This window comes from Oreochromis niloticus, linkage group LG7 (assembly GCF_001858045.2).
Source record: "Oreochromis niloticus isolate F11D_XX linkage group LG7, O_niloticus_UMD_NMBU, whole genome shotgun sequence".
NCBI lineage: Eukaryota > Metazoa > Chordata > Actinopteri > Cichliformes > Cichlidae > Oreochromis > Oreochromis niloticus.
Window position 1 is genome coordinate 37,088,055 of NC_031972.2, and position 70,653 is coordinate 37,158,707.

At 42.6% G+C, this 70,653-nt stretch overlaps 4 protein-coding genes and 4 non-coding genes across 9 annotated transcripts; all 8 read left to right on the plus strand.

Annotated features, from left to right (window-relative positions):
- Positions 1 to 597: 597 nt before the first annotated feature.
- Positions 598 to 2,657, plus strand: LOC100702750 (E3 ubiquitin-protein ligase TRIM21-like). Its single transcript, XM_005458380.4, has one exon. It carries the CDS (start codon positions 598 to 600, stop codon positions 2,251 to 2,253), a length of 1,656 nt encoding a protein of 551 aa, XP_005458437.3. The 3' UTR covers positions 2,254 to 2,657.
- A 4,380-nt stretch (positions 2,658 to 7,037) lies between these two features.
- Positions 7,038 to 31,469, plus strand: mfhas1 (multifunctional ROCO family signaling regulator 1). Of its 2 annotated transcripts, none has more exons than XM_005458300.4 (3): positions 7,038 to 10,023; positions 28,306 to 28,633; positions 29,400 to 31,469. In XM_005458300.4, the coding sequence occupies exons 1-3, from the start codon at positions 7,071 to 7,073 to the stop codon at positions 29,437 to 29,439; spliced, it is 3,321 nt and encodes a 1,106-aa protein (XP_005458357.2). In that variant the 5' UTR covers positions 7,038 to 7,070; the 3' UTR covers positions 29,440 to 31,469. The 2 variants fall into 2 exon arrangements, with proteins under 2 accessions (XP_005458357.2, XP_003453642.2); XM_003453594.5 differs by having other exon boundaries at positions 28,306 to 28,600.
- A 2,965-nt stretch (positions 31,470 to 34,434) lies between these two features.
- On the plus strand, positions 34,435 to 38,684 carry rpl17 (ribosomal protein L17). The gene is made up of 7 exons (XM_003453607.4): positions 34,435 to 34,524; positions 34,908 to 34,957; positions 35,136 to 35,176; positions 36,466 to 36,600; positions 36,783 to 36,881; positions 38,057 to 38,248; positions 38,606 to 38,684. The coding sequence occupies exons 2-7, from the start codon at positions 34,918 to 34,920 to the stop codon at positions 38,651 to 38,653; spliced, it is 555 nt and encodes a 184-aa protein (XP_003453655.1). The 5' UTR covers positions 34,435 to 34,524; positions 34,908 to 34,917; the 3' UTR covers positions 38,654 to 38,684.
- LOC112847615 (small nucleolar RNA SNORD58) lies at positions 35,000 to 35,069 on the plus strand. Its single transcript, XR_003221252.1, has one exon. It is a non-coding gene; the product is annotated as a small nucleolar RNA SNORD58 (small nucleolar RNA).
- LOC112847612 (small nucleolar RNA SNORD58) lies at positions 36,636 to 36,703 on the plus strand. Its single transcript, XR_003221249.1, has one exon. It is a non-coding gene; the product is annotated as a small nucleolar RNA SNORD58 (small nucleolar RNA).
- Positions 37,756 to 37,822, plus strand: LOC112847614 (small nucleolar RNA SNORD58). The gene has a single exon (XR_003221251.1). It is a non-coding gene; the product is annotated as a small nucleolar RNA SNORD58 (small nucleolar RNA).
- LOC112847613 (small nucleolar RNA SNORD58) lies at positions 38,469 to 38,536 on the plus strand. Its single transcript, XR_003221250.1, has one exon. It is a non-coding gene; the product is annotated as a small nucleolar RNA SNORD58 (small nucleolar RNA).
- Positions 38,685 to 48,342: 9,658 nt separating the features above from the next.
- On the plus strand, positions 48,343 to 50,679 carry nkx6.1 (NK6 homeobox 1). The gene is made up of 3 exons (XM_003453614.5): positions 48,343 to 49,107; positions 49,226 to 49,398; positions 50,029 to 50,679. Exons 1-3 carry the CDS (start codon positions 48,567 to 48,569, stop codon positions 50,275 to 50,277), a joined length of 963 nt encoding a protein of 320 aa, XP_003453662.1. The 5' UTR covers positions 48,343 to 48,566; the 3' UTR covers positions 50,278 to 50,679.
- Positions 50,680 to 70,653: the final 19,974 nt, after the last annotated feature.

Here is a 70,653-nt window from a genome sequence, read left to right on the forward strand (position 1 = left end):
ATGCCATATGTTAAAACAAGATCTAGAGTGTGATTAAAGTGGTGGGTGGGTTCTTTTACATTTTGAGAGAAGCCAATTGAGTCTAGTAACAGATTAAATGCGATGTTGAGGCTGTCATTTTTAGCATCTACATGGATGTTAAAATCACCCACAATAATTATTTTATCTGAGCTGAGCACTAAATCAGATAAAAAGTCTGAGAAATCAGAGAGAAACTCTGTGTAAGGCCCAGGTGGACGATAGATGATAACAAGTAAGACTGGTTTCTGAGTTTTACAGCTGGGGTGGACAAGGCTAAGCATCAGGCTTTCAAATGAATTAAAAGTCTGTCTTGGTCTTTCGTTAATTAATAGGCTGGTGTGAAAATTGCTGCCACACCGCCCCCTCGGCCTGTGCTTCGGGATTTCTGGTAGTTAGAATGACTCGGGGGTGTTGATTCATTTAAACTAACATACTCATCCTGCTGCAACCAGGTTTCTGTAAGGCAGAGTAAATCGATTTGTTGATCAATTATTAAGTCATGTACTAACAGAGACTTGGAGGAGAGAGACCTAATATTTAATAATCCACATTTCACTGTTTTACTCTTTGGTTCAGATGTGGATACTGTATTGTTCTTTCTGTTCCATCTGTCTGGATGTGTTCACTGATCCGGTCAGTATACCATGTGGACACAACTTCTGCAAAAACTGCATCACTCAGTACTGGGACATGAATCAGAGGTGTCAGTGTCCCATGTGTAAAAAAATGTTCAAGACAAGACCTGAACTCCATGTCAACACCTTCATCTCTGAGGTGGTCGCTCAGTTCAGACGTGAAGTTCAGCAGAAAGCCAGCAGCAGCAGCTCAGAGCAACAAGCTGCCAAACCAGGAGAAGTTCCCTGTGACATCTGCACTGGAACCAGACTGAAGGCACTGAAGTCCTGCCTGGTGTGTCAGGAGTCCTACTGTCAGACTCACCTGGAGCCTCATCTGACAAAGAAAGGCCTCAAAAGACATCAGCTGATTGAGGCTGTGGAGAACCTGGAGGGCAGGATGTGTAAGAAGCACGATAAACCTCTGGAGCTGTTCTGTAAGAACGACCAGACATGTGTCTGCGTGCTCTGCTCTGTTTTAGACCACAAGAACCATGAGTTTGTTCCTCTGAGAGAAGAATATGAAGGAAAGAAGGCAGAGCTGGAGAAGACAGAGGCTGAAATTCAGCAGATGATCCAGAAGAGACGACTGAAGATTCAGCAGGTCAAAGAGTCAGTGAAGATGAGTAAATGTGCTGCAGACAGACAGAAAGCAGAAGGTGTTCAGGTCTTCACTGCTCTGAAGGAGTCTGTTGATAGAGGCCTGAAGGAGCTCATAAAGGAGATTGAAGACAAACAGGAAACTACAGAGAAACAGGCTGAAGGTCTCATCAAAGATCTGGAACAGGAAATCTCTGAGCTGAAGAAGAGAAGCTCTGAGGTGGAGCAGCTGTCACACTTTGAAGACCACCTCCACCTCCTCCAAAGCTTCTCGTCTCTGAAAGCTGCTCAACCCACCAAGGACTGGACAGAGGTCAGCATCCGTCCACCATCATATGAGGGGACTGTGGTGAGAGCTGTGGATCAGCTGGAGGAGACACTCAGGAAACTCATGAAGAAGAAGCTGCCTGAGGCTGAGCTGAAGAAGGTCCAGCAGTATGCAGTGGATGTGACTCTGGATCCTGATACAGCAAATCCTTATCTCATCCTGTCTGATGATGGAAAACAAGTGTATCATAGTGATGTGAAGAAGAAACTTCCTGACAACCCAAAGAGATTTACACGTTATTGTAATATTTTAGGAAAGCAAAGTTTCTCTTCAGGCAGATTTTACTTTGAGGTTCAGGTTAAAGGAAAGACAAAATGGGATTTAGGAGTGGCCAGAGAGTCAATCAACAGGAGGGGAAAAATCCCACTGTCTCCTCAGAATGGTTTCTGGACTGTGTGGCTGAGAAATGGAAATGAGTACAACACATTAGATGACACTGAAGTCCCCCTCTGTCTTCAGCCTGGTCCTGAGAAGGTGGGGGTGTTTGTGGATTATGAGGAGGGTCTGGTCTCCTTTTATGATGTAGGTGCTGCAGCTCTTATTTACTCCTTTACTGGCTGCTCCTTCACTCACAAACTCCACCCATACTTCAGTCCCTGTAGCAATGATGGTGGTAAAAATTCTGCACCTCTGATCATCTGTCCTGTCAATCAAACTGAGTCGATAAACAAATCTTGTTTGATGAACTGATTGATTTTTATTGAAGGGAACAAATGAACATATTCAGTGTAAATACTCTACAGTCTCCATGTTTTCTACAGAATATTATTATCGGGAACTCTCATTCACACTTTGATTTGATTCTCATGGTTTTAAAAGTTTAATTGAGACTCGAGCTGCCAGACAGGAGGAAAAGAGGACCTGAAAGGAGGTTCATGGATGTAATGAAGGAGCACATGCAGAGCCTTGGTGTGTCAGTTTAAAGTTTGTCAATCTGATTGTAACTGGCTTTTGTTGCGCTTCACTTGCTTTCTCTCCATATAACACCACTTAAATGTAGCTGACCACAGCCGCAGCGTCCACTCAGTTATACGGCGATGGCGCCCTCTAGTGGTCACGGCAGAGTTCATCGGCACAAAATGAGACGTTTGAGTTTGCGCAGTGTTCATTTTTATCAGGTTTTGAGTTTTTGGAGACTTGAAAGAAAATACTTTAGGTGAACTTGTGTTTTTTATTTGTACTCTGTAAATAATGATGAATAAAAACATTAACATTAACAGACTTTCTTCTATTTGATCTTTTTTTAATGCTGCAATTTAAAATTTTCAGTCTGAACCTTCCCTCACTTTGATCGAGTTTAATTTCATCTTTAAACGATCTCATTTCCCTTTTTTCGTTCTTCTCCCTGATTCCTCTCCCCACGTCAGTAATGCAATCCTTTGGCCTTAAACTTTGTGTTGCTGCAAATTCTGTGTTGTGTCGTGTGAATAATGAGAGGGGTCAGCTGTTTGGTTTATGGGTTTATTCTCCGAAGCTCTTTAAATAAAAAAAAAATTCAGCATAGCAACTTCATGTGACTTCTACGTCCACACCTTTATAAGAGGGAAAAGTAGCAGGCCGCTTGAGAAACCACCTGCATGTTCTCTTAACCTAGCGTAAGTTCAGCAAATTAGCATATTACAATAAAGCGCTGCACTCAACAGAAAAACAGTTTAGACTAAAAACATCCAATAAGATTATAAAAAATATAACAAACTGGGTTTGAACCTTTTTTTTAGCACCTTTACTGCATGCAACTGTTCTGTAAACTGGAGCAGAAACAGAAACTCACCTCTGCCCAGCGAGGCCTCGGCTGACTGAGGAGAGTAGGAAGTGACACACATGGGAAGTCAAAGTCACACAAACAAAAGAAAAGTTCACGAAAATACAAATACACAAAATAAACATATACATTTTCATAAAAAATAATGAGAAAATCTTTTTTAATGCACCCATTACATGAGCAAAGGAATCAAGGAAATGAGATGAGGAGAGATGATCCAAAAGCAGAAGGTGACTCTCATCTACATGGATGTAAAAATTACCCACAATAATTATTTTATCTGAGCTGAGCACAAAATCAGATAAAAAGTCTGAGATATCTGACAGAATACATGTTTGCACTAAATAATCATGCAAACAAACATCTTTCTTATGTGGAAGTGAAGTGAGAGTGAACATCTGGCGACAGATGGCTGCCCCTCCCTGAGCACTAGTTCTGCTGAAGGTTTCTTCCTGTTAAAACTGAGTTTGTCCTTTCCACTGTGACCAAGTGTTTGTTAACAGGCATCATCTGATTCTTTGGGTTTCTTTGTATTATTGTAGAGTCCTCATCTTACGGTATAAATCAGAATCAGAAAGGGTTTTATTGCCAAATGTTGAGCACTTTGTGCGAGACATACGATAAGACAAACACATAAAAATAAAACGTGCTAAGCAGATTGATATATACATGAGTGCATGTGATGATCAGTGCAAGAATGGAACAGGTGCAGAGACCACAATACAGGGTCATGTGTTTGAATCAGAGTAAGTGGTGGGTGTACATCCACCGCAGATGTGACAAATACTGGAAATAAATCCACCGGTGTTGTAGTCCTGTAGTTAAGAAGCGCTTCTCTGGTGTAGGAATATCCAGAAGAGTGTCCAGAAACACAAATTATGCACAAAAACAAGACAGAAAATGCGCACTGAAGTACCAGGGCATCCATTCGCTGCGTCATCTATGAAAAGGGAAGCACCTTGAGGAGACTGTTGTGATTTGGCACAATAAAAATTACAGGGCATTGAAACACTTCCTTCACTCCCTGACATGGAAATCAGTTTATACATTTTATGTAATGTGATTTTTCATTTTTTTTAGTTTTGGTTGATATTCTGTTGCTCTCCATTAAAATGAAAACTACCATAAAATTAGAGGCTGTTTATTTTTTTGTGAGGGAGAACACTAACAAATTCAACAGAGAATAAATAATTATTGCATTAAAAGGGGTAGAGGTTGAACTAAAAAAAAAAAAACAGGTCAGTTAATTGGCCCTAAGATTTCTGTTGATGACAGATGCACCAGTTACCAGTGAAAAACTGCACTGTAAAATCAAATTAATTAGCAGAACTTAAAAAAAAAACTATGCAAACTCATTGCCTGAAAAAATCTAAGTAAAGCTTACTTAAAATAACTACGTTAGGACAGCTTATTCATTGCAAGTATACAATACGAAGAATAACTTGATGTTTCTGACTGTGAAATACTAAATGTTTAACCACAGATAAAACATTTCAAGTTCTACTAAATTAAAAAACACTTTGTAGTAACTTGCCCAACACTGTTTACCACTTAGTTGATGTCTTTCTGTCCAACAGCTCCTTTTCTAGACTTGTACGAGTTTGATGTAATGTGGGGAGTGCTGGTCCCGAGCCTCAAAGACAGTAAGAAACAAGCAGAGGGAGAAAAAACAGAAAATTATTTAGAAGGTTTGATCCTTAATGGCTGTGCAACCATTATAACCTACAAGACAGAAGGTCAATGTAGAAAAAAAATACTACTGTTATTATTATTATTATTATTATTATTATTTAAAATGTAATTAAGCAGAAATGTTCATTAAATGTAAAAGCAGTTTGTTTATGTTGTTAAAGAAAGGCTAGATTTGACATTAATAGATGTCACAGATGTTCAAAAGCTGCCACAAAGCATTAAAATAAATACAGGGGTTAAAAATATACAGTTCATATGTTATAAAGGTTTATATGGATTGAAAACAAGCCCCACCCCCTAACGGCTGTACCTTCCGGAAAAGTTTCATCTGGGCTCTTATAGCTGCTCACGTTTCTATTTCAAACAATCAACAGAAAATTTCACCGAGAGATTTTTATACAAGGTTTTTAAAGCTGCAGGGTTAATTTTTAAGTAACATGAGCTGAGACGCAGCAGCATGCACACTGAGCATCGGTGATATGAAAAGCTAGGCTAAAACTGGCTGGTTAGCAAGTTCATAAACCTGGTGCTAAACTGAGAGAATGCACAAAAACAGTTTGAATACATTTCCAGCTTACTTAGTTTTTCTAATTTATAACAACTCAAATAAACTGAGTTGATCAGCTTTTTGAATGAAAGTACTGGTAACTTACTTAAACTGAGTTCTAATAACAAGTTGATAAAAACTGAGTTTGGTCTACTTTATATTTTAATTAAACACAGTATTAGATTTTATGCCATTAATGGAAACATCAAACCCAAGGCGATGTCCTATTGTTTTGTCAGCTTGCAGTAGTCTGGAAACAGCTTCAGTCCCAACATGCTTTTATAGGTGGAAAGATTTCAGGCAGCGGACAAATAAAGATCTGTGTGTGTGGATTTCAATGGTGTAGATTTCAATGTGGTCTCACATGTGTTGCAGATGTAGGAGCATGACAGGAGGAAGGAAGCTCCTGAGTGGTGTGTAAGACTGCAGGTTATCAAGGTTACTCAGTTTTACAGTATGATTGCAGTATCAAAAACTTCTATGTGGATATTAAAAAAGAGAGAAACTAATGAAATTCCAACCAGAGCCGTGACGAATACTGAAATGAGTTAACACACTCTGGAAACTGAGCTGAAGTGAATGCAGAACAGAAAATAAAAATAAACTAATTAGAAACACTAAGCTAAAACAGCTCTGTAGGAGACACCTGGGAATTAAACGTGCTGGTTGATGTACTTGCACATCATGACCAGCAGGTGGAGGCAGAGTCCTTCTGCCGTCAGAGAACTCAAATTTACTTTTACTTCTTTTCGGGCTCATGTTCAGACTTTATCACTCATATTATCACCTTTATTCTTTTATTTTTTTTACTCGCATTTATCCTCTTTGGACTCTGAGCCTCTGCATGTGTAAACATGAATATTCAGACTTTATTTATAAATTCTGCATTCATCAGCTGACCGTCTCTCTCTGTCTCGGCAGAAATGTTTCTGTCGAAATGAACACTGTTTTGTGTTTGGTCTGAATTTTTTTGCACAGTTTAAGCAGCTTTCACCCTCCGATTACTTTCCCTTCTCCTCCACCTCTTCCTGCTGCTCCCCACAGAGCAGGGAGGAGGAGAAAGGGAGGAGGAGAAAGGGAGGAGGAGGGCTCAGAGATCTGACGCAGTGAGCGGCTGCTCCTTCACTTCCACTCCCCGCTCCCAGGAAGCGACACGGCGGCTCGGAAAGCGCTCACAAACGCGCACATCCACCAGGACGGAAAGAGGCGGAGGACGGCTAATGTAGGCGATGAGGGCGGCGGTGATGACCGGAGGAGAAGCGAAGCTCCGGAGCTTGGGTTTGAAGCCGGAGCTGTGAGCGCTGAGGTCTGCCTTTATTGTGTGCTGAGTGGCGCAGGAGAAAAGGATGCCTCCGCGGCCGCGCACACGCCTCCCGCTCCTCTCAACAAACTCGATCATTTCCCGACTCGAAGCGAATCGTCTGCCCTCTCAGGAGGAGGGTTTGTGGGTGAGGAGCGCGCTGATTTCTGAGGGACTCCGTCCACCATGCTGCCCGCTCAGGATCCATGAAAACTCTCAATGAAAACAAGGAGAAGGAGGCGGAGGAGGAGGGGTCCGGCTGCAGCGCCATGGAGGACAAGGAGAACAATCTGAAAACGGCCAGGCTGTGGAGGGATGCCGCCCTCCGCTCCAGGAAGCTGCGGAGCAACCTGCGGCAGCTCACCCTGTGCTCCAAAAACAACCAGATCATCCTGCCAGAGGACATAGCCGACATCGAGGCGCTCAACCTGGGGAACAACTCCCTGCAGGAGCTGCCGGACGGCCTGGGATCCTCCCTGAACAACCTGCGCGTCTTGGTCCTCCGCAGGAACAAGTTCAGCTCTGTCCCTAGGGTAGTGTTTGAGCTGGGGCGGCTGGTGGAGCTCGACATGAGCCACAACTGTTTGAGGAGCCTTCCTGAGGGCGTGGGGCAGCTGAGAGGGCTGAAGAAGTTGTGCATCAGCCACAACAAAATCCAGCACCTGCCGGCTCAGATCGGAGCTCTGCAGTCTTTGGAGGAGCTCGACATGAGCTTCAATGACCTGCATGACTTCCCCAGGTCGTTCTCCGGCCTTGCCCGCCTGCGAACTCTGGACGCAGATCACAACAAGCTGAACCAGTTCCCCCCCGAGATCATGGCCCTCGGTGAGCTGGAGGAGCTTGACTGCTCTGGGAACAAGTTCGAGGTGTTACCAGCGGACGTTTGGAAGCTGCAGTCCATCAAAATCCTGTGGCTCAGCAGCCTCCACATGTCCTCCTTACCCCACACTTTCTGTCACCTGCAGCACCTGGAGAGCCTGATGTTGGACGGGAACCACCTCACAGAGCTGCCCCCCTCCTTCGGCAACCTGCAAAGTCTCAAAATGATCAATCTGTCCTCAAATGACTTTGAAAACTTTCCCCAGGTTATTTTGAGCATAATGGGATTAGAGGAGCTTTACCTGAGCAGGAATAGACTGATTCATATTCCAGAGGAAATCGGCCAGCTGGGGAAGCTGGTGAACCTGTGGCTGGACAATAACAGCATCACATATCTGCCTGACTCCATCGTGGAGCTGGAGAATCTGGAGGAGCTCGTTTTACAGGGTAACCAAATAGCCATTCTTCCAGATAATTTTGGAAAGCTTTCCAAAGTGAACATTTGGAAAGTGAAGGATAACCCTCTGATCCAGCCACCGTACGAGGTGTGCATGAAGGGAATCCCATACATCGCAGTGTATCAGAAGGAGCTTGCGCACTCTCAGTTTGCCGTGAAGCCGCGGCTCAAACTGGTCCTGATGGGGACCCAAAACGCAGGGAAAACCCGACTGAGGCAGAGCCTGGTGAGCACGCAGCAGGACGCTAGCAGTAACCAGGGAAACAAAGGAATTGAAGTCACCAATTGGGTGGCAGACGCTGATCGCCACCTCACATTCCTCGTGTATGACCTGTCAGGGAAGCAAAACTACGACCTGATCAAACCCTTCTTTCTCTCCCCCGGTGCTCTCTACATTCTCGTCATCAACCTCAAAACGTACTCGCCCAAGAACTTTTACACCCATGTTGGGTATTTCCTCCACCTGCTCTGCGCCAAAGTGCCCCATGCTGTAGTCTGTTTGGTGGGCACGCACACAGACCTGTGTGCAGAGGTGGAGGTGGAGGAGAAGACTCTGGACATCCACAGGCAGATTGGCCTGCAGGAGAAGAGGGACATCCAGAGTTTAAGGGGGCTGGCTCTGCAGGTGGACCAGGCTCTGGAGCAGGGCTACAACGTCCGCACCTCCAGCCCTCACGTCCTCTTTTACGGTGTCACTGACAAGAACCTGAGGCGCCGAAAAGCCCAGCTGCAGTACATGCTGAACCACCGGCTGCAGATCCTCTCTCCTGTCCTGAGAGTTAGCAGCACAGGTGCTCAGAGGAACATCCCAAGGCTGAGAGAGAAGCTCATGTCCGTTGCAGAACACAGGGAGATTTTCCCCAACCTCCATCGTGTGCTGCCAAAGTCCTGGCAGATGCTGGAGGAGCTGCACTTTAAGCCCAAAGACCTGTGGCTCTCGTGGTGGGACTCAGCCCGCCTGGGCCTGCAGGCGGGGCTCACCGAGGACCGGCTGCAGAGCGCTTTATCCTACCTGCACGAGAGCGGGAAGCTGCTCTACTTTGAGGACAGCCTCACACTGAAGGAATATGTTTTTCACAATCTTCCACGATTCATCGCAATTCTCAATGTGTTCTTCCAGAGGGATGAGTCCACCCTGCTGGACCGGCTCCTCTCTGAGGGGGAGAGAGGGGACAAGGGGAGGGTGAGTCTGGTCATAGAGGATGAGAAGGGAGAGAACCTCAGGGTCACCCATCTGCAGCACCACGTTGAGGGCTTCCTCCAGCATGGACTCTTACCCTCTAATGTCATCCGCTTGCTCCTCAGACCGCTCATCCAGACCCAGCAGGACCTCCACCTCATCATGGAGCTACTGGAGAAGATGGGGATCTGCTATTGCATCAACAAACCCCGCAGCAAGCCTCTGAATGGCGCGACTGTGTGGTACAAGTTCCCCAGCTACGTCAGCAGCGAGGAGGTCCAGGTGGATGCTTCAGCCGGCGGGAGCTCTCTGCCTCTGTGTAACTTCTTCTCCGTGGAGCAGCTGCACATCCAGTACAGTTTCCCTTTCCTGTTTCCTCCTGGACTGTTCGCACGCTTCAGCGTGCAGATCAACAGCCACGTGGTGCAGCGTTCAGACAGCAAGCACCAGATCTTCGCCTATCGGGGTAAAGTTCCCGTGGTGATCAGCCACCGGCCTGCCAAAGGAAAGCTCCAGGTGGAGACTCTTTCCATCGCCAGCCACGCCTCACTGCCCAACATCTGGACTGCCTGGCAGGCCATCACCCCACTGGTGGAGGAGCTGAACATGCTGCTGCAGGAGTGGCCCGGTCTGCACTACTCTGTACATGTTCTCTGTTCCAAGTGCCTCAAGAGAGGGTCGTCCAACCCACACGCCTTCCCAGGTAAGACCTCATTAATCTCCGTTTCACTCACCAACAGTCAGGATGGGGCTTTGTCCCATATACATGCAGATCAGTCACAGACTCACTTATAGCTGTTTATATTAACAATGTCATATGAGTAAAGTACTTCTGAGTCCCTGTGTGAGCCTTTTACTGCTAATGGAAACCTGAATGCTGGATGCACAGGGCCGGACAAAACTCCTGCAGGGCCACTGGGCAGGGATAGGCCCCACCCCTGCACCCCAAATGTGCCTGTTATTATTATTTTTCAAAACAAAACAGACAGATGGCAAGACAGAGAAAAACTTTCTATATGTCAAAAATTAGGAAATGTCTGTACTGAATCAGCTCAGTGGAGTAGAATAAACTAAAACAGCTCATAGAAGTAAAATAACTTAAAAAACTTTCATAGTTATGAGCTACTTTAGTTATATTTTTTGTCACATTCTGTTTTATCGAACCATTATTTTGTTTTGTCATTGATTATATTCACTATATTTCTGAGTGAGAGTAAATCTCACCATTGATCTTATACAAAAACACAAAAGCATATGTTGTCTGTAATAAAAAATGAAAAATATAAAAGCTCATTAAAGTCAGTTAAAATGAAGTGAAAACATAATGTATTATAATATGTATAATGTGCTTTAATGTATTATTATTATCATTATTATTATTATTATTATTATTATCATTATTATTATTATTCCATTTTCTAAATGTAATAGTTTAAAGAAGATCGAGGTGATTTAAATGTTTTTCATTTAAAATTCCTCTATGTAGGAAACTGGTTGAGCTTGTTTCTTCAGAGGTTTTCAGGGTGGCTCTGTGAGTCTGGAGTCTGAGCTCAGGTTCATGCACGATGATGGATGTCTGATCTCTGATTTCACCTCAGCAGCAGTGCCTGCTTTTTATTCCCTTTTATGACTTTTGGGGCTTTATAGGAGTAAAACTGGCTAACAGCAGCAATGGGCTAATAACCCAGTGGAAGGTCGGGTGACGCCCTGCGGGTCGCTGAGTTTGTGCTTCACTGATTGCCTTTTTTAGCACTTTGGGCCGTTTATTCCATTATACTGAAGAGGAAGCAGACGTGTCTCCAAACGACGCTGTAGACCGAAGGGTTTCGAGTTTTCTTTGAGTGTAATGGACTTCACGGTGTTTCTGCTTCCTGTTTGAGTTCACTGTAACATGAGCGTGACATTTACCTCCACAGATTCGCTTTAGTGCTTCTGCGGCTCCAGTTAATCAGATTCAGTCACGCCCTGAATCTCAACGAGGCTCCATGAAACATGCAGAGGATGCCTCAGAGAGCCGAACAAAGGCCTCTGACATCAGGTTAGACAGAGAGGAGGAGGAGGTGCACAGAGGTGCAGGATGCCCCCCTCCCTCCCCCTCTCCCAGCCTCGGGGACATAGTTAATCCTGCTGCTTCTGTTTGCAGCTGCAGAGTGACCTGCTTTCAATGCTGCACCCATAAAGCGGTCAGCAGAGTCACGTGATGCGATGTAAGGTGTCACTTACATCATGCTGCTTTTATTGGATTTATTCACATTAGATCATCAGCAGCCCGGCGCAGGCTGACTCAGCTCAGAGCACTTTTTAAAGGAAGCAAATTGGTTTTCTAACACACACTCCCACAGGAGGAGACGTGCCGCGGTCCTTATCCTGTGGGGAAACACCCAGAGGTTTCTCTTTAGTCCTCATGAAGCTCCAGGAGGTGGAGTTGATATTTACTGTCATTTAAACAAGCCAAATAACCAGCTGACTAATCAATAATCACAGTAATCGTTTGCGTGAACGTCGATCAATGATAATCAGACTGATGCAGAAAAAAAAGTCTCTGTCTGCTCTGGGAGATCTTCAGGCTCTGATCAGGAGCAGCAGGCTCACTAATGCCACACTTCCTGTGCAGACAGGAAGTTAGGGGACAAAATAAAAGCGTGGAAGCACAAATTTGTTGCTCAAACACGTGAGGTCAGTACCGATAAAGAAGTCGTCTGATATTCTCAGTTTTAGTGCTGTGATCTGCTGTGATATTCATTTTTATTATCTGAAGAAGATGTTCTTGGTGAAGCTGAATCTGCGTGGTTTCATTTATGCTTTACTTTGTGATGCTGAGTTTATGGAGTTTCTTCTCCCCACTGTCACCGGGTTCTGCACAGAGCAGTCTGCGTTTTCTCTCTGACCTTTCAGTTTAAAGTTCCCCTGACGTGATGCGTCATGATTTAGATTTTCCACCTTCTGTTGTCCAGTTTTGTTAGTCTGTGTGAACTGCAGCCTCACTTTCCTGTTCTTACTGACAGGAATGACACAGTGTGCTCTTCAGTTGCTGTAGCTCATTTGCTGCTAGGTTCAAAGATGCTGTTCTGCATACTTTGGTTGTAACAAGTGCTTATTTGAGTTCCTGTTACCTTCTATCAGCTTGCTTTCCGTAGAGCAGCAGTATTATATTTTCTCTGTAAACTCAGAGATGTTTGTGGGAAATGGCAGCACATCAGCAGTTTCATGCAGATGCCACACTCATCACTTCTTCATCAGTCCGATCCTCAGTTTGAACTTCAGCAGGCATCTCGACCACGTCTACATGATTAAATGCACCGAGCTGCTGCTACGTGATTGACTGATTAGATACTAATGAGCAGTTGAACAGATATCTCTAATAAAGTGGCTGAGCGTCAACCCCATTTTGGAGTCAGTTTAATCAAATTCAAAACATTCTCATCCTGAGGTGTCACATGGACCCTGCAGATCTTCACCTGCTGCTCACTTTTAATCAGCATGTTGGTTCATTAACCATCTGCAATGAGAAATGTCGAGTCAGTTCAAGTAAGTTTTCTCTCAGGGTCACCAAAGAACTGTATTTAAAGTTAAGTAAACACACCCTGCTTGATAACAGAGGATGATGAACCCTGGGAATGAAAACCGCCCATCATATCTGACTGTAAAAACTGAAACACATTTTTTAAAATGAGCAAAAAAAAGATCAATAATTGTGTAGTTTCAAGGTGGTCCCTGCCTGGTCTGAAATATTTGACGCAAATATGATTCATGATGACAGCGGTGATGTTCAACGAGTCGTTTTATAGCTGATAAGAGAGAGAACGTCCTCCGTGAGAGCTCCATGAGCTCAAACACGTCAGGAAATTATTTTTTTCTTTCTTTTTTTTCTTTCGTGAAAAAAGAAAGCAGATCTTTTTTTTAAAAAAAAAACAAAAACAACTTTGTGGGCAGCCGTGGAGTCACTTCCTCCCAGACATCAAACTCAGAAAAAAGGGTTTGTTTTGCAGGGAAAGTCCAGCAGCGGCTGTCAGAGGAAACAGGCTTCAGGTTCAGTGTGCGGACGCAGGTGCTGCCCCGCTTCAGGATTAGATAACAGAATGTGGACAGTTCAGACTTCTTCTGATTATTTTGGTGTAAATGTTTGATTTGTGTCACAGAAAAAAAAGGTCTAGAATCCTTTAAAAATGAACACAAGTAAACTTTGAACAGAACGTGCAGACGTCACGATTAGCAGGTCAAAGCTCGGCTGCTGCCAGAAGCAGCCAAACTGCAGTTCCTCTGACGTCCAGCAGAAACTCCAGCAGTGACTCAGTTTTCTTACTGTGGGTAACAAAAACCAGAATAAGGGATTGTGGGGATCCACAGGAATCTATTATCAATCTTTTGCTTTTTATTCATATTTAAATTCTATTCTTGTTTGTTAAAGCACAAAATGTTTCCTCCTCCATGACACCTGTATGGAGGAGAATGTTTTCATAACTCACCTGTTTTAAGGCTTAAAGTTTGCATGATGGGTGTGGCTGACAGGTAGATAGTTGTAGCTGTTACTTGTCTTCGAGGCTTCACCTAAACTGGATCTGTGGAGCGTGTTTGTGCTGTTGGAGACTTTTGGAGCATTTTTAATAACATCATCTGACTAATAACATGGCTGCAGTGAGGTTACTGTACTAACAAAGCATCCATGAAGGCAGAGCTTCACTTCTGCTGAGTGAAATTTGAGGTTTTTGATTGGATGTTGCTGAGAACAATTAGCAGGTATCTGAGTCTGTGGATGCAGACTAACCTGATTGTTTAAAACTGTACTCTGTGGTTTGATTATCACCACTTAATGAAAGAGAAAACCTTCACCATGTGTGAAAATTGATATTCTACTATTTTATTATCCCACTATAATTAAACAGTTGTTCCTCAGGTTTTGATATTTTGTGTATTTTTGTCTGTTTCGATAGAGGTCAGGTGTTTGTTTGTTTGTTTTTTTAATGGTTAAACAGGATAAGAGGAGCAGATGTGAATAGATAATCGACATCAGCAGGCAATGAGGAAAAAAGAGACTTGTCTTGGTCCTCTAACAGTGTCCTCACACACACACACACACACACACACACACACACACACACACACACACACATACACACTCTCATACCTTTGCAAGCAGATCTGCCTGTTAACGCCGGTCAGCGGAGTGTTTCTTCGGGCCTTTTATGGTCATGATATTTTTGGCTGCCGAGTGTTGATCAGTTCAGCTCCAGAGAGTCGAACAGACTAAACACAGTTTGTTCTCGCTGTGGAAGGAACTGAAAAATGTTTGTTTTCTCACACTGTGTTGTGTTTCCTCCGTTTGTCTCGCTTCACTATGACCCCAATGCAAACACTGCAGCAGGTTCGACCCGGTGCCCACCCTGAGGGGCCCCGGGGTTCCCGCTGATCCTCACCGTACACGGCACTGTCATTATTCCCTGACACACCTGTGAGCTACTCACATGATTTGTTCATCAATTTATCAGTGCAATAACTGACCACAGGTTTGATATTTGATCCAATTTTTAAACATTCATTTTATGTGAAAACCTGTTGTTTTCAAGCTAATAACTTTTTACCTCTAAAGTGGTTGAGTGTGGACAGGAGGATCTGAGGCTCGTGGAAATGATGGAGGCATCCAACTGAAACGCCTATTTGCAATTGCTTTGTCAGTTTTCAGTCTATATATCTTTTTGAAGCACAGATCATCTATTACAGATTTTTAAAACCATTTAGACTATAAAATAAAACGGTAATAATTAGAGGAGCTCTGTGTGCACACATCGAGCAAAAATACTGTTTGTTCTTCACTGTGAAACACACCACGCTGATGGCTCAACTGTTTGCTTTTGACTGAGTGCACACAGGTGTGGTAGACCTGTGACGCGTTACCTTCACCTCACAGAGTTCACATTGACTGTGCACCTCTGGCCTGTTTTTGCAGAAACGCCTAAAATGGGCTTTATCAGCCCGACTCTGGGTCCTTAATAACAGTTTTGTCATTTAAAGGTTGCTTCTGATAGCATTTCACATCTGACCAGCTGTTAAAAAAGAGGGAAAAGTTGCAAAAACTGTTGAGTTAGTTTAAAATCTAAGAATTATTGGAAGATCATGCACATTCTGATTCGCAGTGATGCATGTGCTCATCATTCTGTTGCTTTCTTCTGCATTGTGCATGTGGTGTATGTTGTCCATCATCTGAGAGCAGCATATATATATACTGCACACCTGACTGTCAGTATGACAGTCCTGACCTGGATCCAGTGTCAGATGCCTTTTGTTGTATAACATTAAAATGATTTGGGGAAATAATTTAGGATGATTATAGTTTGATCATTTGGAGCAGTGTTCATTGACCGGCGTTGGCTGATCGGCTCAGCTGTAAGATAACTTGTATTTCACATTGTTTTGGAGAGCCGAGTCCTTGGAGAGTCTAGACCTTCACTGTGACTGGTGGGTATTTCTGTCAGCCTGAAGCAGTCGATGTTAAATACCTCTCTGAGCTTCACTGGGAGTCGTGTCGGTGCTAAATTAGACAGCAGTCAAAATAGCTTCTGCTCAAAAATCCTGACTTCACAGCTCCGACTCACCGGAGCTTCAGGAACCGACAGGAAACCTTAGTCTGAGCACATGCCCACAACATGCCCCCCCCCCCCCCCCCCCCCAACAATCCTCAGACTGCAAGACCAAAACCTAAACAGACCAAAGAGACTGTACTCACACTGACAGTAACTAAGAGATTATATTCTGTATGTAGAATTTATTTAAACTTTAACAGAAGTGTGTGTTTGTGTGTGTGAGTGAGTGAGAGAGACACGTGTTGCGGCTCTGGTCTGAGCACTTTCACTCTTGTTGTGCATCTACAGTTAATCCAGTTAGAGGATGTGCTGGGATTAGCCCGGGTCCGAAGCAGAGCCTCTTTAATTGTGGCGCTGCAGTCAGTGCAGTCTGTATGCGACCTACCAGCCCGTCAGGTGTTCATGCCCTGCAGACGCCGACCTCCCGTGTTTTGTGTCTTCACCGCACAGAGGTGGTTTAGCCTCAGGCTGCCACGGCATCACATGTTTGCCCGTCCTGAACCTGAGCCAGGTATCAGTCTGAGCGTGTTCAGACTGGAGGCTCCGACTGTGGATTAACTCACTGAGCTGTTTGTCTGAGCAGGATTTTATTGGACGGGACATAAATCAAATTTAAATCATTTGATATGGAAATATGAAAACAGGTAGCCTCCTGGGAACACATTTTAAAGATGTTTCCATATGTTTTTTATTCACCGTGATGATGCCACAGATTTTTACTGACTCGAAGCACACCTACTCTACTCATCTTCATCTCCATATTTCTCGTTTTGGATGCTGTTGAGCCAGTATCAGTTTATCCTCTGCCTGGAAACAGCAGTTTTAGCTCCTCCTCCTTTAAGACAACTTTCTTCTGATTGGTTGCCCCATTTAAACAGAAGTTCCAAAAGTAGAAAAAACTGCAATAAACAGAGTGTTCAGAGCATGAGTGAAACAGCTGGAACAGGAGATGTCTGCAGCACACCCTTGACCTTCAGAGGGCTGTTAGAGCTTCTCTAACTCTAATGTTATGGCAACATTTGACAAGATTTTGGGTATAAGTGGAGGTTATGGTACTGATTGTAGTGCCCCTTCTGCCCATAAACCCACTCTGGTGACACAACCTCAATCTGCACCAAAAAGGCGACAGACAAGAATTGAATTGAATTTTTATGCTGCATTTTTATTATTAGTGGAAATATTCCATGAAACACTCAAACACAGCATCTTTGATATCTCTGCTGCACGAGGTTACAGCAATTCATGTGTTGTTGACACATTTATGACTTTACAAGTTCGTCATTGAGCAGATGTAGTGTGTAAGCAAGCATCATCTGATTCTAACTCTGAAAGCAGAGTCACAGATTGTTTGGCAGATAATAAACCTTGTGTTTGCCAGCTAAAGGCTTTTGTGTGACTGCTGTCAGCAGCCTTTCACCGAGCATCGGCTGAGCACTCATGGAGCAGTGATTTTTATAAATCACTTGTTTAAATTCTATCATGAGTCCACATGTGTAATGAGCCTCTAAAGATCTGGTTTGAAAAGTTCACTGTAACAAAAACCAGAATGGAGCAATGTGGCGTTCCACAGGGCTCTGTTGTCGGTCCTCTACTTTTTATTCATGTTTAAATTATAACACAAAATGTTTCTTCCTTTACAACAAAGGTACAGAGGTAAACTTGGGTAAAGTTCATATCCTATTATCAGACTGTGACTAAAACTTTTCACGTTTAATTTTTCAACCAAACTTAAAGCATTTCTTTTTAACTCTTTACCCCTTAAACACCTACTAAATGTAACCCTTGTTTCTCTTTTCTGACTGAGCAGTTTTTTGTCATATTTCAGATATGACATTTATGACATATTTTATTTTTCAAATGTCTTTCAAGAAGGAAAATGCAATAAAAGAAAATATGCAGTTTAAGATTTTTTTTTAATTAAGACTTCAGAGAATGAAACGTCATTATTTTTCTTTGCCTTGTGATGTTTGCTTGAACAAAGAATCCGTCACTGAGTCGTCCACAGCTGTCACACGGCTCATAAACATCTCAGTGTGTGAAGAATCCACTGTGATTCATCAGATCCATCAGAGGATCTGTGATGGTCTCAGGTGAGCAGTTACCTGTGTGTGAGGATGAGGAGCAACATGTCTGAACTTGTCAATGTATTCACTGAGTGCCTAAAAGAGGAACTCATGCTGGATCTGACATCATAAACAATGAAAGCAGGTTTTTTTTAGACACTCCATTTATGGTTGTTTGGGAGCTTTCAGTGAGATCATGTGACCTTCACCGGGCAAACACTGATGTTATCACTTTGGGGAACTTTGGTCCATGCTGGAATAAAGAAGCAGAAGGTTTGTGGTTTGTTCTCAGATGATGAGCGATGGTTGGCTTTCAGGCCACCTGTTCAGACACGTCTGGTTTCTGTGAAGTTTCAGCATCAGACTCGAGCTTCGCCTTGATGGGACAACCTGACAGGCATTTGTGTTCATTCTGTTCATGTGAGTGAAGCGTAATGAGATGGTGAGGAAGGCAATCCCGTTACATCACCACGCTGTAATCCCGCTCTGTTTGCTCAGACATGTGACTGGCAGGGTGGAGGATTTCCTCATCAGCTAACCACAGATGAGTCGACCTGAGGAGAGTCATCAGGAGGAGGGATGAAGACCTGCTGAAGAGCTGAAGACCACTCCTGATGTGTAATCTAGCTCAGAGTTAGAGAGTTACTCATGCTCAGAATGGATGAGTCATTTAACTTCTGCTTTTAGATCAGAAACGCTGAGCACAGACGTGCTGTTTGCAGCATGGCCTTTGAGTTTGAAAAAAAAGCAAGTGTAACTGAACATTCATCAGTTTTCAGAGCTCTGACGGCTAAATGGCAGCGTGGCCGCAGCAAGGTGTTTGGCTGCTGAAAGCACGTCTGCTCCCCGCGAGCAGCTGTTTGTCAGCTCAGTAAATTAGGAATCCCGACGCCCTTAACATCAGCCCTACAGCTACTCAGAAAGCAGCCGCCGCTCACATCCGCTCACATCCGCTCACAATAAGAACACATCCGTTTGTCTCTACAGTTTCCTTCCAGGTTTATTCCTGGCACAGTTAGCTTTATTTAGACAGCACCGGGCCTGCCGGAGGTGGAGACTCAGCCTCAATCTTTCAGTCAGCAGCTTAGACAGTAAACGCACCGCGGGAGGCTCGTTCATTGATCGCAGCTCACACTTTCAGTGGAATTTAAGAAGGTAATGTGGAAAGTGAAAAGTGGGAGCAGCTCGGTGAGTGCTGCAGGAACGGCTTCGTTCCCTGGATGCAAACACAGTCCACGTCTGGAACACAATGTGTGTATTTAAGATGATTTTTATGGGGATGTTAAACCGCCAGAAGCCTGATTTATGGTTTCTGTGCACAGACTGATGTGGACTTTGAGCCCAGCAGACAGTTAGAGCTGACACTGGTCTGCAGTGTTGGTGTCCTGTGCAGCACACACTAACACTGCAGTATTGATGGCTTGTCACTGAACCTACCTGTCCCCGGGTTATTTGCACCTTTTGGCTTGCTTTCCAACAACTACTGAACACAAAAGTTTGCAATTTTTGGAGCAGCATATTCCCGCTCTGATTTCACCACTGGCTGAACCTCTGACATTTACATTGTTTGTATTGTACATACAGCCAACTGTACATCCTGCAGTTACTATGTACAGAAAACAAACTTTGTTCATGCTCCAGCTCTTTAACCTTTAACCTTATATTCCAGCTCTCTCTGTATATAAAACTGTTCTTTTGCACGTCTGCTCAGAAGCAAACTCCATTTCGTATTTCAGCACTTTGCACAGCGACAAAGTTAAATCTAATCTCCATTCTGCAGATAAGAAACTCTTCATGTCTCATTAAATTCCATATTTGAAATGTTTTGGCTGACACACTCCAAAAAGGCCTTTTAACCCCAGTGAAGACCAGCAGCTTTTATTTCATGTTTTCAGCTTTGTGATCACAAAGCAGATAAAAAAAAGTCACGGCTGAAACAGGCGGAATATTTGCCTTTGCTTCATATTTACTTTGTAGTTATCCTCCTGTGATGACACAGAGATCTCGCCTGCTAATATTCTTCTACAGCACCGCTGCTTTATTAACTTTTACACATTCAGTGATTACGAGCTCTGGACAGATGGATCCAATCGCCACAGCTGCTGTCGTCATGCTGACCCACTGTTTGCTGAACTGAACACAGCCTTCAGCCATAAAAACCATTGAGATACTAACACAGGACTGCAGTGAGGAGAACCGCCACGCTCACTAAACTAGAGTATTTACAGTCCATGAGTCTGACCTCCAACACGTTACCGCAGCCTTTTTCTTTTCCCATCATCAGAGAGAGAGCAGGCACAACGTGCTGCTTAAGGTTAAAGTGTCACATTTCAAGCTTTTTGCCTCCTACTTCCTGTTGTTTCCAGCTTGTTAAACACCCTCTGAGTTCAGTCAGATTTGGTGCTTTAAACTGTAATTCATGTTTTTGAACCACGAGGTCAGGCCTTCAGATTCTTGTCTGGTTAAAATGAGCTTTCGGCTTTTTGATCCCCAGTTCTTGTCGGTTCTTGTCGGAGCAGCTGGAGCGTTTCTCGTCGCCTTCTCCTCTGAACACCCCTGCAGTGTTTCTGCAGTGTGAGGATGAGGAGATCTGCTGTCTGTTGGTCTGTCGGCCTGAGGCTGAGTAACACACAAAGTGTGTGTGTGTGTGTGTGTGGGTTGGGGGGGGGGGGGGGTATTACTGTAATTATGGTGCTGCTCATATTTAGCGCTCTGCTTATTATCGAGATTATGTAACAGCGCTTTGGGGTCATGTGATCAGACTGCAGAATAATGACCTCGCAGAGCAGAGGACGTCGAAGAACCTCCGACTGGTTTCACTAAAACAGTGAAATCAGTCCAGATACATGATGTGATGAGAAGAGCCTGATCTTGACGGGTAGCATCGGTTCATTTGAGGCTGGTTGATCCTCGGCATCTGTTGACATGTTCAGAGTGAAGGTGCGTGGCGTTACTTACGTGAAACAGAAACAGAGAAGATAACGTGGCATTCACAGGGAGATGATCAACATGAAAATAAAAAAGATGTGGGTTTTATATTCAAACAGTTTTTAAAACAAATAGATGTTGAGAGTGATCGTATGTGTGAAGATGTTTGAATTAAGCAGGATAAATGCAGACATATTTCATGTTTCTGTCCCACTCGTTTATTGTCCTGAGTTCACCTACACCATTATAACATTTTACTTCCTGTTTCCTGTTTGTACCTCGCTGTGTTACTGCCCTTTTCTTCTCCTGAGTGAGTTCACCTGAACCGTTCTGTCCAATCTTTACTTTATTTTCTGCCTTATTATTGTTACTTTGACTTGACCTCTGCTGTACTGTCCCTCTTTCATTCTTTCACCTTTTCTCCTTTCTTCCTGTTCACACCCTCGTTATTGTCTTCACTTTCCCAGGTTCACCTGTGTTGTATTTTCCTCTGCTCGGTGCGCAGCTCTGTGTGATCTGCTGTGTATCCTGGTTCTGTTCCAGAGCCTCGCTTGCTTTCTGTCGTGTAACAGAAACGTTCTTTACTACCTCCTCACTGTTTTACTGCAAACGCATCGCTGTGACACCAACTCTGTCATATTGAAAACAGAAGTTGGGTCACAGCACGTCAGCCTGAGTACGTCAGGGTGGAAAAATTGTGACCTTTCCAAAAAAGATCCCTTTTGTAAAATGTTTGCTTTAGTCTGACTGAAAGGAAACACTGAAATACGCTTCCTGGAACTGAGATTTCCATCGGGGGCATTTAGCGGCTTACGTAATCAGCTCGTTTATTCAGTTTTATGTTAGAGGAGGTGGGAAATACACCACGCTGAAATAACCCCAAATTATCTGCTCAGCTGTAAACCATTTAATGTCATTACACAGCAGATGTCAACAGCTGGACACACACACACACACACACACACACAGAGGGCGAGTGGAGGATTATTAGCAGCAGATTTCTGGGGAATCCCGGAGCTTTGGAGAGAAAGCCGAGGCCAGGATGTGAGAGGAGCTTCAGGCTGTTTTGCACAGGGAAGTGAAAGTTTCTGACGTTTGTTCTATTTAACGATCAGAGGAAATAGAAATGCTTCATCATGAATCCTCGTTACATTCAGACATTCAGACATTCAGTGAGATATGTCAGTAGCAGTAGTGTTGGTGAGTTTCACAGCAGCTGTGCCGATCCTGTGCGGTTTTAATAGTTGCGTGTGAAGCTCAGATTCTCTGGCAGGTAAATCACCAGAACAGAAACACAGACGGTCCACCGTTCACCGTTTGGATCCTCAGCAGCGCGCCCACATTCCTCTCATACCTCCACAGCAGAGATGGCCGTTAATCCTGCTGCTCGGGTAGCGTGGCTGCGCTCAGACCTGCCGGCTGACCGGCTGCAGTTATTTCTGGTGGTTTTCCTGCGCTCTGGAAGTAGGCCATGCATTCCTGAGGATCGGCCTCACTGCCAGTACAGCTGCTGATCGCAGGAGATTAGCGGTGCGGTCACGATATCTGGGTCTGCCAGAGTCTGAGGCGGCTCTCTGAGACTCATCCCGCCGCCTCATTCTGCTCCATTTCACATATCCTGGATTTTATGGAGTGCAGATCCTGCTCGCACACTTCCTCGGCTCAGAGCGGCAGAGCTCACAGCTCAGCGGCGTTTCTGGGAAAGGTTCAAACTGACGCTGCTGTGAGGTTACAGAGCAGAAATGAAGTCAGCAGATTTAGTTTTTCATTCCTGTCAGTAAAGAGCTGATGTGGAGAAACTTAATTTGAGCTAGTTAATAATGATGTGGTAATATAATCTACTAGATTCTCCTGAAACGTCCTTTTCATGAGTGTTTCAGTGTTAGAGATAGAGCACAGCCTTTTCTTTGTGCCTGAGATCCTCGTGTGGTGTCCGGGGTCTCGTCTGCACTTCGCTGTGTATTTATAGTTTGCTGTATTTCACAGTGTGAACTGTGGGCCGTGGAGGTTTTCTGGTGCTTTGCTGCCTGTCTTTGGTTGAAATGCACATCGCGAGCTGCTGTTTTTCACCTCTGACCTTTGAGTCCTGAGCTGCTAACAGTGGTGACAGCAGCAGCAGATGTGAAGGCACATTCAGTGACCTTTAAAGCAGAAACCAGAGCTCGGCCGCCTCGCGGATCCTCTTCAAATAGTCTCCGACGAGGAAAGCTGCGAAGCGACGAGAATGAATGAATGAGGAGCAGCTGCTGCCAGGCTGACAGAGGCCATCGGCTCAGTCTGAGGATTAACACTTCAGTGTGTTAAAACAGAGGAACACACACACGCACACACACAGTGAGGCCTGGAAAAAGACAAACACTCCCAACCAGACGGCTCCTGTTAACACATGCGTGGTCTGAACGTGCTCAGTAACCCCCAGATGATCTGAGCTGTGTGCTCTAATAAACTATGAAGCGTTTATCAATCAGATCCTTTGATAATGATCATCTCTGATATGGAGACTAAATGTTTATCAACCACAAAGTTCAATCTTCAGTCCTGATCAGAGAAAAATGATAGTGTACTGGGAGAAGACGTTTCAGTGAGTCACCTCTTTAAACTGTATTTGGTTTAAAGTTTGCTCGGCTGTTGGAGCATTTTTAATGACATCACCTAATTTGGCTGTTGTGCGGGTAGTTTGTGTCACAGTGGCCATGTTTGTCTGTTATATACAGTATGTGGGTGCTGGCTCTGCAGCTGCTTCATGAGATAGTTATGGAAATATAAAATAATTTATGGGCTGAAGCGTCTCCACCCTGTAAACAATGAGTCTCAGTGAGGACTCGTCTTCATCAGACGCTGTACAGCAGCAGCTTCACGGCTCTCAGCGGGACAGCGAGGGGTCGGCTGAGGTCGATGATGTCCCCTGAAATCTCTTGGCAGCGGTTTAAGCAGATTTCTGCTCCCGTGTGATGTTTTGTTCTGAGCCGGGTCGTCACCGTGGCCCAGTTATCGCCTCGCTCTGTGTGCAGTGGTGAAAGCAGAGACGGGATCGTCCCTCATCAATATGGAGCGAGGGTGACTCTGCAGACTTCTCTGTGTGGCCTCTCCGGCTTCGTGAACGCATTTCTATTTCAGGTCGAAGGCTGTAAATATTTAAACAGCAAATATTCCAGCAGGATGAGTGACGCCAGGAGGAGGGAGGCGAGACTGTGAACAGTCAGCAGACCTGTTTGTGTTCACAGTGATGAACTGATTCAAGCATCAGATGAGCCTTAAATACGGTTCTTTACTGTCACGTCACATTACTGAGGGTCAGCAGGAGCTCGTCTGTGTGAACACAGATTCCTGTTTAGTGTGAGGAAAGGTGAAACTGTCAGACTAACAGACTGCTGTGTTTACCAGAAACAGAACCAGAGAGTTTGGTTTTATAAATTTATGTAGAGAGCTAAATCGTGGCCAAAAAAGTCACTGAAATAAAAGAAAATCTCTCTTTAACAAGTGAATAAAACAGGGCAGCAGAGCGCGAGCACTGGAAACTCTTCATAATGACTCCAACATTTACCTTCAGCAGAGAAAAATTAAAATCTGAGACTGTTTAAAAAGTGGAACCATCAGATTTTTGTCAGCGTTGCTTGAAAAACTTCCCGAGGGTCTGACTGGCTGCAGACTAACTTCCTGTTTGTGGAATAACCTTCCCGCTGCAGACCTTCTCTCACAAATCCTCAAAGTCATCCTCACAACAGAGGAGGAAGTGAAATCGGAGGTCTGGGCAGTTTTTGAATGGAGCGAAACTACTTCTCTCATTTTCCAAACATCCCAGTGGGAGTTTCCTGGAGACGGGTACACTTTCCCCTCCTCCTCCTCCTTTCTGCGAGTGGAGGCTGTTCCCTTTTATGGCTGACAGCAAAGGAGCAGGAAGGAGGACATGACTCCTCTACCTGCTGATGGTGTTTGAGGGGGGAGGAACATTCCTGTTCCTTGAAATCAGGTCTTTGTGGGTTTCTGCGTGACTCTTTTCAGTCAGAGGGAGGGGGAGGAGTAGGAGGAGGAGGAGTTATTAGGCTGTGGCCTAATTCAGGACACACAGCCGGATGTGTGAGCCGTCAGCTGCTTCCACTGATGAAATAAACATCTGATCTCCGGTCGTGGCAGCAGAGCTCAGCAGCAGGTTAGAAACAAACTGTAGCTGAAGTAATTTTGAGGAGCAGTAGCTCCTGCAGCCACACAGTCGGTGGCAAAGACCTGCAGAAATACTCAGATGTGAAATATCCCAGTACTCCCAGCTGCTCTGCAGTTCTCGGGTTTAATAAAATGGTTATAATAGAGCTGTTTTTCCTTACAAATAATCGTCTCTGACTGTTACTCTGACTGTCTGTAACGCTGGCTTCAGGCCAGCAGCTGCAGACACTTAGAGAGAACGCACACGATCAATAAGCCTAATGGTTTAAGTGCTGCTGAGAGGGACGGACGGACAGACGGGCTGTGAGTGATGTCTGAGGCAGCTGATGTAAAAACATCCATCAGAAACAAATCTGCTTAATTTCTTTGAGACGTAGCCACCATGACACCACCCGTAGATTTATAATCACCTGTTCTGGAGCCTGTAGGTAAGTTAGCAGCATGCTAAGTTAGATGATGGCATTAAAAATGCTCCAAAAGGCTCCAAGTTGTTATGAAGGAGAAAACTTTTTGTGCTCTAACAAGCAAAAGTAAAATTTAAACATCAATAAAAAGCAGAGGATCGATAATAGACCCCTGTGGAACTCCTTTGGGTTTCTGTTACCCACTCTGATGGTTACTGCTTCCAGAAAAACTCTGGTTTGGGTGTAAAATATTTCAGGCTGGATTTTTAGAGGATCATTAAAGATGTGAACTAATGTTTCTTAACACAAACTCTCAATCCTCACAATAACTTCGACGTTTTTATTTCTGCTGTAAATTCTGACATTTTAACGATAATTTATGGGGACTGACTCACTGGATATTAGAGGAACTGCAGGTTTTGGCTCCTCAGCGTCAGCTTTGTTTTTCAGCTCTGGAGCTTGATGATTGGTTCTCACTGCAGCTGAATGTTTGAGATGCAGTTTTGTGTAATATCAGTGGCTCATAATGATGACAGGAAGTTGCTAGAAGGTCACAGCTCGAAACATTGACCTTCCTGCTCCTGAGAGCAAAATGATCTGTCATACCTGCTGAATGACTGATGGTCTGCTGCTCTGAAGGCACACTGGGACTAAAAGCCAGATTAACAGATTGATCTGACTAGGAAGAATTATTCTGAAAATCCTGGAGATTCAACATCAGTCAGCTCAAAATGTGGCAGGTCACCACAAATCATCCGACATCACGAGCACATCTGGCATTTAATATGTGTAAATGTTCACGGTGACAGGAAAAAAAAAAGTCGGGCTTCAGTGACGAGCAGCAGGAGGCTTGCATTATCTCTCTGCAGGTTAAGATATTAGGGGTGTGTGTGTGTGTGTGTGTGTGTGTGTGTGTGTGTCAGATAAAGCCAGATCACAGTATTTTTCTGCTGCTGATGCCCTGAAAATCATGTGAGTGTAATCCAGGCGCTGGCTATGGAGCGTGCTCAGTGTTGTTCGTGCAGCAGAGTGAATCATGTTATCAGCTCCTCAAAGCGGCAGAGTGATGCAGTGGGCGTGTCTCTGTCGGCGGCTGAATGGTCAGCGCTCTACAACAACAAACATCCAGGTGGAGCCGAGTGTCGGAGAGTAAATTATGAAAAACTTAAAACCAGGAGAACATAAGGAATGCTAATTCAAAATCTGGAAACTGATGAGATTTTCAAAATAAAACAGGAAATAACAGCAACTCAAAGGTGTTTTAGAACTCCAAGTGGTAACAGTACAGGAGGGCGTGTCACACGCTTCCTGAGGTCATCCACCCTCATCAGTCCATCCATCGAAAGATGAAGAGCTCTGATCATTTCATAAAGTGCAGCTTAGAGTTATAAAGAGAACACATGGCTAAAAGCTCAAACTAACTCAGTCCAGTTTTCACACACACAGATGCTGAAGAGCAAGAAACAAACATGGATGGAAAACGATATTGAAATGATTTAAAAACATGGTTTAAGTGAGAAACCGAATCCCGGCGGAGTTCGTGTGAACCTCCTCGAGCAGTCGCCGGCTGGGCTCTGAGCTGTTCGATGAGGAGGGAGCCGTGATGACGATGAAGGAAAAAGAATGGCTGTGTCGATCTGCAGATGGCAGCTTTTCTTTGTTTACCAGAAAAACACACAAGGGGTCACACAGGAAGTGTGTGCGTGATTAATCGTATTTTTATCCACAGCGGAAACACAAACGATGAGGACGCCTTATAAATGGAGACGTGCACAGAAACGGCGTTCAGCCCTGCAGGAAACTGAAGTCAGAGAGCCGCCTGTGTGCAGCTCTGAGCACAGACCTGTTACTGCATTACAGAAATCTCGTCTTTGCTTTTTACAAACACCAAACATTTTTAGAATCTCAGGACTTTTATTTTATTTCTTTACAAGACAAAAAGTTATAATAACAGGAGGAGAAAATAGAAGAAAAACACCCCGCAAAGCACCAGAGCTGAGACACTGAACTAAACACTGCCTCGACCTTTAACCTTTAACCTCCTATAACCATTTCCCCTTTTAAGTATCTTTATCAGCAGGTCATGCCTGAAGAAAATTCAGAGCTGTCAACATGAAATTCTCTCCAGTAACACAAACGCATTTATTCCTCTGCACTTTTAAATTACATAAAAATGAGGGGAAAAATTGTCCTAAATCTGAATCCGGGCTGAACTTTGACCTCAGACACTCCCAGCTGTGTGCACTGGCTAAACCTGCAGCTAAACCCAGGACTCACCTTAAAGTGTGGTTTACAGAGGACGACCAGGCGCCCCCTGCTGGTGAGACTCTGCTCTGCAGCATGAAGTCACAGCTGGACGTTGCTGCCACCTTGTGGCCAAATTCATAAAAGCTTCTGCTGCTGCAGGTTCTTATTAAGGACAAGTAAAAGGAGTTTAGTGTGAAGGATTATTGATGCCTGTAGATGTCTGTGAGTCTTCAGTTATTTAAATTTGTACCAGCTGTTTATTATTAAAAAAACTAAACATCCAGGAGAGAACAGGAGAAATTTCCAGACACTAGAGGTGGATTTACCTTGAGATCTGTCTGACTGGCAGATCAGTGTCCATCCAGCATCCTGGTCCAACATCAGATAATTTATTGTTTTATATCTGAAATGCTGGAGGAGAACTTTTCCTCCCTGATCACAGCAGAGCAGCTCTGCCTCTTCTGTTCCTAAAACCAGAGCATCCTGCTTTCTGTACATGTGATGGTTTCTCTGTGATGTTTCAGGAATGTCCTACTTCCTCCGCAGAGAAAATCTGTTTCCTGTTTCCTGTATTAAAGCGTCTTTGATGTTCTCGCTGTTGCAGGTGAGCTGCTGAGCCAGCCGCGGCCCGAAGGCCTCACCGAGATCGTCTGTCCAAAGAACGGCTCGGAGCGGGTCAACGTGGCCCTCGTTTACCCCCGACCCCACTGTGCTCAGCCCCTGTCTCAAATGAAGCCCCGCCCACCCATCTACCCCGACCTGGCTCGTCTTCACTGCGTCACCAGAGCCTCCACCTCCGACCTCCGGCTTCCAACGTCTGTCACCTTTCTGAGCCGCCAACCACCACTTCGCCTCCTCCACAGTCAGAGCGAGCAGCTCAACGGGTCTCTGCTTCACGTGTACGTCAGTAATTACAAAACACAGCAGCGAAGGTCAGAGATCACCAGATGCATCTTTTGTTCTGTTTTATTTTGTTTACAAACATTCAGGTGATACAAATAAAAAATAATGATTTCATTTATCAGCTTCATAAAAACAACCGACACTGTGCGATGGATAGAAAACCTCCACATTTTATAATCTGTAACACAGATTTGTTTTTACATAATAATAAAAACAAATTAATAATACTGCATCAACAAATATTACTAGTATTGTGATATTACACTGAGGAGAGTGTGATCTGACGCTCTGCCTTTTTTAATCATTAATGGGTTTCTTTTTTCTGCCAGAGGTTTCTTCCTGTTAAAAGGGAGTTTTTCCTTCCCACTGTTGCCAAAGTGCTTGGTCACAGGGGGTCATCTGATTGTTGGGATTTCAGTGTATTGTTGTAGTCTATATCTTATCTTAATATAAAACGTCTGGAGGCAACTGTTGTTGTTATTTGAAGCTTTATGATTCAAATTAAATTGAAATAATTTTTTTTTACTATTATCTTTATATTTTTATATTTAAAAGTATAAAAAAGTATATTTTTTCATTGTATCTATACAGTGACCGTACTCTCAGTGTATTCCTGGTGTTTATTTTTCGTTTTGAAGTTTCATTTGCTTTTCTTATTTTTCTTACTTTGATTTTATGTAAACATTGCTACAGTTAGATTTTTTACATGATCTTCAGACCGAGTGAATTAAAGACTCTTTGATTTCATCTGCATTCTTCACCTGGCAGCTATTTAACTTCCTGTTTCTGTTGCAGGTCTCTGACGCCTCTTCATGTCGCACTGAGCGGTATCTGAAGAACTTCAGTGAGCTCGACTCGATCCACACAGTCTGTAGCATCTAATGAGGGTTCCTCCTCCTCATTCTCGTCCTCGGTCCCGTTACTGAGGCGCGCTGCTTCACACATTTCTCTCTGAACAGTAACGCCCACTTCCTTCTGTGTGAATCTACGGGTGTAAAGACTGAAGGACATCTGGATTTTCTGTTATTTCATACAGTGAGTCTGGGAAACTGATGTTTGGGTCTCTGCTGGAGACACAGAGCGACTCTGATCACGACGCGCTCTCAGGTGTTCGTGGGACGGACTTACCTGCAGACAGCAGGAAGACGGCGGTCACAGTTACTAATGTGTGCGCACAGTTTGTCTCTGTGACAGGATGACAGTGCAGACTGCAGGACTTTGGCCTCAAACATGTCTCACACACACCCAAGCTCTTTGTTTCCATGCAACATCATTTTGACGATCTCTGATTATAAGCTATGAAGCGGAGTTCATTCAGCAGGAGGACGTAAACGCAGTTACAGCATCAGCGCTGTATCAAGCATCAGAAGGTGTTCATTTCACACTGACAATGGGAAATAACAACAACTCACACATGACTGTGAGAAAATAATGGGAAATAATGCTTACCAGTGGGAAACAGTGGGATTTAATGGTTAGCAATACAAAAGCAATGGGAAAAAAATGCAAAGCAGTGGGAAACAACGGCTAACAATGGGGAAAATGGATAATAATGTTTCACGATTAGAAAATGGTGGAAAGTAAAGGTAACAATTACAAAACTATGACGGGTTAAAAATGCAGAAATCATGAAAATTAATGAGTCACAATATAAAAATGAGGTTACTAGCTAACAGTGTAGAAACTGTTAGCAGTGCAGAAATAATGAGAATTACTGTTTGACAATTAGAAAACATTGGAAATTATTGGTGATTGGCTCTGTTACCTCTGGGAGAACGAGGATGAGCTAACGGGGAAATGCATGAAAGTCTTAAAACCACATGTGACAAAAACAGCAGGAAGTTCAACCATTTTTCCTCTGGCGTGTTTTACCCCATTAGTGACCTTAATTAAAAAATGAACTTAAGTTCATTTATGAAATAAGTAAATGAACAAAGTTCTAGAAGCTCTGAGAGCATCAGGGCTTCGAGAGGGGCATTTATTATTTTACGGTCTCTCCTTCTCTGAAGTTCATCAAATTAGGTTCAGTTCATCTCCCATGAAACCCACGAAAAAAGCAGCACTAGCAGGACCATGTAGCCGTTCACTGAACATTTCTTTTTTCGTTATTATCTGGTGAATATATGTTTCTCCTAAAACATTTCAGACTGGGACAACAACAACAGTCACATGATCGCATATTATCATGTGTGCAACTATAAACACAATCACAGTGTTTAACCGTGTGACGTTTACGGCAGCGTATATCACAAACATTATTCACGACACACTGTAAGGGAACTGAACAGGTAACAAGACGTTTCAGAGTGAATTTATTAAAAAAAATAAAACTTTTTTTTTTTTTTTACATGAAGATGATGAAACTGATTTTTTCAGCCGTGAGAAACGGGAACGCTGAGTGTGGAGATCCTCCTCTGACTGAGCTGTTCAAACGTTTCCACAGTGTGGGGTGTGCAATGGTGTGGGGCTGCTGAGGTTTCGGAGCCTGTGGTCTGCACTCGCTCTCAGACACACTGTGATGAACACACTGATGTGAAGGTAGCAGACGAGCCTTCGGGCCGAGGATGTGGCACGTGTACAGATATTTATGCGTCTTCTAATGAAACCACAGTGATTTCTACACGTTGAACTTCTTTTCACTGTCTGATGAAAACACTGACACGTGCTGATGGGAAAATGTTGTTTGTAAATAATATCTTTATTTTTGTATGTTGGCCTGAGGTGTCGCCACTCGAGCTTTGACTTTCTTTACAGTGCAATGATGTGCATGACTCACTGTGAGGCTGCACACGGGGTTTTCTATGTAGCTCCTTCCAGCGTCTCACAGTTCATCATGAAATACCAAATAAACACTGACTGCTTTAATACCTGCACGCCGTGTCATTCATTCATGCTCTTCACACAGTTTCACCTTTTCACTGGGAAAATGTACAGTTTGTAGGTCACAACTGCACAAACATGGTCCAGAGGCCCAGTTCAGTTTATAATTTAATCAGGAGAAGACTAGCCGTCAGCTAGCAGCTACAACCACCTGTGTCGCCATCCACCTGTCAGTCAAAAGGCCACACCCCCAATAATGCAAACTTTAAGCCTTGATACAGTTTAAACAGGTGAGTTCTAGTTATTTCAACATGGGTCTCATTGCTGCCTCTGCTGGATGTCAGAGGAACTGCAGTTTTGTGAGCCACAGCTTCATTTATGAACCCTTGGGTGGAGCATTTTTGTGCAGCAGATAACTGGAAGAGTCCTTGAAGTGAATACAAGCGCTTAAATTTTTAAAATGAAAAATCATCAGACACTTGAAATTCCTCATAAAGTATTTTGATTCCAGCTTGTGAAAAAAAAAAAAAATTGACCACCACTGAATTAATTTTAATTATAATTTCTATTACCCACTAGAGGGAAGTCATGTAAAGTAAAATCAGGAAAACACATTAGAACACATCATTTAATAACACATCATTAATAATAAAGTCATGCTAAAATTTACCTTCATGCTACGAATATTTTCTGATTTCAGGCCCTCCAAATACACATGAGTGGTTCCAGAATCGGTTCTTTATAATTAGCAGCATTTTTCATTTTATAAGTCGAGCAGATATCCACACAAAAACCTTTAAAATGTTAAAAACTGTATCAGTTTCACTCCTGTCACAGCATCAGTGTGGTGGATTTATCACAGTGGGAATAGCCTACAGCAGTTTCAAATCTGTGACATAGAGGAGCAGAAACTAACGCTGGTAGTTTGATCTGGTTATCGTCACTAACAAAGTGCATTCTGGGTAAGCCTATTTTTATAAAAGAATCAGGAGGCCGAGCTGAAGATCTTTGTGAGTGAGTGAGAGGGGCTGAGATGGTTTGAGCACGTGCAGACGAGGGAGGGTGGAGGATGAGTTGCCAGGTATTTATCCAGTCAGTACTGTGGTGGAGACTCACTGAAACCAGGAATGAATGTAGCTTCAAATTTTAGTGGAAGAGTCCAATTTGTTTTTCCATCTTATCTTGTAATGATGTGTCATGCGCAAAAGCATCAGAAGAGCCAACTCTCATCGAGTGAGAGCCGGATCACAACTTTGTTGTGTTGCCACAGTATTTAACTGTCTTCCCAGATACATCGCACACACCATAATTTCTATGCTGAACGTAAACGCAGTTATAATCTGTGAACAAAGTCAAGATTGCGTGTTTTGTGGTCTACAGTGATCCCTCGTTTATCGCGGGAGTTATGTTCTAAAAATAACCCGCGATAGGTGAAATCCACGAAGTAGTCAGCTTCATTTTTTACAATTATTATAGATGTTTTAAGGCTGTAAAACCCCTCACTACACACTTTATACACTTTTCACATACAGGCATCAGCATTTTCACACTTTTCTCTTGTTTAAACACTCTCAAAGTTCATACCTTTGTAGAAAAATAAGTCCAGTATTATAGAATGAAACCAAAGATCAAACCATGTTTTCACGTCCAGAACATGGGAATAGAGCAGCTGCGAGAGAATTCAACATCAATGAATCAATGGTACGGAAAGAAGAATAAGTTAAATAAAGTTTGACTTATCTGACTGTTTTGTTTTGCTTAATGCACCTTATGGTCCGAAAAATATGCTAACTTCTACATTCCATTAGCATGTCCAGAAGTCCAACTCTGCGTTTCACGGTGCAACACATTTCGTCGACATTGTTGTGTTTGTTGGGGAGAAAACTTACAAACATACAGTACAGCACTTTATGTAAATTTGACAAGTTAAATGCATTCTGTACTGTACAGGAGACACAGCACGGAGGAGATTGATTGACAATGGTCTACAGCCGATCAGGACGTAGAACACAATGAGCTGCAAAAAAAAAAAAAGCATGCAAAATTGCACACAAAAAATCCACGAAACAGTGAGACCGCAAAAGGTGAACCGAGTTATAGCGAGGGAACACTGTACTGTTTTGTGCCTCGGGTTTCTCATTGACTCACACCCTTGTGGAGGCGTAGCATCCACATGAGTGAGAAGCAGAAGGTGATTGTAGTTCCTATCAACAGGGTATTGCCGACTATCCCGCTAATTGCGGAGTTTACTTTTGTCTGTATGTCATATTTATGCTTAAAAACAAATTTAATCAAAGTAGATATTATAATTTCAATTTCAATTCGTATGGGAATTGATCCTGCAACATGAAATGCTGGTATTGGAAGTATTGATATTCCCCAGTCAGTGAGTGAGACAGTAGACTGTGGTGAGAATGAGAGTCTAAGTGCATCGCAAAAATACATAAATATGACTGACACCCGTAAACAAAGGAGCATCTGGCTGCAGTATAAAGAAGAAGCTGAGGCATTTGATTATTCTGAATGTCAACCTGCACTGAGGACATACTGTTTGGCTGCTGAGTTTGGTTCTGTTTCTGTTCTGTGGATTTGTTTGCAGTGCTTTGTTTATGTGTTGAATTCAAATCAAAAGTTAAATTAAAATATTATACAAAAGTAAGAATGCCTGCTTTTGTAACAGAACAAATACACAATATTAGGCAATTATAAGGCATCTCATAAAAACTCTAAATGCAAAAGGGTTTATCAACACACAGAGCATTCATATTTGTCAAACATGAGGCTACAGATGATAATAAATCAAGAGCCATTTGGGAGCCAAAAGTGCCAGCTCTTCTTTGGGATTCCTGCCACAACAGCTGGCTCTCTGAAAAGAGACAAACTTCCGATCACTATTATCGTGTTTACGTCATAATCCCACGGGAAAACTATTTTTCTTTTGATTTAAAGTGTGAAATACCACCCCCTGCTGTCCATTCCGCCTCACTGCGCCCCGAGCGCCGTCCTCCTCCTCACCGCCAGGGGGCGGTAACCCTCACAGGAAGGCAGAAGTAGAGGAGCGCCGTCCGGGTGTCTTCCTCTTCCTTCCGCGGCCTCAGAGGTAGGAGTTCTGTCCCGCTCATGAAGCGGCGAATCCGTGTTAAATCTGAGTAAATATACTGCATCCTGCGTTGTAAGACGCTAGATTGTGTCAGCTGTGTGTAAATGTGTGCGCTGATGGTTGAATTGTGTGTCTGGAGCCATTAAATTAAATTTTATTAAGATATTTGCGGAGACGCCGGGTTGGTGGCTCCGGCGGCTGTCCGCCATGTTGGCTCCGTGTGGCGTGTATAGGAGTTGTAAAGCGGTCCTAGCAGCTCTTTTTCTCCGTGTTTGTGGGGTTTAAAGCTGTTTAACGTCACCTGCGATCTCTCGGTGCTGTCTGAGATGGTCTTACTTGCTGTGTGCTATCCTGAGGAGACTAACGTGTGCCTCTTCTTACAGATATCTGACAATGGTCCGCTACTCTCTCGACCCCGAGAACCCGACTAAATGTGAGTAAAGGTGAACTTAAGCTATGTGTGGGGGTTAGCTAGTGGCCGTGATGACCTCTTAGGACACCTTTGGATTCCACATGAAAACAAACTAATGACACAACTGAGCTGCTGCATTCACTGGTGGAGTGATCCGAGTCGTTGCTGTGGGTGCTAACGGCTTCTCTCTGTCTTTCAGCATGCAAGTCGAGGGGATCCAACCTCCGGGTGCACTTCAAGGTAAGAGTCCACATGTGGGCACAGACCAAGGGGATCACAGGGTTCATCTGTAGTCTCACGCGTGTCCATGATAAAGTAGCTTCTCTCAGGTGTGAAGGTGTGTAGAGGCTCAGAGTAGGCAGGTAGGTTACATGAGCAGCAGCAGGGTTCTGAATCTGGGCTCTAATAACTCATTAAACACACGTGGATGTGGGTTCAGTGTAATATGGTGCTCTGACTCAGTAGAGAAAATAAATCCATAAAATGGTCCCATCTTACTTCAGAGTTATGAAACTGTGTGAATGGCTAGTTGTCGTGGGGAATAATGGGAGATGCACTGAAATGTTTTATGCTCTTGCATTATGTGTCTATCTGTGATCCCAGCCAATAGAAACACTCTGTACTGTGGTCAGTTTATTTCACGCAGATGCGTTTGTCCCTCCAGTTTTTCCACTTCCTCACACCCAGTTTGAGTGATCCTTACATTGATGCTGTGGTTATTAGTCCTGATAGAAGTGATTATGGTTCTCTCACTGATACATGTAAAAACCACACAGGAGGGGTCAGTGGTGTTTATGAGCTGTCTGTCAGGTGTAGTTAAATATCCTTCGAGGTTGATGTCTCGCTGAAGCATAAACCTCAGTGAGGTCTGTTCATTAGAGCTTCAGGTAACAGCATGAGCCTGGTTTCTGTGAACAGCCCAGGTTGTGTGGAGCTCTGCTTCAGCTGCAGAATGTGTGAGATGTCTGAAAATAACTGGTGACACTTTTAATCTCACTTTTGAATACAGGTGTAATCCTCCTGTACTTAAATAGAATTTCTGTGTATTTAATTTTATTTAAGTTAATATTTAAACTTAGATACTTAAAGCTCTGCTCCCAAGGATAAGGAGTGAATAAGTCAGGATTTTACAGGAAAAATAAATAACTGTGAACGTCTTGAGTAACGTTTGTCATGTGTTTAGAAATGTTGAATAGACAATCTGCTGTGATTGAATGAGCTCCTGGTCTAATGTTTATGTCAGTGGGAAGAGCTCTAGTTTTAAAGATGGCTGCAGGGTTTGTTTGGCTGTGGATTAAAGAGACTTGGTTTTCTGTCGTATCAATCAGATCGCACAGATTCTCTGATGGTTTATGTTTGCCTCCCCTAAAATCTATAAACACGTTCAACTTTCATTAAATCTAATGTGACCGCCGAGGCCCTCAGAACTGACCCGACATCTGGACATCATGCTGATGTCATGAAGGTTACGACATAAAGGTGCCACTTTGCTGATCCGGTCTCTGACCAGTCTGTGTCCTCACTTTCAGAACACCCGTGAGACGGCCCAGGCCATCAAAGGCATGCACATTCGCAAGGCTAACAAGTACCTGAGGGACGTCATCGTCAAGCACCAGTGCGTCCCCTTCCGCCGCTACAACGGCGGCGTCGGCCGCTGTGCTCAGGTGAGATCCCAGCGAGCGTGGCATCACTCTGACAGCTGCAGTGATGACCTTCTTAGGACACCTTTGGATTAAAGATGAAACTAAATCTAATGATCTGAGCAGCAGCGAAGGTGGCCGGAGTAACCCCGCCTCTGAGCTTGGAGGCATGGTCTAAAAACACCTTTGATGTTTTCTGTTTTCAGGCCAAACAGCACGGCTGGACCCAGGGACGCTGGCCCAAGAAGAGCGCCGAGTTCCTCCTGCACATGCTCAAGAATGCCGAGAGCAATGCTGAGCTGAAGGTGAGGTCATGAGGAGGGGAGGGACCAACGGGTGTAGCAAGCAGACAGAGAGATGGACGCCCTGGAACACACTTTTATATTGAAAGGATCGATTCCAATTTAATCAGCAGGTCTCACCTGTCTGTCTGCAGCTTTAAACACCTGAAACTGTGCTAGTGATGTGCAAAGTAGTTTGTGTGATCGGACCGTTGTTAGTTTTCTAAATGTGTCGTCTCTTAAGTAGTGTGCATGTCAGTGTCACATTAATAAACAATATTTGTTTATTTTAAGGATAAAGCCCAAATGTTGGGACTATTCTGTAAATGAGTTAGCTGTCTTATGCCTGTGCTGAGTCATAGCCCCTCTGTATGGCATGAGGCTGTAACATCAGGATCCATCTTGCTGTTTCCCAGACGCAGTTTTCTGTACTGCCTCTGTGACGTCCTTGAACTCATCACGCTGTTTTTATGAACTAAAGGAGCCGTGGCAGCTGTGACTTATCGACAGCTTTAATCTCACATTTTAACTTGGTTCTCAAACTGAACACTAATATTTTTCTCTCAATGATACTCTGTCGTGTGTTTCAACTTCTTAAACATGACAGAATATCCACATTTAGTCTAAATCCATTGATCACATCTGGATTTTGTTGGTCCAACAGAAAGCAGGTCTCTGAGGACACTGGCTTTGATTTCATGAAGTTATGACACAAGAGCGTTCTTTAAGTTTAAAATGATGATCTGCATCGTGACATCAGCCTGCAGGTGTCGATCACAGGCAGGCTTTAGGGAGGTGGAGCTTCCACATGAGGGCAGGCGGGGACGTTGAGATGACCCTGAGCTCAGTTTCAGCTCTGTGGAGCTGGTTGTTGTTGAGCTGATCGGTGAGCAACAGATTGCAGTGATGACCATTTAGGACACCTTTGTATGAACCATGAAAAGAACAATTACAGTCTGAGCAATCTGAGAATCGCAGACAGCTGGAACGAGAGGACAACACTACTTTAATGATCACATGCTTCAGGCCTCGGTTTCTCGGGTGATGTTTAGTCTTCATCTCCGAATGTTTGGAAGCAAGAGGCCAACCAATCAGAGCCTTTGATTAATAAATGATTAATATCTGATGATTTTAGCTTTGAAAGGACCAATGGGCGTCTATTTTCTCGCGGTGGTTCTGACCCGTGTTTGTGCTTTCAGGGTCTGGACGTGGACTCTCTGGTCATCGAGCACATCCAGGTCAACAAGGCGCCAAAGATGAGGAGGCGTACGTACCGTGCCCACGGCCGCATCAACCCCTACATGAGCTCGCCGTGCCACATTGAGATGATCCTGACAGAAAAGGAGCAGATCGTCCCCAAGCCCGAGGAGGAGGTCGCCCAGAAGAAAAAGGTGAGCACGTGGAGAGGGAAGCACGAGGGGTGGGGCTTCAAACATGCAGCACGGAGCAGGGTTAGGGGCCAAATTAAAGTTGGCTTAGTCTCTGGGGACCCGGAGAGCTGCGATTTCCCTTTTACTGAAGGTCCCATGAATGCCATAGCGAGCGCAGTGAATCCTGCTCCTCCGGCTGTACGTCTGAACCCGTCACCTTCCTCCTGCTCTTCATCATCTGTCGCAGTGATGACTCCTTAGGACACCTTTGGATTCTCCATGAAAACAACCCTGTTAAAACTGAGCGACCGTCTGCCAAGGCAGCGGCGCCAACTCTCTGATCGATGATGTCATAACCCTGCCTCTCTCTCTCTGCAGGTTTCACAGAAGAAGCTGAAGAAGCAGAAGCTGATGGCACGCGAGTAAAATTCTAATAAACCTGAAACTTGTTATGAGAGAAGACTCGGACTCATTTCTTTCACCAAGCGTTCCTGTTGCTCCTTCAAAATAAACCTCAGCTGCTGCTTTAGCAGCCCAGCTGATGGGTTCTTCCTCTCTGTGCCTTTCAAAATGAAAGCCCATTAAGCCTACTGTGACGTGTTTACAACACTGATTAAAATAAAGTTCTTTTATTTTACTGGATATGTAATTCACAGAGCTGAAAATGATATTCCAGCAGCAGATGCAGAATAAAAGTTTACAATAAACATGATATAAATATCAATGCCACAGTGAGGGTCTGAACTGTGAGTGCAGCTGTTTATAACGATAAAAATGAGCGTAAAGAAGAGTTATGAGGTATTGAAGCAGCAGGTTCAGGTTCATCCACCTGTGCTGGGGTTCATTTCACCCTCCTGTGGTCATGTGACAGGTGTTGAGCAAACGTGATTCCGGCCGTTTTTGAGGGTTGAATTCGTTGAAGTAGAATCTGTCTGCAGGAGGTGATGAGGCCTCTCCAGTTCAAAGAGCTTTAGGAGGCAGGTCGAGGCAGGTGTGCGTGAGTTCCTGGACCCAGAATCGGTGAACTGCATTTAGAGCAGGGGTGTCCAACTCCAGGCCTCAAGGGCCGGTGTTCTGTAAGTTTTAGATGTGTTCATGATCCAACACTGCTGATTTAAATGGCTAAATTACTTCCTCAACATGTCTTGAAGTTCTTCAGAGGCCTGATAATAAACTAATCATTTGATTCAGGTGTGTTGACCAAGGGTGATATCTAAAACCTGCAGGACAGTTCTCTGACCAACGCAAAGGATAAATTTTGTAGATTTTACATTGTTGCAGTACAAGATGGGAAATGGTGTCTCACTAATTTAGAAGATCATGCCTTGAGAAATAGTTTGCTGCTTTAAGAAAAAAAAAAGCCCTCCGTAAAGCTAGAACATCTTACTATTCATCACTGATTAAAGAAAGTAAGAACAACCCCTAGGTTTCTCAAAAAGTCTGCGTTCTGTTGAGCCAACCATTCCTTTAACGTTAACTAGTAATGACTTCATGAACTTCTTTACAAATTAACCGTTAGAGAAAAAATTACTCATGATCATTTCACAGATGTACCATTACCTACAGCTACTTTCAGTACCATTGATATTTATTTAGAATTTTCTTCTCCAATTGATCTTTCTGAGTTAACTTCAGTAATTACTTCTGCCAAACCATCAACGTGTCTTTTAGACAGTGTTGGGAAGGTTACTTTTAAAATGTATTCCACTACAGATTACAGGATACATGCCCCAAAATGTATTTTGTAACGTATTCCGTTACGTTACTCAATGAGAGTAACGTATTCTGAATACTTTGGATTGCTTAATATATTATCATGCTTTTTACAACTGCATGAATGTACTATTGCTGTGTGATTTATTACTATTACTGAAGGTTACTCGCCATAGCAATACCAACTAGATTTTTACATCTTAATATAAAAGGAGTAACAGTAGGTGGACATTAGGTAAGGCTGCACTTTTTGCAGCGATCTCATATAGAAAACTGTTCCGTGCGTCTATAAAACAGGTTCGCGGCTCTGAACCGTAGTTAAGGGACCTCTGGCTAATACGTCAGGTTCTGTGTCGGGCTTGTAACCAAAACCTAGCTTTACTTTGTTGTCTGGGTCAACTTTGCTAGTGAGAGACAGAGAGAGGCGTTGAAAGGCTGCTCCAATGGAACTTATTGTTTCGGAGGAAAACACGAACACAGTGTACAGTCGAGTCTTAATAGCTTACTTACAGCTGGACTACACTGCCCATGAGGCTACTTTCTTTAGGGCTATGCCTGTAACACTGCCTATTGCCTTCATATTAAATCATTATTTGAAAAATAATTTTAAACAATGTTTCTTCACGTTATTATGCGGGCCGCAAGTAGAAGTGACATGGGCCGCAAGATTGAGACACAGGCGTTAGAGCCTCATAATGCGTGTTTTGTTTGGGTTTCCACCAGCGCGGAATTATCAAAAATAGAGAGGGCATAGCCTAACATATGAAACAGGAAAAGACCGTAGTGTAATATATTTATTTCAACAAAGTAACTGTATTCTGAATACCACCTTTTTAAATGGTAACATAATGGAATACAGTTACTCATATTTTGTATTTTAAATACTTTTAAATACTTAATTCAATTCAATTTTATTTATATAACGCCAAATCACAACAAGTCGCCTCAAGGCGCTTCATAGGTATAGAGAAAAACCCAACAATCATATGACCCCCTATGAGCAAGCACTTTGGCGACAGTGGGAAGGAAAAACTCCCTTTTAACAGGAAGAAACCTCCGGCAGAACCAGGCTCAGGGAGGGACGGCCATCTGCTGCGACCAGTTGATCCTCTAAATTTGTGACATGCCATTTCCTCTCCAGCTTACGAGTTATCTGCTTTAGGCTATGTGTTTGAGAATTATACCACGGAGTCAAGTACTTCTGATTTGAGACCTTAGTTTTCACAGGAGCTACAGTATCCAGAGTCATACGTAGTGAGGAGGTAAAATTATTAACAAGATAATCGACCTCTGTTGGAGTAGCGTTCAGGTAGCTGCTCTGCTCTATGTTGGTACAGGGCATTGAAGATGATAACAGTGGGTGGATTATATTCTTAAACTTAGTTACAGCACTTTCAGAAAGACATCTACTGTGATAAAGTCTACTCTCCACTGCTGTGTAATCAATTATTGTAAATGTAAATGTTATCAGGAAATGATCAGACAGCAGAGGGTTTTCAGGAAACACTGTTAAATGTTCAGTTTCTATGCCATATGTTAAAACAAGATCTAGAGTGTGATTAAAGTGGTGGGTGGGTTCTTTTACATTTTGAGAGAAGCCAATTGAGTCTAATAACAGATTAAATGCAATGTTGAGGCTGTCATTTTTAGCATCTACATGGATGTTAAAATCACCCACAATAATTATTTTATCTGAGCTGAGCACTAAATCAGTTAAAAAGTCTGAGAAATCAGACAGAAACTCTGTGTAAGGCCCAGGTGGACGATAGATGATAACAAGTAAGACTGGTTTCTGAGTTTTACAGCTGGGGTGGACGAGGCTAAGCATCAGGCTTTCAAATGAATTAAAAGTCTGTCTTGGTCTTTCGTTGATTGATAGGCTGGTGTGAAAAATTGCTGCCACACCGCCCCCTCGGCCTGTGCGTCGAGATTTCTAGTAGTTAGAATGACTCGGGGGTGTTGATTCATTTAAACTAACATAATCATCCGGCTGCAACCAGGTTTCTGTAAGGCAGAGTAAATCGATTTGTTGATCAATTATTAAGTCATGTACTAACAGAGACTTGGAGGAGAGAGACCTAATATTTAATAATCCACATTTCACTGTTTTACTCTTTGGTTCAGATGTGGATACTGTATTGTTCTTTCTTTGTGATTTTTTATGTTTAAGTTGTTTATTGCTGGTTTTTAGTTTGTTTTTTGTCTGTTTGGGAGCTGACACAGTCTCAATGGAGATGGGTTTTTTGGGGGGTAGCAGGAGGAGAGAAGCTGCAGAGAGGCGTGTAAGACTGCAACTCTGCTTCCTGGTCCCAACTCTGGATAGTCATATTTTGGGGGGTTTAATAAATTTGTCCATATTTCTAGAAATGAGAGCTGCTCCATCCAAAGTGGGATGGATGCCGTCTCTCCTAACAAGACCAGGTTTCCTCCAGAAGGTTTGCCAATTATCTATGAAGCCCACATCGTTTCTAACGCCGGTACATGTATTTCGTTACTCCCCAACACTGCTTTTGGGGAGTAACGACCGGGAGGAGGACCCGGGGCAAACCCAGGACACGCTGGAGAGTTTATATCTCTTGGCTGGCCTGTGAACGCTTTGGTGTTCCCCCGGACAAGCTGGAGGAGGTGGCTGGGGATAGGGAAGTCTGGGCTTCTCTGCTTGGGCTGCTGCCCCCTCGACCCGGCCCCGAATAAACGGAAAAAAATGGGTAGATGGATGGATCTTTAATATGATCAACACATCTTTTATAATTGGCTGTGTACCACAGGCCTTAAACCGTTACTTAAAAATCCATCTCTTGACCAAGCGACTTAGCTAATTACAGGCCAATCTCCAAGCATTCCTTTCATCTCAAAAATCCTTGAAAGAGTAGTTGTCAAACAGCTAACAGATCATCTGCAGAGGAATGGCTTATTTGAAGAGTTTCAGTCAGGTTTCAGAGCTCATCACAGCACAGAAACAGCTTTAGTGAAGGTTACAAATGATCTTCTTATGGCCTCTGACAGTGGACTCATCTGTGTGCTTGTCCTGCTAGACCTCAGTGCTGCGTTTGATACTGTTGATCATAATATCCTATTAGAGCGATTAGAACATGCTGTAGGTATTACAGGTACTGCGCTGCAGTGGTTTGTATCATATCTATCTAATAGACTCCAATTTGTTCAAGTAAATGGAGAGTCCTCTTCACACACTAAGGTCAATTATGGTGTTCCACAGGGTTCAGTGCTAGGACCAATTCTATTTACATTATACATGATTCCCTTAGGCAATATCATCAGAAGGCATAGCATATATTTTCACTGCTACAAAGATTCGTGCGATCGTGGCTCAAGAGTTGGGTGTTCGCCTTGTAATCGGAAGGTTGCCGGTTCGAGCCCCGGCTTGGACATTCTCGGTCGTTGTATCCTTGGGCAAGACACTTTACCCGTTGCCTACTGGTGGTGGTCAGAGGGCCCGGTGGCGCCAGTGTCCGGCAGCCTCGCCTCTGTCAGTGCGCCCCAGGGTGGCTGTGGCTACAATGTAGTTTGCCATCACCAGTGTGTGAATGTGTGTGTGGGTGACTGGTTTTGTAAAGCGCTTTGGGGTCCTTAGGGACTAGTAAAAGCGCTATACAAATACAGGCCATTTACTCTGGTTGACATTGCTTTGACCTCCAGTAACACTGTGAGGAACCTTGGAACCTTGGAACCATGCTGAGGTTAATTATGGTGTTCCACAGGGTTCGGTGCTAGGACCAATTCTGTTTACATTATGCTTCCCCTAGGCAGCATCATTAGAAGACATAGCATAAATTTTCACTGCTAGGCAGATGACACCCAGCTCTATCTATCCATGAAGCCAGGTAACACACACCAATTAGTTAAACTGCAGGAATGTCTTAAAGACATAAAGACCTGGATGGCCGCTAACTTTCTGCTTCTTAATTCAGATAAAACTGAGGTCATTGTACTCGGCCCTGAAAATCTTAGAAATATGGTATCTAACCAGATTCTTACTCTGGATGGCATTACCTTGGCCTCCAGTAATACTGCGAGGAACCTTGGAGTCATTTTTGACCAGGACATGTCCTTCAACGCACATATTAAACAAATATGTAGGAGTTCTTTCTTCCATTTGCGCAATATCTTTAAAATTAGAAATATCCTGTCTCAGAGTGACGCTGAAAAACTAGTTCATGCATTCATTACTTCCAGGCTGGACTACTGTAATTCATTATTATCAGGATGTCCTAAAAACTCGCTGAAAAGCCTTCAGCTAATCCAAAATGCTGCAGCAAGAGTACTGACAGGGAATAGAAAGAGAGAGCAGATTTCTCCTATACTGGCTTCCCTTCATTGGCTTCCTGTTAAATCCAGAATTTAAAATCCTGCTCCTCACATACAAGGTCTTAAATAATCAGGCTGCATCTTATCTTAATGACCTTGTAGTACCATATCGCCCTATTAGAGCACTTCGCTCATGCACTGCAGGCTTACTTGTTGTCCCTATAGTATTTAAAAGTAGAATGGGAGGCAGAGCCTTCAGTTTTCAGGCCCCTCTTCTATGGAACCAGCTTCCAGTTTGGATTCAGGGGACAGACACTATCTCTACTTTCAAGATTAGGCTTAAAACTTTCCTTTTTGCTAAAGCATATAGTTAGGGCTGGATCAGGTGACCCTAAATCCTCCTTTAGTTACGCTGCTGTGTTGTGAGTTATGTTGCTGTGATTTGATGATATATAAATAAAACTGAATTGAAATCTTTAGGGTCCCACAGTCTGAGAAACAGTGAGACAGCTCGACGTGTTAATCCTGATCACTGTGATTTATTATAAAATAATGCAAACAAACTCTTCAAAGGTATTTATTGAGTTTCACTGTAGGATTAAATCTTTATGTGAGTGTAAAGTTGAGCTCAGTGAAGTCAAAGAGAAGGCATCTCTGTCCAGTCTCAGTGTTTCTGTGACAAGTTCATAAACTCATAAACACTAAACTGCAGCTGCTGGTCGTGAACTCAGCTGACTTCATGTTTACAGGATTTACACATATGTATTCAACACTGTAGGATTTTTATACAGGTAGCTTCATTTAGCTGATTACAAGGCACGTGGATAAAATGAACCCTGTGTGCTGACACAGTCTGACCAGAGGGGGGCGCCTGCGCACTGCTGATTTTGTGTTTCAGTCTCTTTCAGCAAATTGAAGCATCTTCCTGATCGTCATCATAACACAACACCATAATTTAATATGTCCAGCTGCTCCAGATTACTTTATTATTTCTCTCAAACAATTCTCTTATCAAAAATACAAAATCAATAAACTTATAAAGAGAATCTGAGGTCTGTCGCGGTAAATTTATTATTTATTTAAATGCATCAAGTCTGAAATATTATTATTAATTATTAGTAGTTTATTGTAATCAATAACACATTTTCTCAAAGATTCAAAGATTTAAAAACAAAATTGTTTGTTGAATTAAAGGATTTTCAAAACATAATTTAATTACTGTTATTAGCAGCAGTATTATGTCTCTGTAATGTGGTAACACTGGGTGAACTTAAAAGTACTCAAAGTAATCTATTACATCTAAACTAAAGTAACCTGAAATCAGTGTTGTACAAATCAAGCAGTGCTTCATATTTTCCATGTTTTGTGTTAATGATCAGCTGTGATGTCATCACTCTATACAGGAGCAGAGGTTTGAAGTTTAGGAAAATGGAAGCAATAAAACAGATATTTTACTTTATTAGTTTTTTATTCTTATTTATCACTGTAGGCCTACTAGATTTAATTAATTCATTAATTAAAAACTACTAAAGCCTCATTTTTCCTGAGTCGAGTCTGCAGGCTGCTGTGTAGTCTGAGAGGTCAAATCCAGGGCTGGGTGTGACATCACTTCCTGTTACTGTTTTCTGTGACTGATTTGTTTCTGGCTCTGTCACACTTACATGTTAGAGGAACAAACAGGAAAATCTGCCCCACATCTGCCAGAGGGTGGGGTTTATTTTGTTTCAACGACAATGACAGGTATTCAAAAAAAAAAAAGAAAGATAATATATTAATAATATATTATAAATGATCATATTTTCACCTCAGTATTTATATTAGAGGTGAACATCATTATTGTTGATTATTAATTTTTTGAGGATGATGAAGCAAAGAAATAGAAAATCAGCAGTAAATGAGTGTAAAAAAACGTCTTTTCATGATCCTCCAGAAGGACCTGCTGCACTTTTTTATGATGCAGCTTTTCAAATTTCCAATATTTCCTTCAAAATAAAAGCCTGAAATGAGTTCCAAACCCAGGGCTCGAGTCCCCGTGAAGGGTCACGAGGAAATTTTGAGCGGTCATGAGTGGAGAATTTAAAAAATCATTTAAAAGAGATTAAATTAAAGTGGAGAACTTAAGACAGGAAATGACTCAGATCTTTTTGACTAACCGTCCAGATGTTTACAGAGGCTGAGCTCATGTTTGACCTGCAGGGTTTTTATCTCAGATCTTTTTTTAGTTTAGAGCTGAAACACAAACACGTTCCTCTCAGGTCTGATCCACAGCCCGAAGGTCGATGCTGCCATTCTCAGAATTGATTTGTTTGTTCATTTCATGCATGAATTACACTGTAAAAAGAAAAAAAGAAAAAAAAAAAAAAGAAATGGAGGTTTCTGTAAAATTGAAAATTTTAACGTGTGGTTAAAAAAAAAAACACAGACAATATGGAAAATAATTTTTAAATAATAATAATAACATGAAAAATTCTTTCATTTTAAAACTGTTTATATTGTATTTTTACAGTTGTTGTTGTTTTTGTTTTTTACTGCGTGTGCTCTGTTAATAATCTTTATTGTTTAAAATGATAATGTTCAAATGTTCCTCTGGAAAAAACTAATTAACTTCATTTTGCAGTTTTAAAAACACACTTTAGCTTCCATTTGTGTTTATAAGAGGTTTTTAAAAATAGAAATGAAATAAAATCCACCTGTCTTTTAAACCTTTAGTTTGATTAATCTTCTGGTCTGTGTGTGTTGTTATGGATAAACTCTCCCAGCAACTAAGATTTGCCTGACACAATTAGATTTGGTCCTCAGTGACCTGCTGGATGTTTAACTGTTATATAAAAACCAGCGCTCATTTATCCGTGTGGTGTACAGGACACATGAACGCAACACAATCTGAGACCTCTGAATTTTAAAAGAAATCTTGACCCTTAAACATTTACTGACTTTATCTTTAATAAAATTTGCTAAACTTTTATTTCTAAATGTGAAGCTGTGTGACCGATCATCTTTAACTCATCATTCTTACGTTAACTGAAAGTAACAGCAACTTATTCAATTACAGACAAACTAAAGCTAATAAATGATAAATAAACAAAGGTCAGCTTTATTTCTTGCATAAAAGCAGTGTGAGCATAACAATGAAGCGTTATATTAAACTGTTTGTTTTAAGAATTCAGGAGAAATCAGACACATTTAATATTTTATATCAAAGTAAGAGCGCTCTAATTCATTTTAAGTTAAACAATTTGCACAGATTTAATTTAGTAAATGTTATTATAAATAAACTCAAAGATTATACAATAATTCACCTAAAAATGTATGAATTAAGTTTAACGCATTAATTTGAATCAAACAACAAACAGTTCTGGAAACGCTGTTGTTTGTTTGTTTGTATATGCATTTCTTTTCTTCTTCTTTTTTTGTTGCTGTTATAACCACATTTCCCCTTGTGGGACAATTAAAGGATTATTTTATTCTTCTATTCTATTCTACAAAGTGGCATCAAACCATCAAGCAGCACTTTCCATTTTCCTTTCCATGAAATCAGAGTCACGTGGACAATTATTATAAAATGAATTTAATGTTCTTGGTGATTTTTCCGAAATGTAAGCGTTGCTATTGCAGCGCCCCCTGCTGGCTACTATTTGTCTGTTTAGATATAAAATAATTAAAAAATATTTTCATTTATTAAGACAAATTTTACTATATTTTATTAAACAGCAAAGCGGGACTGAAATCATTTTTATCATTTCAATCATAAAAGCAGAGTGTGTTTAAATTTTTTTTCACACATTAACAGAAACCTTTGTTTTATTTTAATTTCCACTATTTTACTTTATTTTATTTTATTTTACTTTATTTCATTTCTTTTAACTTCATTTTATTTTGTTGTAATAACCGGCCAGGTTTTGCTCCTCTGATTATTTAAATCATATTTTTGTCTCTGACCTTTAAATTCTCGTTTTTCTCTTTCTTCGTATTTTTTTTAATTTCCCATCACTCATCTCATTCCTGATCAGCCAATCACGAGGCCCTCCTGAACCCAGAACGCCTACGTCACCCCCAGGTCAACCAATCCGGAGTGACCCCCCCCCTGCCCGTCCCCAGCCGCCTCCTCCCCGCCCACCTGCTCTCCCTCCTCTCTAACTTGGGCCAGATAGTCTCGCGCGGATGATCAGCTGTTATTATCTCACGCAACTCGCGGGCGGAAGCAGCGCGTGCGCCTGGTGTCTATCCGGGACTCGGAGCTGGACTCAGGCTGTCTGCAGAGAGGACCGTGGTGGGATTAGAACGCAGAGCGGCCCGGGATGGGCTCAGAGTGGCGTTAATACGCGCCCCTGCCCGCAGAGCCCGGCCCGCCCCCCGGGGGATGTTAGCGGCGGGTCCGATGGACGGGTCCCGTCAGAGCGCCTTCCTCCTCAGCACGCCCCCCCTGGCTGCTCTGCACAGCATGACCGAGATGAAGACCCCGCTGTACCCGGCCTACCCGCTCTCCTCCGGTGGCCCCGCCTCCTCTACCTCACCGGCTACCACCTCCCCGAACCCGGGCGGCATGGCCGCAGCCTCCCCGGGCATCAAGAGCTCCACCGGCCCGTCCTCCGGGCTCGGCTCCCCGCAGCAGTGCTCCTCCGCCACACCGCACGGAATTAACGACATCCTGAACCGGCCCTGCGCCACCTCCGCCGGGGCCTCCGCCTCCTCCTCCGCAGGGATCCTGACGGGTCTGCCCAGGTTCAGCAGCCTCAGCCCGCCGCCTCCCCCCGGGCTCTACTTTAGCCCCTCCGCGGCCGCCGTGGCCGTGGCCCGGTACCCGAAGCCCCTGGCGGACCTGCCAGGCAGGACGCCCATCTTCTGGCCGGGGGTGATGCAGAGTCCCCACTGGAGGGACGCTAGGTTCGCGTGCTCGCCCCGTGAGTGGAAAACAAGTGTTAGATCCCAGAAACATGATGTACAATAAAATAATAGAACAGAATAGAAGCAGGCTATGGGCTGTGTGTACTGAATGTCTGTGTCGGCTTCTCGTTTCAGATCAGAGCTCTGTCTTATTGGATAAAGACGGCAAACGGAAGCACACGCGGCCCACGTTCTCCGGGCAGCAGATCTTCGCCCTGGAAAAAACTTTCGAACAAACGAAATATCTGGCGGGCCCCGAGAGAGCCCGGCTGGCCTACTCCTTGGGCATGACCGAGAGCCAGGTCAAGGTAACCGACACCCCTATTTCAATATGTGCTGCTGCTTACCCTGCTGCTTATCCCACCCGTGTCTGCTTCCACAGACGGGACTTTCACTGTGTTTATGGGTAAATCGCGGAGAATTCATCAATAATTATATCAGGGGTTTTTCCTTTCGCACTGTTTGTACAGCGGGCTTGAATCCACATTTTTCAGCTAAAATTCAGGTTTTAATTTTCCTGTATCACAATAAAATTATTTAATTAATTTAAAGCAAAAACATTTTTTACAATCATGCGTACGTAGTTTTAAGTTATTTATTTTGTAAGTTTTTGAGCTTATGTGTTTGTTTAGCTCACAATTTTAACCTTTTACATGCATCAGGTCAGAATTCGTTAAATTAAATCTGAGTTCAAAAGAGGAAAATTAATTTTAGAAAGAATGATGACTTAACCTGTGACAGTTTAAATCTGCCTTTATAAATAAAGTTTTACCGTTTCTCATATTTAATAAGCTGCCGTTTAGTCGCCTGTATTGGTTTCTGTAGTTTCTTTAGGAATTTAAATGTGAAAACCGGGGCTGTTTCCTGTCTGAGCTTTAAATATTAAAAGCTAAATCGGCAGAAATGTGAGTGGGCTTCTGTGTGTGCCGCCGCCGCAGGTGTGGTTCCAGAACCGTAGGACGAAGTGGCGGAAGAAACACGCGGCAGAGATGGCCTCCGCCAAGAAGAAGCAGGACTCTGAGACGGAGCGGCTCAAGGGCACTTCGGATAACGAAGACGAGGACGACGAGTACAACAAGCCGCTGGACCCGAACTCCGACGACGAGAAAATCACACAGTTGCTCAAGAAACACAAGCCCGCGAGCTCCGCGCTACTGCTGCACGCGCCCGACACGGACAGCTCCTAACCGGACCGGAAGTCCGAACTCAGCTGAAGTCACGTGAGCTCACCTGAATGACAGACTGGTTTTTACCTGCGGGCCGGAGCGGACTGTAAATATGAGTGAGTGAACAGAAATGTGAATATTTAAATTTAATGTTTTTCTACTTTTCATTTGGGTTTAACCCCCACCCCTTTCCCACCACCAACACCACCCCGCTGCGGGTCCCTGAAGGCCTCTCAGGAGGAGACCATGAACGCAGCACGTGTACAGACACAAACGGCGCAAACATTTACATTTTTTTATTATTGTTTTTTTTCTGCTCGCACACATTTTATTTATATGTTCTGGGTTGTGAGTTGCGCCTGCGCAGTTGTGTACCCCGCAGGCTCATGTAATGCACTTTTATTGAATAAAAAAAGAACTGCAGGTGTTTGCTTTGTGTCGCTGATGCTCGGCTTCATCTGAGGCGGATTCTGGATTTCCTTTTTGATCCCAGCTGAAATCACGCAGAAAACATGGACGATTTTGTAGTTTTGGGGGGCTTTTTCTCTGCTTTGGCTGTCGGTGTTTGTGCGCAGTCACACCCGGCTGCACGCTGCTGTGTCCCGGCTTCAGTCCCGACCAGTCCGCGCTCCCCGGTAACACTACCCTCAGCGGTAACACCACCCTCGCCACCGCTGAATTAAATCCGAGTTCTGTTTCCTGATCAGCGCTCAGCTGGTTAATTTTAATTTTGTGATTCTAACGCACGGTCAAGTTTTTTGTTTTTCTGAAAATATTTCATACATTTAGGACAATAATTAAAGAGCGGATATGAACGTTAATGACTTTAAACCCTGTTTTTCAGTTTTGTTTTGTTTTTTTCCGTCTCCGGCATGTTTTTAATGCGCAGCACTGTGCTCTCTTCTTCTCAGTCTAAATTATATTTTCGCACATTTTTACACGTACAACGCAGAAAATGGGGATAAGTTTCAGTCAACAGGAACTCCGTTTTAAACTGCAGCTAAAAAATATGAAAATAATATTTAAAAGCAGTTAAAATAAAGTCCAAGCTGTAGCTCGGAGGATTCTTCCTGACATTTGATCGCTGATTTCTTTTCCCCATATTCAGTTGGTTTTTCATTTTTAATGCTAAACATTAATTTAATCGTTTTAATGACTCTTTATCACGTGACTAAATTTCTAAAACTTTATTTATTTTATAATTTATAATAATTTTTATTTTTCTCTCTTTAAGGTAAAGAAACAAATGTCATTTTTCCTTTTTTGTGCTTCTGAATTTGTATTTTTGGATTAAATGTGAAACGTGACTCAGCAGCTGATCCAGACGAATTATGATGAATAATAAATTCCTGTGTCAAACAGAAACAGAGAAAAACTGACGAGACACGAAAAACTGCGGCAAAAATGAGGCAAAAATAATAAAACATAAGAACCGTTTTTTTAATCCCCGTCAGCCTATCACAGAGCAGCATTTATTTATTGTTAAAATTATAATTTGTGAAAGCCAAAGAGAGCGAGATGTGAACTTCCGTGTTTATAAATTTTAAATGTCTGAATCCGTCGTAGCGGTCTTGAAGCTGAAATCTTTAATAATAATAATTTCATGTATTATTATTATTATTATTATTACTATTATTATTATTATTATGCTTTCTGCTGTCATTGTGTCCACAGAGCTGTTGTTTCGGTGCTCCTGGCCGGCTGAACATGCAGATAATTTTTTTTATGCACTTTTATTCTATTTACTTTTTTTTTTAAAAAATCTTTTTAAAGGATCGTTTAAAATGTGTGATTTTCAGTAATTAATGAGGTGAATTAATCCATTCATTAACTCGTTGATGGAAATGGTTTAAACATTTTTCTGAGGTATAAATTTAGAGTCCAGCTCAAGCCGTGAACTCGTGCAGCTCCAGCTGTTTGTGCTCAGCTGAGTATAAATGAATAAGTCAGACAAACGAAGAAGAAGTTCCAAAGTGATGTTTGTCTCGTTTTTCTTTGTTTTGACGAATCGGTGGCTATGAGCACTCGCAGAGCTCCACTTCCTCTCTCCCTTTAAAACGAGCTAGAGAGGCCGGGGAGGACTCTTCCCGAGGACTCCTCCTCACAGCTGGGCTCATGCTGGCTGAAGGATCCAGATGTTCTTTGAACATCAGCTCACTTATGTCGAGCTTCTGATTTTATTATTTGATAGTTTTATAAAATGAAAGTTTTGGTTACATGAACCCTTCACAGCACCAAGTATTACTTTAATAACTGATATGAATAATTACAAAAATGAAACTGATGAATAACAGAAAAAAGGACTACATTTTTTAATCTATAATTTTCCAGCAGAGAAAAAATATTAATTATTATTTTTAATGAACAATTCCAAATGTTCTTTTTTTCCGTGCATTTTATGAAACTGAGAGAGCATAAAATATTTAGTCTTCACCCGCTTTTTATTTTTAAACCAAAAGAACAAAAACATCTTCATCTTTTATTTATTAAATCTGCTGCGGATTGATTTCCTGTCAGCTGACCGGCTGTCATCCATCCATTTGTGGCGTTCTGCTCGGGCTACTGAGAGGCTCAGAGGGGCCCAGCGTCATATTTCAGGCCCCAGAGGAGCTTCACCCGGCCCTGACTTGGACCTGTGGCGCTCCAGGCATTCACTGAGTATTTGAGGCCCCACAGGGCTCCAGCCCCACATGTTGGGCACCTCTGTGAAGCTTCTCAACAGGAAGAAAAATGTTTAATTTTTAATGGACCAAACTAGACGAAACAGAAGAGAAAATAAAAGATTGAAATGTAAAAAAATTGAGTATTTGTAATAAAGCTGGAAGAACCAACCAATCGATTGATTTATTGATTAGTTTGCAGCTGATGAATGATTTTATGTTTCAGTCATTTTCATGCAGTTTTTTTCCCCTGTAAGAAGATCAACTTTTAACTTTTTGTTGTACAAACACGACACATGAGGAGAAATCAGTCAGCAGCCTGATGGACGGGGAAGCTGCCGGCCTTCTAACACCTTCACATCGACCCCAGCTGCTGTCCTTCATCATCCATCATCACAGCCAGAGACACTTTTAATGGTTTTGATGGTTTTAATGGTTTTTCTGGTTGGCGTCACAAAGGCTGAGGCTTGGAGACATTTCCATGGATGAAGAGCAGACGTTTGGATTCCCTGAACACAGCTTCTCAACTTCATCCTTCATTATTGAGCTTGCCTCCTGAAGCTTGCTGCAAGTCAACCTTTCCTCAAAAAATTCTGGAAATTTTATATTAAAACTGATAACAAATAAAATAAAAATAATTTTGTTTGTTTTTGCATCTGGACAGAGATGGAAGATACTCGTCAGGAATCATGAAATAAATGTAAACAAAACACTCCTCTGTGCTGAAACTTGTTCTGTATTTAAAGACACAGCTTCTCTGTGTACGTAGTCAGATTACTGCTGTAACATGTAACCGCTCTGTGATCGTTTCATTTATTAACTCAATATACATTATTTCCTGCAGGATGTGAAGGATTTTCTCCTTTTTTATCAGCAGTTTCAGATCACTGCTGGCCGCATCAACATCAGCTTCTGAAACATGACTTTTACAGGCAGATCTAAAATCTGCGATCTACATCTCTCACATGTTCCTGCACTTTAAACTGAATCTTACAGGAAGGCAGAGAAACAAGGCACTCACTTCTATCCAGCAGCTGCTACATCAGCAATTTAAAACAATTAACATAATTTTTTTTAAAACAATTAAAATTAATATGTATTTTAAAATTAAATTAAAATCAAATTTAATTAAAATTTAAAAACAAACATTTAAAAGTAAATTATATTTTTAAATTAATTACTATGTAATTTAATCAAAATAAAGCAAAAAAACGGCAGAAAAAATGGAGGCACAGAAATAAACTTTTTGCAGCATATCACATCCAACAAATTTAATCTTTGAGTTTATGAAAATAGACTTTAAGCAAAAACAGTTTTAGTATGAGTTCCAGATTTTTTAATTTTTCACTTTTCTTTGATAATTGTTGGATTTACGGTCCAGGTTTCACTGTTTTAATTCATGTTTTGGTTAGCTTAGAGAAGATTTAACAGATGAATAAATCCGGCTGATGATATTTAAAACCTGGAGAATTAAACATATCAGACGTTTCTGCTTACATAGCAGTGTCTGCAGGGCAAGGTCTGAGGGCTGCTGATTGGTTGGTTAATGAGGAAGACCATCAGTGGAGGCTCCGACGTGTGTTACAGAGGAGATGATGAGCATAGCTGAGGTTCCCAACACGAGGGGCAGGACCCCGAACAGGCACATGAGAGCTGCAACAATGAGCCGATTAATCAGCAGTCAATGGGCAGACATGTGACCTGTGCGTGCGATCAGGTGAAGCATCCGGCTTCAGCGTGCTAATCTAACAGAGATGATAAATGCAGTGATTTATTGATGCATTAAATATGAACAACAATCAAATTTTTGTTCACATTTCTGCTCCATCTTCATTTTTTCTTGGAGCCTTCCAAAGCAGCTTTGCATGATTCACAACTCAAAATAATCCTTCTTTACCTCTAACTGAGCCTCTCTACAGGCCCTCAAACAAGCTCTTTCAGCTTTCTTCTCATTGGTGGCCCCTCATAAACAACAGGTGGGTCAGGTTTGCCTTTTTTGTGTTTGTTTTTTTCATGTATGGCACAGCTGTGAAGTTCAGGAACTGTGAAGCCGCCTCTGAGCCGTGCTTTGCTTTAGCGTTGGGGTGTATTCAGTTTTATTAAATAACCATAACAGCCAGCAGCCGTCTGCTTCAAACAGTAAAGGTTGAGCGTCTCAAACTAACGTGAGACAGCTCTTTGGTTCGTGCATTTCTCATTAAATTATGCACATCACTAAACTAGATCTGATTCTCATCTGTCAGTGAAACTCAGTTGGACAAATCTGCCTCAAAACCGAACAGTAAAATAAATATTTAATCTAATTTCTGTCTGTATTTATGAAAACACAGCCTGTCTCCTGACATTAATCTTTGAATCTAGTGGAATCCATGCAAATATGAACCTTTTCCTACTCTGAGACAGTAAAAGCCTGAGGTCCCCTAATCAAAGCTTGGAGGACATTTCTGAGATATTCTGACCTGATTCTAATGAAAACATCAAGAATTCACTTGTAAAAACATCCTTAGTTTGTTTTCTACGATCAGGTACTGCTCAGAGGTCAGAGGTTAAAAGCCTGTTTTCAGGTAAATATACAGTAAACAGACACACAGACACACTCCTCTGATCTACTGAATGCTAACCGCAGAGATCACTGAGTGTTCTGACTCATTAGCAGCGGTGAGATAACAGTGATGTTTGAAGGCGTCACCACTAGGATGATCCAGCTGGAGCAATCACATTCCCTGTTGACTCGAGCTGTGGAGCAATATCCAATTAAAATCCTTGAATTCACTCAGCAACCCTGGAGCTCCATCTTCTTGGACAGTCTGTTAGTACAGTAACCTCACAGCAGCCATATTATTGGCCACACGATGTAATTAAAAATGCTCCAAAAGGCTCCAAATACACAAACATGTGTATCCAGTGAAGCTTGTAAACAGTTAGCAGCTAGAGTCCCCTGTCAATCAGAGGCCACGCCTCTAATCATGCAAACTTTAGGCCTTAATACAATTTTAAAAGCTGAACTATAAAATCATTCTCCTCTGTACAGGTGTCATGAAGGAGGACATATTTTATGCTTTGAAAAACAAGAATATAATTTAAAAGTAAATGAAAAGTAGAGGATCGATTATAGTGCCATGTGGAACGCCACAATGCCCCATTCTGTGTTTTTTACCCACAGTGATCTCTGATAGTTGCATCAGGCTTCACTTAAACACCTTCAACATATCTGTAATACAACATATAACAATAGAAAGATGCCCTAACCTTATTAGTAAAATAATAAATGGAATAATTGGCTGCAGTGCCAATGGGCTGATTCATTTTATTTATTAATTTCTTATGTGTGCAGTGTTATTGTTTTTAAAATACCGCCGTAATGGAATTTTGAAAATGCAGTGTGACAAAGTGTTTGAATGACATTAAAGTGATGCGGGCTAAAGGGCAAATGTTAGAGTGGGGTTAAAGTCAATGTGCTGAGTTTGTTTTCTCATGAAGGAAACGCGCAGCATGTGGTTAGTTTAAGGACAGGCAGAAAGTTGAAAATCTGAAGATTATGCAGGATTCTGCAGTGCCTGGCTGTCATAAACTTTCCAACCAGGTGCTGGTTATAGCATTCAGAGTCACGACTGTTAGAGGTTCATAAAAAACAGAAACATTTTCCGTCAGAATTAAATTACCATATGACTTAAATTACCATATGACTCTTACAGCCAATCACCTGCCATACTGCTGTTTGTGGATCACATGACCTCCAGTTTGTTCTCACGTTGAGTTGAAGGCCAGAGAAACACTCAGAGCAGACTGTTCATGTTGTTCCTCGTGTTTCCAGCTGTGGATCTCCAGGACTGTGGAACATTTGCTTCAGGGTTTCTCCTACACGCCTGGATTTTTATCCCCTCCCTGCTTTAAAAAATCATTTTTGTACCTGGGTTTTTAAAAAACATTTCCCTATTTAGCTACTCAAACAAAAACAGATGTTCCGGTGACAGAAGGCGACACTGATCGTGTTTTCTCTGTAAAACGAGAAGCAGCGGGCAGAAACCAACTCAAACCTGTTGCAGCTCACCTGTTGACTTCCACCTGATCTTTCCGTGTCTGTATGCGTGACTAATGCGTATGCCAACCTTTATAAAGAGCCCATTGACGGGCTCTCAGTTGACTGTGTACTACAAGAGATTACACACAAGGACATATGTCCCGGGGGCCACAGCTCCCACACATGGCAGCCTTATCTCCCTGAATGCCGCCTGGAGCCGTGTGATAAGGAGCGCCCTGGGATCCTCCATTATGAGCTGTGGTTGCGATGGTGGCGCTCTGAGCAGTTCCCCTTTAAGCACATTCATGGTTGAGTGGAAACATTGTGCAGCTGTGATTCCTGCAGCGTTCCTCTGCTCTCCGGGAGCCGCCCTCAGAGTGGAAATACTCTCACTGCTAACTGGTGTGTGTGCTGCAGCAGCTTAATGACAGCCTCTGAAATCATTAACCAATCCTGTGTGAAGAGGAGGAGGAGGAGGTGTTAAAGCAGGTGCTCCTCCTGCAGGAGCACCTGTGACGGAGGAGATGATCTGTTATCAGCCTGGGCTGCTGACCTCGCTCACTGATAACCTCTTTAATGGAGCTTCAGCTCCTGTAGAAGCTCCTCTGCATGAACAGGTGTCCTCACCTGCAAACAAACTGGAAGTGAGTTCAAAACGAAAGAAGGTTTTCATGGAGACAGAATTCAACTTATGTTGTTTCCAATTACATAAAATGTTTTTTAAAATTGCAGTTTTTACGCTGCTTTGACTGTAAAAATCAAATTATTTTTTGTAATATGAAAGTTTCTCTCTTAATGCAAAAGAAGCAATCAGATTTTAAAATAAATATTTAAATAAATATTTAAAAATATTTAAAGATTAAAATATGTGTTTGGCCATCCCATCACATTAATGTATTTCTGCCAGCCATGTGGTGTTATATTCCAGGGAATTATATCCATCTTCTTTACCTCATCACTGCTTATGTGTTACCTGCTAAAAGAGTGGAACTACGCTGCTCTCACAGCTGAATATGATATTTAAACATATAACAATATTAAAATAAAATTAGTGTCCGGATTTGCAAATTATGTTTTATAATAGGTCTTATATATTTTTTATGCTATTAAATAAAAATTATGTTTTGGGCTTTGATCAGAAATCAAACATTTCCAGAGCAAATGTGTATAGTCTGGATTACCTCAGCTAAAAAGTAGCAGACCTTGTCTTAGACTGTGTGGATGCTTCTATTTACAGATGATACTCAGTTTTATACTCACTTTTTTATTATTCTTGTTACTTCCGTATTTTTTTCTTCTCATACTCCTACCTTGCCACATTTCACAGGTAAATATTTTCTGATTTTACTTCATTATGTTTGCTCCCCAGCTGTTAGCCTGATCTGTTAGCCCGCTGATCTTTGCAGGTTTCTGAGCTTTCAGTTTCTGTCTGCTGGTCCTTATTTATCAGTGCAGAAAATTTTGAAAATGAATACAATAGGCATGGGTAAGGGCTCAGCGATTATGATTTTGTCTTCTAAAGATTGTGAAGATATGTCAGAAAATATTTGTTCTTTTTGCACTCATTTTTGCCGTGAAGCTTGTATTTAATTTCCTTTACAGAACTGCATTGTTACTGCTCCCCCCAAATCCAGTGTCAGTCATAGTTTATTTTACTTCCTGCCAAGATGACCAAAACAAAGCCTTTGTTCAACATGATATGAGGCGAAGGAAAGCCCCTGGAGAGCTAAGAATCTAGTAATGGAAGTGATAGCAGGCTGTTACCTGTGCAGATCTTCTGTGATTCACAGTCCTCAGCCTTCCTTGGGTTAGGCCTAACCCCTGACCCTGAACCCTCATCCTGCAGTGGAGCCTGGTCAGCAGGAAGTGGTGTTTGCACTTTTGAATCAGACACAAACAGGCACTACGCTGCGCCTAGACTCACCTCAAAATTATAGCTTTTATTTATTTATTTGAATTATATTTAATATTGTCCCTCAAAAAGATGTTACTTTTTTAGGTTGAATACATGTTGTTTTGGCTAATCAGTAATCATGTTAAATAATCAAGATTCCAACTGCAGAATAAAATAAACTTAATGATAGTTTTCATCATAACTGAGAATATAAACAGTTAACAAGCGGTGAATAATTGAAATATGACAGAGTTTGTTGCACTCTGATCAGGTGTGTTGTCTGTTAAGCCTTCACCGGTCTCGTCTGTGACCTTCACTGTTTACATTTACATTCATTCGTCCAATCAGAGAAACCTTATCTTATGGGGGGAGGGGGGTAAGCGGCTGTGGAGGATCTGATACTGACCTGAAGCAGACTGAACCTTTCACTGTTTCTGAATAAAATGGAGACAAACTATTGTGATTAATTATGAGGCTGTGGTCGGTCATGGCCTTCCTGAAGGATGGACGACGATGAAACGCCGCCTGTTATTTCCCCTCTGTGGGACTGGGGGGGGGTGACTGGGCTAAGTAATGACAAAATGAGCACCTTCAGTAGACTCTGGCAATGAAAAAGCCTGCCCTCATCACCCGAGTCTTTTGTTGGGAATTTTATTAGCACTAGCCACGCTAAAATAACCTGTTAACACGTATCATAGTGCAGCAATAATAACCTCCTCAATCATATTTTAAAAGTCACGTCAAGGCGGCCCGCCGTAATTCATCTCTATGCAAATACCCCTGTGTCAGCCCATTAGTGTGCTGCTACAGGGCTTTTTATTAAAATGCATTCTCGCCGCTCTCTTCCTGCTCAGGACTAATAAAACACGAGCCCTGTTGCACAAGAATTATTGCAACTATTAGGGTAACATATGGACAGCATGCACTCTGAAAATAAAAACCAACAGATAAAGTGGCAGGGTCGGGCTGGGGAGCAAACACTTAGGAAATGGCACCGCGGTAATAGATGGTGCCCGAGCTGCCTGACGCAGGCCTGGGAATCAAAGCCTGATTATACATTCATTTGGGAGGGGGCTCCCTGATATAACCCCCCCCACCACCACCAGCCGCTCCTCAGCTGGCATTAGTACCATCACAGTGTTTCTCACTCATAAATACTGCAGACACTAAAAAGGTAATAAAGTGCATCGGGCCTTTAATGAAATTAAAACAATGGAGATGGATTCATGCGGTGATAAACAGACGTGTGACGAGCTGTGGGCTCGTTAATGCAGACACGCTGTTTGTGCAGCAGGAACATGCCGTGTTACTGAGTCACGCTTTAATGATGTCTCCGAGGAAGGAAGATTTTTTTTTATCAAAGCCGCAGGTGAGTACGGGATAAGGTGTAGATGATGTGTGTAGCTGGTGTACACCTCCAAAAATGAGATGAGTTTTCTCTTTATTGCAAACAGATGTGGGCAGTAATATTGAACCTGCTGTGAAGTTTGAGGCAACTTTTAAGGTTGTTTAGTCTGCTGCTTCCTGTTTTTTTTTCTCTCAGACACATCTGACCAATCAGCAGGCTGATTTTTTTCTACGTGAAAAGAAAAAAAAAGCTCAAAATTTACAAACTCATCAGCTGATTCAGAGCAGAGTGGACAAACTCCGGGTGTGAAACGCCCAAACGTGCACGAGTTAATGCCGTGAATACATGAGTGCAGTTTGAGTATGACACTGGCAGCTTTGGAAACACTTTTGTGATGTCTGAATGTTAACCATGTTATCTTAAATGTGATTGGCCCGTTTCCTCAGAGCATCAAAAAAAGTGGCGATGTGTTCTTCCGGCGCATTCCGTTAGCACTAAAGCTAAAGCTGATTCTTATCAGCTTTAGCTGATAAGAATTACTTATAATTCTACTTGAGTAGAAGTAGTGCTTCTACTCAAGCACTCACAGTGCTTTATACAACATGCCTCATTCACCCATACAAGCACTTTTTCTACCCGACAATCACACAGATTTACACTTGCTGTCAGTCCATTAGCTACACCCCTGAAGCGGTCTGCTTTTATTCTTTACAATTATTTATTTTAACATGGAGCCGCACACGCTCACACACTAAACCACAACGCTTGGAGAAAAGTAGAAAAATTAAAAGAAAAACTTTGAAAATGAAAACTAGCCTGACACTTTATATAAGCCACATTCACTTGTTCAAAGACTGACCTGCAGAACCACAGCTGCAATATATTTACCAAAGATCAATAAACAAGAATCACATTCAGCTCCTACAGTAGGATACATTTATTAAATATTCATTGGCATGGCAGGGACCACCACAGGCCCAGGGTAACCCTCCAGGGCAGAAGTGTTGAAGTCATTTGACATGGTGCAACTTTTACATAAAGTTCTTTGAAGGTCATGAATACGTGAGATGCGTGGATGGTCACGTTGTCTGTTGGTTTGTTTTATTGTGAAGAGCTTCGTGCTTTAATTTGGCGGGTTAAATTCCCGCCACAGAGGCGTGTCGCTGCAGACTCACCTTGCAGCGATGAAGAGGTGATTCAGGCTCTGATGACTGTCTGTCATTTAACGGTTTATCAAAGTCAGAGGATCCGCCATGCTTGTGTGGACGCCAGATTTTTCTGTTTTATGGACTCATTAATTTCTCTGGGACCATTAGCCTCTACGCACATCTCTGTTTTGACAAATGCAGCGAGTGAACTGTGCACACAATGTGCTTCCTCCTCCTCCTGCACTGAAAGCATCACATGATAAACAGGAGCGCCCATCACATTACCCAAATGTGTTTGTGGGGGTGTCCGTCACTCCATTACAGAGAGGAGCTCTCAGTCACCGTGGCGAGCGTTTGACACATGTGACCATCAACGAGCTTTTCAGTGAGCGCGTCTGAGGGGAACCGCATTAACATGATGCGTGGCGAAGAAAAATGAAGTCACAGGAAGTGTTATCTCATCTCGGCGGCACGTTACGTTTCATAGATAAAGAAGTGATGTCGGAGAGGAGAATCTTTTCTTTGCAGACTCAGACACTGCGACCATCGTCATGTCTTCAGGGGCCACACTTCTAAAAGCATCCAGCTCTTGCTTCATTCAAGGGCCACTCATGTCTCTGATTTGTCCGCAAAGTGATGTCACATGGACACAACAAACATGTGTGTTACTAAATAAAAAACTCAAAGTATTTTTGTTGATTCTTGGACTTTGGTTTAGAGCTGCAAAAGTAATCTCTCCAGCATGTTCTGGATCTTCGTCTTCGTCTGCTGGTCAGATACCAGAGCCACTTCAACTGTTTCCTTTCAGTGTTCAGGAGAAAGAACTTAAGAGTAAGTTCATAAAAACTCATGACCAACCTTCTCCAAGTCTGCTACATGAACGGTTGGGTCCTGTCCAGCTGACTCTCACATACCCTCTGAATGATTAAGAGTGGCTCCGGTCTTCCCTGACCAGGACAGAAACCACACCGAACTAAATTTAAATAAGCTTTAAACTCTGGGTGTGTGAGGGTTAGAAATTCCAAACAAATATCTTCAAATTTTTCCTTTCCATAATAAAATCATGATGCTGGAGATATCATCTGTTTCTCTGTTGGCCGCATCGCTGTCGCTGTCTTCCAGTCGCTGGTTTGATGTATCGTCATGAGCTTCATGACTTCTTCCTGACTTCTGTTGTCAGGAAGAAGAAAAATCTGACACAGAATATAACCAGACGCATGCTGGATGTATTTCTCTAACATGAAGTGAAGTCATGTTCAGAAAAGCCTAAAGGTGTATTGTGTTAATAATGAGTTGACTTTGGTTTAAAGTGTTAAAAGTGCTGAAAATCATGGTGTAAAGAATAACAGATTCCCTCAAATTTTTCAGTCGATGACCTTAGAAGTCAGTTTTAGATTGATGCTTTGTGCTCTTTTAAGTTTTTGTAAAGGTTTTCTTGCTTTTAATGATTCAGATACAAACCCTATTTCTCAATGGAAGGACTTGCATTTAAATATTAGTTAGGACTTAGGCTTAGGTTTAGACTTGGGTTTGTGATGTTAAGCTTAGAGGTGAGAGGTGTGCGTGTTAGCACCTCCTCCTGCACACAGAGTGGAGCAGAAAGCAACTTTCAGCCAAAATCAACCGAACGATCTCAAACTCATGGCGCTGACTGTTGTTCCCACCAACACACCTGCTATGCTTGAACATGGTTTTAAGTTGTGTATTTTTGTGGGCGTGGCCTGTAGGTACTTGCTACAGGACCATAGTGAGCCACCTCAGAGAAACGAGCTGTCCCCAAAAGTTCACAGAGTGAGACGGTCCTTAGAAGGAAAATGTTTAACTGATCTTCTCGAAACTCTCAAACTTCACTTTCTGTATTTATCGATCACAGGGCGTTTGACACATGTATACACTGCTTATCATGACTGTTTCTTTTATACACGTCACCTGTCGGTGAGGTGTATTCTCCAGTGTCATTAACGTCCTACATGGAGAGCTGTGCAGCTGCACTGATGATTATCATGTTTCTGTAAGCAGACTGTCTCAGCTCTCAGTGATTCTTCTTCTTCATTTGTGTGAATTTACAGAGACTCTGCTGCTTTGAGTCGATTCCGAGGTCAAAGCTGTCACCTGGGCAGGTAACTGTGAGTGTGCATGGTCGTATTGATATTTAGATTTGTTGTTGTTTGTGTGTCGAAGCTTTCGTCCGGTTCCTTCAGTGACCTTGTCTTCTCCCCCGGACGCTTGCTCAGGCGGATCCGACCCACCCAGCCCGTTGTTTGGTTTATTGACTGACCGCCGGCACGCTGCTGCACCTCCATTGGCTTAAATGGGTTTTCATTTTTTATTGGCAGGCCGGTGACGGCCTGTTTTTCTGGAAGCTCTTTACACTTTAACAGCTCGGGGTATCAAAATGTCTTTTACAAGCTCTCGTAAAAATCAAACAAAATGAAATAAAATCCAAAGCGGGCACACGGCGAGCTGTGCTCAGCACAAAACGGGTCAAGGATGGAAAGAAAGTGAAGAAGTCGAGCTTGTGGGGACGCTCCTGTGTGAGCGAGGCCTCCAGAAAACATTTTGTTGAGTTTCTGTTATTAACAGTCCAGCAGCTTATTATATTCATCTTTCAAGAATGGACCGAGAATTAAGATTTAATTAAGATTTAAATCCAGTTGTGACTGCAGGATCTGTGATTTATAAGTCTGTGAGGTAGCTTCAATCAGTTTGATGAACTTTTGCTTCTTCCAGTATCTCAGGTGTGAAGATTTGCTGGTTTTCTTTAACAAAAGTGTAAAGAAACTGTAATGAAATATAATGAAATTTATTTGGAGCATGGCCAGAAGAAGAAACCATGTTTGGGGCAGTCACTTTGGCTTTGGTGGTGATTTAATTTTAGTGAAGATTCTGGTTTGTACTAGAGATGGCACGATACCACTTTTTTATGTCTGATACTGATACCGATATCATAAATTTGGATATCTGCCGATACCGATATGAATCCGATATTGTGTGTTTTTTAATCAATAAAACTGTTTTGTTAATATCTTGCTGCTTTTTGTATAAGTTCATACTCAAGTTAAAAAAAAAAAACACTAAAGCTATTCTGTTATACCTGTATGCAAAAAATACACTGCACCCAAAATATTTCATAGTTCAGCAACACTGATCAATCTAATAAACTTAAACCTACTCCATCCTCCCTATTCTGGTATTTTAAAGGTAAGCAACCTAACTAATAGGGTTCTAAAACTCCCAGCAAAAAAAAAAAAAAAAAAAAAAATAGGGAACCACCCACCCTCCACCTCATGATGCTTAATCGACATAATCAACTTTAATTTGATGCAGTGTGAAAAAAAATGCACAGAAATCAATTATTTTTCAAGAATAATTAAATAGATTCAACATCTTTCTTCAACAGAATTGCAGACTGCACAGATGGTACCTTCCCAAAGGAAAAAGTACTATAGCTTACTAGGGTATATTAGACTTAATAGTTACTATACACAGTAATGGACTTCTATACATTTTACATCAGATTAAAACTTTGGGTGTAAGATTCGGATAATTATTTATTAAACGCTAGACATTTTAAATGAGAATAAGAAAGAAAAGTATGTCTTTGTGCCCCCTTTTCCCTGTTCATGCCCTATCGGCCCCCCTGGCTAAATTTTGCTAGATCCGCCCCTGCAGAGTTACCAGCCGTCAGCTACGTAGAAAAGGATCCTGGTGTAGAAAGTAATATTAAATAAATTCTAACAACAGCTTATCAAGGTTAAACGTGCTGCTGTTGTTCAGCCGCTGGTTTCCTCTTTCTGGCGCGAAGTGGGCCAAAAACAAAGAAGAGAGACGGACTTGACAGAAAAGCCGATCAGCTGATCATTGATCAGTTTCATGACTGAAGTAGCAACAAGAGAGGGAGGGATAGAGAAGAGGCAGTCGCTCCATATATCGGTTGTTAAGCTTAACGCGGGAACGCTTTACAAACATTCAGAGATGAACTTACACACTTGCTTTACTTCTCTCTGGGATAACTTCCTCAGAGATGAATTGCTGGATTGCTATGGAGGCTACAAATACACACAGCTGCTCTATCACGTGACACATACTGCTCCGATGTGCTACGGTTATGAGCCGAGTTAAGGCGTGTCGCAAGTTTTGTGAGGTGCTTTTTTGATATTTAATGGATCGGATTACATTTTTTATTTCCCTCCGATATCCGATCCAGTAATTTACGTCAGTATCGGACCGATACGGATACTTAATATCGGATCGGTCCATCTCTAGTTTGTACTCATGTTACTTGATACAAACCGTTCCACTATTTTCACTGCTCTATTATTTTACTCATTATATTAATATTATATACAGTAGGTCTGATGCTGATTGCACCACAACACATTTTCTTTGTGTTAAACTTTAGTATTTTCACACTATGTCAATTTTATTTAGTTCAATTTCACTTTATTTGTAAAGCACAAAATCACAGCAACAGTCATCTCAAGGTGTTTTACTAGGTAGAAACCCTACTATATCCTGATGCTTTACTAAAACTGAAGTATATCACAATTCAATGTAAACTAAGGAGGGTATCAAAAAACTGCTATGAATTTCATAAGACAGGGAGAATTATCCATAGAGAACAGAGCAGTTTGTGTATCAGGCGGTGAACATGTTTGTTTCTGCTGTAAAGTCTTAACATGGAAGTCTATGGGGGCTTACTCACTGCTGGAGCCCCTGCTGGGCATTAGAGGAACCGCATTTTTTTAAGCCCATGATGGAAGCTAGTTTCATCTTTTCATATAAGAGTCAAGCAGGGAGTTAAATTATTTATGTTTAATTTATCTTTAATTTAATAAAACAGCAACAGTGGGAATGCTGCACATCTAAAGCCTCAAATATGTGATTATTATGAACTAAAAGTTAAACAAAGATGATTTATTGAGAGCTACTGCAGGATTTTTGGATGTCTGGGTGTCCTCACACGGTGGGTCCACAGCGGCTTCACCTTCAGCTTCGGTCGGGAAACGATAGCAAGCTGCGGCACTATTTCTCGGCTCTGACAGACACCCTGACAATAAATAACTCTATGAAAAATGAGGAGGGAGGGAGAGCACAATAACCCGCTGAACTTGAGAACCTCTTCTCATCGATTATGGAAATCCCTCCGCCGCTGACCGGGGCTATTATGAGTCTTAAGTATTGATTAAATACGCAGAGGAAAATACTTTGGCAGTTAAATCAGACGCTCATTTGATTAGCTTCCTCCCTCGCCGCCGCTCAAAATCAGCCTCAGTTTAAAAGGATTTCCTGTTTTTGGGGAAGAAGCTGCGTTCTCTAGAAATTGAATTAACCCTGTGGGGTGACCTTGGCCGGGTTAATGACCTCTGATCTTTGATCCAGGGGAGCGTCTGGGCATAAGGAAAGTAAGAGAAGGTTCAGACCCCCATGCACTTAAGCTGCTCCTCATCTCTCGGCCCTGGGGTTCGGCGCAGACACATCCGATGATTTGGCGTTCGGATCAATAGTCTCTCTGCGGCTGACTTCATAAGTAGGTCATAAGAAGCATTTTGGATATTAGCGCCGGGGGAGACGAGGCTGGCTGGAGTTCACGCTCCCGCCTTGGCCTGAAAGAGTGAGTCTGGGCTGACGCCGAGCTCACAGCATCGTGGACACTTCCATCAATACACAAGGACATCGATGGCTTCCTTCAAACCTGCTGCGTTAATGGCAGGGCTTCTGTGCAGCAAAGCGTCAACTTTTAATGGATGAACGTAATCATTGCAGCCCTCACAGAGCGACGAATGAGACGCCTTACAAATCATTTAACTGCTGTGAGCGCTCTCTCATCAGCGGGCTCTCACAGAGCTGGAGACTGAGGCACATCTAACGGGACTGACGCAAACCATTACAGTGGATCTCACTGGAGTCACACTTTAAAGCCCCTCACTCCCTCCTCTGTCTGACTACCTCCCCTCATAAACAGAAGGGGTGGGGCTTCTGTGCCTGAGATAACTATATAAAGGATATCCCCTCCTATGACATCATACAGAGCCAAGAGTAGAAAAAACTGTGATAAACTGAGCACACTGAGTCTGGGCTCACAGGGGTTACTGTTCACACTGAGCTCATTATTAGAAACTCTGCTCATGTTTAACATGAACGTCGAGCACTGGAGCAGATTAATGGGAACACCTTACAGAAACACAGTTAATACAGAGTAACTCTCCCAATACTGAACGTGGCACCAGCTCAATAGTTATTTTTAGGGATGGGGGACTCACTGGGGAGGCAGCTCATGTTCATTACTGCAGTATTTATTGTCACAAAGTACTTTGCAAATCAAATATTTGCAGAGGAGAAACAGCACGAGGCTCCTTTCCCCTGCATGTAAATCTGCAGAAACAGTCATATGAATCCTCATTTGGTTCTTGTGGACGTTTTTCCCAAACTGAAATCTGCTCTGTGAGATTATAAATGAGTCACGGTTCTTATTTTAAGTGCTTTTCCCATGAAACAGTCGAGCAGCTCGAGCTGTGTCATCGTTTTTGATGAACACTTATTGTGATTCTCTCCTCGGGCTCCGGTTCGGACCGTCTGGAGGATCTTTGGGCTGATCGATGGCGTGCTGGTTTCCTCACTCTGCAGAAAGCTGGACGTCCGGCTGAGAGCACACAGGAGCAGAGTCAACACGACCCCGGCACTCTGATTTATGAGCTCAGTCCTTTCACGAGGCAGGTCCTGCCTGGGAAAGTTAGTCGACATGACAGAAAGTTGTCAGCTCGGTGCAGATGGAGGCCGGGACGGGCCGCTCAGCACAAGGCTCGGATTGTGCTCCTTGTTTTCTCACTTCAATTCACCGCAGCACCATAATGCTGTTTTCCCATGCTCGCCAAGGCCCCGCGTTTGTTTAGTGATGTCACAACTGGGCGTTAATGCCTCTTTAGTTATGTCACCCCGAGCTCCTCGGTTAACCCCGTCGCCTCCAGAGTCGGAAAAAGCAGCAGCTCAGCTCTCACAAGCATGCGGATCACAACCTGCTGACTGCAACAAGGCCTCCCAACATCCCAATTCCGCTCACACACGATGAGGTAAACGCTCCAAGCGCCGTTACTGACAAGTTCTCCCATGGAGCGATTAGGAGCAGCGCCAGGAGTACGCTGTGCTCCTCCGTCTGTGTGAGGAAGTACTTCCTGCTCGGCTTCATTAAGGAGAAGCCGGACTTTATTTAGGAAATATACAACTGAACAAACCTTCTCTCTCTCTCTCTCTCTCTCTCTCACACACACACACACACACACACACAATTCTGGGAATTCTGTTATTCGACACTAGAGCCCCTGAAAAGCCACAATTTAAGTAGAATAGAATAGAATAGAATAATCCTTTAATTGTCCCACAAGGGGAAATTTGGTTGTAACAGCAGCCAAAAAGACACATATACAAACAAACAGTACACAGGACACAGAACAGAAACATACACAATTTTTCTTACATATTTACATTAAGGACAATGGTTACTATATACAGAGAGTACTGTACAGTTATTAAATTAAATAAAAATAACTACAGATAAGAGGCAAACCAGGTTGTAGTGCAAATCGGTTGATTAACTTATTGCAGTTACAGCGCAGATGTAAACATCTATGATTGTTGGGAGCAGTTCTGATTGTACGGTCTGACAGCTGCAGGGAGGAAGGACCTGCGGAAACGCTCCTTCATGCGCTCCTTCATAAGTAACAAATACAATAGAAAAATGCTAAAAAGATGAAATGGTTATGAATCAGAATAAAGTTTCTGCACTCACACCAATACAGCTGAACGTATTAGACATCAGATCAGTTTGAGGAGTTTGAATTCTGGCTCTTATCTAACGTTTTCTGATAATTGACTCAAAAGACTCACTGAGCTTAGATTTCTAAAAGAGCGCTGAGAGTCTCTGGACGTCTAACTTTCACTGAAAACATCTCCCCCTCGCCTCCTCGTCAGAGGAGACTCAGGAGATTTAACCCCAGACCCTTCTTACTGTCACCACTGTGCCACCCAACTCTCTTCTCTCTTCAGCCACTTGCTTACACTAAAAAATATTCTTCAGGGTCAATAAACACAGAGACAGAAACACGTACACGTGTGGAAACACGCTCAATAAGTCTGCCCGGTAACAGCAGCTCAGAGAAGAGTCTGTCCGTGTCCGGCCGGCGGTTCCTCACAGAACAGCGAGCTACACTCTTTTCATTAAACACAAACTTCTGTCCATGTTAATGTGAATTTCTGTTTACATGTAGATACATTGTAGATACATTTTCCACAAAGATTCATTCACATTATGCAAAACGTTAAAATTTTTCTCTCTGGAACACTTTACCTGCATCACTAAAATCTATGGGTTCACTGTTTATTAAACATACAAAGATTCTTCTTTGCACGTCCTCTTCTTTTTGGTTTGTTTTGTCCTTCTAATCATTTCTGACTGCTGCCTCGGTGAAACATTATTTGGAGTTTCGTATCTTCATAAACAGTTTTTGGCTTTTATATCAGAGACTCTGATCAGCTGGTGTTTTAACAGCAACATTTCCCCCTGTGAGAGAAGACTCCGGTGTTTGTTGGCCCATCTCGAAAGCGTTTGCTGGACCTCAGTGAACACCATCCTGATGAATTTAACTTGTTTCAGCTATCTTTGAATAAAACTGTAAAGATACAGTTGTTCATTTTTTTTAGATTATTTAAAAGAAAAAAGAATGTTGCACTCATAATATACACTGATTAGTGTGTAATTACATCTTCCAACAAACTGATGCATTCTCATAAACTTAGAATGAAGCCATTAAAAATATATAGGAGAAGCTGTGGAAGCTGCCATGAGACCAGCCACATATTTAATACTGTAAAAGTGGCGGACAAGAGAGGTCGTAGGCATTTCCTTGGCATGGAGGGACAATTAAATTCAAGATATGAATGATCTGTGTTTTACCATCTGAGCTCCTCCACCAAAGGAGCAAAAATATGAAGCAAGGAGACAATGTCATCAGCATCGCAATAACATGTCATCCTCTTCTTCCTCACCTCAAGCCTCATCTCATGGACTGAAGTCAGGGCTGTAATACATGAAAACATAAACAAGCCCATAAACATATCATGTTTTCACAAGTACTTGCTGTCAGCAGATTGGACATTACCCTCCTGTGTCCATACAGCTGACGTCTGCTGGCTAAACAACAACAACAGCTGGTTATAATCTAACATTATGCCAGCTAACATTAGGCTCGCGTGTCTTAAAAATCACACTTTCCCTCTGATACCGTTTGATTACATTCTGTTTATTCACAAAGTGGTCGAGTCCAACAATG

Bases quoted from the DNA above. Each gene is read 5' to 3' on its own strand.
- LOC100702750 (XM_005458380.4), top strand. From the start codon at position 598: ATGTGGATACTGTATTGTTCTTTCTGTTCCATCTGTCTGGATGTGTTC.
- mfhas1 (XM_005458300.4), top strand. From the start codon at position 7,071: ATGAAAACTCTCAATGAAAACAAGGAGAAGGAGGCGGAGGAGGAGGGG. The intron at 10,024-28,305 runs GTAAGACCTCAT...TCGCTGTTGCAG, and splicing joins CAACCCACACGCCTTCCCAG to GTGAGCTGCTGAGCCAGCCG. The intron at 28,634-29,399 runs GTCAGAGATCAC...TTTCTGTTGCAG, and splicing joins TACAAAACACAGCAGCGAAG to GTCTCTGACGCCTCTTCATG.
- rpl17 (XM_003453607.4), top strand. From the start codon at position 34,918: ATGGTCCGCTACTCTCTCGACCCCGAGAACCCGACTAAAT. The intron at 34,958-35,135 runs GTGAGTAAAGGT...TCTGTCTTTCAG, and splicing joins CCCCGAGAACCCGACTAAAT to CATGCAAGTCGAGGGGATCC. The intron at 36,601-36,782 runs GTGAGATCCCAG...TTCTGTTTTCAG, and splicing joins GCGTCGGCCGCTGTGCTCAG to GCCAAACAGCACGGCTGGAC.
- nkx6.1 (XM_003453614.5), top strand. From the start codon at position 48,567: ATGTTAGCGGCGGGTCCGATGGACGGGTCCCGTCAGAGCGCCTTCCTC. The intron at 49,108-49,225 runs GTGAGTGGAAAA...TTCTCGTTTCAG, and splicing joins TAGGTTCGCGTGCTCGCCCC to ATCAGAGCTCTGTCTTATTG. The intron at 49,399-50,028 runs GTAACCGACACC...CCGCCGCCGCAG, and splicing joins TGACCGAGAGCCAGGTCAAG to GTGTGGTTCCAGAACCGTAG.